General features: G+C 37.9%; 3 protein-coding genes across 7 annotated transcripts; 2 read left to right on the forward strand and 1 right to left on the reverse strand.

The window, feature by feature from the left end:
• The first annotated feature begins 851 nt into the window (after positions 1 to 851).
• LOC110451996 (cholecystokinin receptor-like) lies at positions 852 to 2,375 on the forward strand. The gene has a single exon (XM_021500236.1). The coding sequence runs from the start codon at positions 1,033 to 1,035 to the stop codon at positions 2,296 to 2,298; it is 1,266 nt and encodes a 421-aa protein (XP_021355911.1). The 5' UTR covers positions 852 to 1,032; the 3' UTR covers positions 2,299 to 2,375.
• Positions 2,376 to 28,286: 25,911 nt separating this feature from the next.
• On the reverse strand, positions 28,287 to 52,791 carry LOC110452007. Of its 3 annotated transcripts, none has more exons than XM_021500258.1 (5): positions 52,710 to 52,791; positions 44,508 to 44,730; positions 37,897 to 38,113; positions 34,622 to 34,768; positions 28,287 to 28,653 (listed from the first exon to the last, which is right to left on the reverse strand). In XM_021500258.1, the coding sequence occupies exons 2-5, from the start codon at positions 44,626 to 44,628 to the stop codon at positions 28,404 to 28,406; spliced, it is 735 nt and encodes a 244-aa protein (XP_021355933.1). In that variant the 5' UTR covers positions 44,629 to 44,730; positions 52,710 to 52,791; the 3' UTR covers positions 28,287 to 28,403. The 3 variants fall into 3 exon arrangements, with proteins under 3 accessions (XP_021355933.1, XP_021355932.1, XP_021355934.1); XM_021500257.1 differs by lacking the exon at positions 52,710 to 52,791 and adding an exon at positions 48,278 to 48,404; XM_021500259.1 differs by lacking the exons at positions 34,622 to 34,768; positions 52,710 to 52,791 and adding an exon at positions 48,278 to 48,404 and having other exon boundaries at positions 28,350 to 28,653.
• LOC110452008 (meiotic recombination protein REC114-like) lies at positions 49,269 to 58,081 on the forward strand. 3 transcript variants are annotated; one of them, XM_021500260.1, is made up of 6 exons: positions 49,269 to 49,432; positions 52,102 to 52,182; positions 53,246 to 53,329; positions 56,647 to 56,784; positions 57,160 to 57,225; positions 57,861 to 58,081. In XM_021500260.1, the coding sequence occupies exons 1-6, from the start codon at positions 49,295 to 49,297 to the stop codon at positions 58,026 to 58,028; spliced, it is 675 nt and encodes a 224-aa protein (XP_021355935.1). In that variant the 5' UTR covers positions 49,269 to 49,294; the 3' UTR covers positions 58,029 to 58,081. The 3 variants fall into 3 exon arrangements, with proteins under 3 accessions (XP_021355935.1, XP_021355936.1, XP_021355937.1); XM_021500261.1 differs by having other exon boundaries at positions 49,269 to 49,402; XM_021500262.1 differs by lacking the exon at positions 52,102 to 52,182 and having other exon boundaries at positions 49,269 to 49,402.
• Positions 58,082 to 72,089: the final 14,008 nt, after the last annotated feature.

Consider the following 72,089-nt stretch of genomic DNA (forward strand, 5'->3'; position numbering starts at 1 on the left):
ATTAACTAGGCAAGCTTTTAGGAACGATAGCATCGCACAATACTTAATTACCTATGATACGGAAGTAACACAGATCTGTAACTCATAATAATTTGCAATGAAACATGTGTGATAAAACAACAGCGTATCGGATTAACAAATATTGTAAATGATTTATACATGTACTGTAAATATATTTGATGATTTGTGTTAATTTATGGATACTAATAAAAAAATGACTCAATGCATTGAAATATTAGAATAAGAAAAAACTCTCAAATGTGTTATTTCGTTTGCTGTAACTGATGTTTCAGCATAACAACCACAACGCTTTGTATATTTCCAATAATAAAACATTTCAGAATGTTACCCGGAACGAATGTTAACTTTAAAAAATAGCATTCATGTTTAACGCCACAAGTTGAATTCTGAACGAAACAAAATCAGGAAGACATTGCAATTTATCTCCTATACAATGTGTGTTCCAGTCACACACGTGTCGAGTCTAGTGGGCCTCCTTTCTCATGAGGTACTTATAATTATAAGGGGGTTCTAGACCGACAGTCAAAGGTCATGTATTGAAAATCATAGACGCCTCATTTTCGGCCTGTGTTCCGGAAGAGAGTGCTTATTTGAAAGTGTTGGGGTCCGGGAAAGGTTTACTGTTTGAAATAAGACAATCTAAATCTCAATCTAAATCTACTCATTGGACCCCTCGACGTTTGTTGATTAAGTTATGGATTGTTTAATAATATTTCGTGGGATAATACTCGGATGCTTTATATGTAAATGGCTTCTCATAAAAATAAAGTTTACATTTATTTCTTTTTTGTTGTTGTAAAATTCCCTTTGTGGACCTCTAAGTTGACCGAGTCATGGCGTATGTGAGATCATCCTTGGTGATGTATAGGTGATATCTGTGTCAGTGAATATTATTCATGACAGAAAAACTGCTCGAACTGTCAACAAAATAATTAACACGTCGAGTTGTCAGTGAATTAATTCCGTTTAAGGGATGTGAAAGACAGGTTGGAACATAAGCATTGACTTACAATGGCGGCCGCCAGAGGACTGCTTTCCGCTTTAGTAAGGAACGAAACCGATATGTGGGGACCTACAACCATGGTAACGTCAGCTCTCCTCGGCAAGTCTTCAAATGTGTCCAGCTCGGGCAATTTGTCAAACGTGGAGTTTGCCTTGTTCGTTGATAACGATATACCTGTTGTAGTATATCTGGCCGTTCTCAGCGTTATAGGGACGATCGGTAACTCCCATGCAGTAGCTGTGTATTCGTTGCGGTATAAACCGTCGAATCATCGAACGTTCGTTCTATGGCTAGCGTCAGTGGATCTCACAGCATCACTGCTCAGTATGCCGTTTGAAAGTTTTGACATACGTTACAACTTGACATTTTCAGTTATTTCTGTGTGTAAGTCATTCAAGGCTCTGAATTACTTCGTTAGCACGTGTTCCGGGTTCCTACTTGGGATTATCGCCGTGGAACGTTACCGGAAGGTATGTGTTCCGCTTGGAATGCAACTGACGCCAATAGCTGCGAAATGCGTGTGCATGATTGCCGCCGTAGTTGCTATTGGGCTTTCATCAATTTCTGGTGTTGTGTACGGCATTGTACCAAGGACAATTCCGTCATATGAAAACCTTACTGGCACCGAGTGTACCGTGATGGATGACTACAGAGAAACGTCTTTGTTCAAAGGATATTCCGTCTTCTTGCTGTTCATTAGTACTGTTGTTTTCGTTCTATGTATTTTCACCTATTCATTTGTAGGGAGAATATTATATAAACAAATATTGTTCAGAAGTAAATCACATTCAACCCAATCCGGTTCGTCTTCAAACCGGAAGTCGAGTACCGGAAATGAAAAGAGTGTTCATCAGGACCTCGGGAGTAGTGGACATCAGGAAGAAGAATCAAGTTTTGCGCATGTCAACACTAAAGAAATGATTGCGGTGACGTCCCCTACAGAAAACAGTAAACATAGGAACAAACGAAAGAGAGGCTTGGACAGGAGCAAACAAATTGCTTTCATGTTTCTCATCGCTACAGCAGCCTCGTACGTTGGATATTTGCCTAATATGGTATTGTTGATAATCAAAGGAATACAAAGTGAAACGTACGACGCTATTGATGAAAGTCTGGGTGCTTTCAATGCAATTCTCGTGAGATCTTATTTTCTGAGTAGTGTCGTTAACCCTATAGTATATTGTTTTGTAGACGAACGTTTTCGACGAGAATGCAAACTGTTGTATCTGAAACTGTATTATTACATTTGTAAAAATGTCAGATGTGTGCGGTAGGTTGATAACTGGTGCCATTACCTACCCACTTAGCTACTGTTTATAAAATAAAGTAAGATAATAAACGTATTAGTGTCATATTGAAAAGTACATTGACATTATTTTTTACATTAGCAGTAAATGAATACGAACATGACACATTACTGATGTACGTGCCTTTGGCCACCAAATAGTGATGTGTTTGCAGGGGCGTGTGTAAATCGTCTCTAAAGAGAAAGTGCGGTGGGATGCTAAAGGCCTCTATTGTAGATTCACAGTTGGTACGGAGTAAAACGGGTGGTGCGGAGTAATACGGGTGGTGCGGAGGAAGCGATCGCATGAACATTATTGTTTGAAAATGTCAGTATTTACAAATTTCAAGCCTGAATTTTTACCGATAAGAAATGAGGCGATTAAACAAAAAATCAAATATCACTATACAAAAATGCTGGAAATTATACAAAAACGCTACGTCGGTACTGAGTGAATGGTATGTCTGTACGGGGAACATTATCCGTCTGTAACGGGGTACATGATCCGTATGTACGGAGTAAATGATCAGGTCTGTACGGAGTACATAATCAGATCTATACGGAGTACATAATCAGGTTTGTACGGGTAACATTATCCGTTTGTACGGAGTGCTTGATCAGGTCTGTACAGAGTACATACTCAGGTTTGTACGGGGAACATGATCCGTCTGTACGGAGTACATGATCCGTCTGTACGGAGTACATAATCAGGTTTGTACAGGGTACGTGATCCGTTTGTACGGAGTACATGATACGTTTGTACGGAGTACATGATCCGTCTGTACGGAGTACATGATCAAGACTGTACGGAGTACATGATAGGTTTGTACGGAGTACATGATAGGTTTGTACGGAGTACATTATAGGTCTGTACGGGGAACATTATCCGTCTGTAACGGGGTACATGATCCGTCTGTACAGAGTAAATGATCAGGTCGGTACGGGTTACATGATCCGTTTGTACGGAGTACATAATCAAGTCTGTACGGAGTACATGATCAGGTCTGTACGGAGTACATAATCAGATCTGTACGGAGTACATAATCAGGTTTGTACGGGTAACATGATCCGTCTGTACGGAGTGCATAATCAGGTCTGTACAGAAAAAAACATACTCAGGTTTGTACGGGGTACATGATCCGTCTGTACGGGTTACATTATCCGTCTGTACGGAGTACATGATCCGTCTGTACGGGGTACATGATCCGTCTGTACTGAGTACATGATCAGGTCTGTACGGAGGACATAATCAGGTCTGTACATGGTACATATTCCGTCTGTCCGGGGTACATGTTCCGTGTGTACGGAGTACATGGTACGTTTGTACGGAGTAGATGATCCGTCTGTACGAAGTACATGATCAAGACTCTACGGAGTACATGATACGTTTGTAAAGAGTACATTATCAGGTCTGTACGGGGTACATGATCCGTCTGTACGGAGTACATGATCAAGTCTGTACCGAGTACATGATCCGTCTGTACGGGTTACATGATCCGTCTGTACGGAGTACATTATCAGGTCTGTACGGAGTACATGATCAGGTATGTACGGAGTACATAGTCAGGTTTGTACAGGGTACATGATCCGTCTGTACGGAGTACATGATCAAGTATGTACGGGGTACATGATACGTTTGTACGGAGTACATTATCAGGTCTGTACGGGGTACATGATCCGTCTGTACGGAGTTCATGATCAAGTCTGTACCGAGTACATGATCCGTCTGTACGGAGTTCATTATCAGGTTTGTACGGGGTACATGATCCGTCTGTACGGAGTACATGATCAAGTATGTACGGAGTACATGATACGTTTGTACGGAGTATTTGATCCGTTTGTACGGAGTACATAATCAGTTTGTACGGAGTACATGATCAGGTCGCTACGGAGTGCATGATCAAGTCTGTACGGGGTACATGATACGTTTTTACAGAGTACATGATCTGTCCGTATAGAGTACATGATCAGGTCGGTACGGAGTACATGACCGTGTGTACGAAGTGCATTATGAGTATGTACGGGTACATGATCAGTTCATACAGACTACATGAAACGTTTGTACATAGAACATGATCCGTCTGTTAGAAGAACATGATCTGGTATGTACGGATTACATGATCAGTCCGTACAGAGTACATGATGTGGTCGGTACGGAGTACATGACCGTCTGTACGGGGTACATGATCCATCAGGAACGGAGTATATGATCCGTCTGTACGTAGTACATTAACAGTCTGTACGGAATACATTATCAGTCCGTACAGAGTACATGATCAGGTCGGTACGGTGAACATTATAGGCCTGTACGGAGTACATGATCCGTCTGTACGGACTACATTATAAGTCTGTACGGGATACATGATCCGTCTGTACGTAGTACGTTAAAAGTCTGTACGGGATACATGGTCCGATCTGTACGGAGTACAAGATCAGTCTGAACGGATTACATGATCAGGTCTGTACGGGGTACATGTTCCGTCTGTACGGAGTACATTATCAGTTTGTACGGAGTTCATGATCAGGTCGGAACGGAGTACATGATTAAGTCTGTACCGGGTACATGATCCGTCTGTACGGAGTACATGATCCGTGTGTACGGAGTACATGATCAATTAGGTACGGTGTACATGATACGTTTGTATGGAGTGCATCATCCGTCTGTACGGAGTACATGATCAGTCCGTACAGAGTACAGGATCAGTCCGTACAGAGTACATGATCAGTTCGTACAGAGTACATTATCAGGTCGGTACGGGGTACATGATCGTCTGTACGGAGTACATTATGAGTCTGTACGGGGTACATGATCAGTTCATACAGAGTACATGATACGTTTGTATGGAGTACATGATCCGTCTGTACGGAGTACATGATCAGTCTGTACCGAGTTCATTATCAGGTCTGTACGGAGTACATGATCAGTCCGTACGAAGTACATGATCCGTCTGTACGGAGTACATGATCCGTCTGTACGGAGTACATGATCAAGTATGTACGGGGTACATGATCAAGTATGTACGGAGTACATGATCCGTCTGTACGTAATACAAAATCTTATCTGTACGGAGTCCATGATCCGTCTGTACGGATTCCATGATCAGATCTGTACGGAGTACATGATCCGTCTGTACGGAATACATGATCAGGTCGGTACGTAGTACTTCATCCGTCTGTACGGAGTACATTATGAGTCTGTACGGGGTAAATGATCAGTCTGTACGGAATACATGATATGTCCGTACGGGGTACATGATATATCGGTACGGAGTACATGGTATGTCGGTACAGAGTACATGATATGTCGGTACAGAGTACATGATGTTTGTACGGAGTACATTATCAGGTCTGTACGGAGTACATGATCAAGTATGTACGGGGTACATGATCCGTCTGTGCGGAGTTCATTATCAGGTTTGTACGGGGTACATGAACTCTCTGTACGGGGTACATATGTCCGTACAGAGTACATTATACGGCCGTACAGAGTACATGATACTACATTATCCGTCTGTACGGAGTACATGATATATCGGTACGGAGTACATGATAAGGTCTGTACGGAGTACATGATAAGGTCTGTACGGAGTACATCCTCCGTCTCTACGGAATACATGATCAGGTCGGTACGTAGTACTTCATCCGCCTGTACGGAGCACATTATCAGGTCTGTACGGAGTACATGATATGTCGTTACAGAGTACATGATATGTTGGTACAGAGTACATGATACATGATACGTTTGTATGGAGTACATGATATGTCGTTACAGAGTACATGATATGTCGGTACAGAGTACATGATACGTCCGTACAGAGTACATGACACGTCCGTACGGGGTACATGATATGTCGGTACAGAGTACATGATATGTCGGTACAGAGTACATGATATGTCGGTATGGGGTACATGATATGTCGGTACAGAGTACATGATACGTCCGTACAGAGTACATGATACGTCCGTACAGAGTACATGATATGTCCGTACGGGGTACATGATACGACCGTACAGAGTACATGATATGTCGGTACGGAGTACATGATATGTCGGTACAGAGTACATGATATGTCGGTATGGAGTACATGATATGTCGGTACAGAGGACAAGATATGTCCGTACGGGGTACATGATACGACCGTACAGAATACATGATATGTCGGTACGGAGTACATGATATGTCAGTACAGAGTACATGATATGTCGGTACAGAGTACATGATATGTCGGTACAGAGTACATGATATGTCAGTACAGAGTACATGATACGTCCGTACAGAGTACATGATCCGTCGGTATGGAGTACATGATCAGGTTTATACGGGGTACATGATCTGTCTGTACGGGGTACATATGTCCGTACAGAGTACATTATCCGCCAGCATGGGATACATGATATGTCTGTCGGTAACGAGTGCAAGTAAAAACTGTTGAAAAACCTTTGATCTTGTTGAATCATTTGCAGTAATTTATTACATTTACATTACACAAGATTACAGATACAAATGACGGCCACACAGCTCCGTCTTTCCGGACACACAGTCCAGACCCAGACACACAGTCTGGCGATTGACACACAGTTTTACAGGCAAATCCTGGAGCGCTGTCTCATCAGGCGTGCTGTCTCGTAGATGTCCGAAGTCTCATCTCCCTTCACAATTAGGAGAGTTCCAAGACAAGGGAAACAACTCCCGTGGTCATTTACCACATTCCTCCCCGTTATATAAAAGACGTTTACACTCAAATTATGAAAGTCACTGATTCTGAACAAGATAAAAAGCAAACAAGTTACTAATTCTCAAACAAAAGAACCTGGTCCATTTATACAAAGCATAATCCTTCAAATGGGAAGGCAAATGAATATTGAGGCCACTACGCGTAGTTGGCTTTTGGCTATCCTCCTTAATGTTCATATCCGGGACCCTGTCCTTGGAAAGACTCACATCGTCCTCTTCTTCTTCCCTCCCAATTCATGGTTATCGTCAGCATCCGTTTCCATCTCGTCATCTGAGGCGTTAACACAGACATCCTCTTCACTGCTTTCCACGAATGTATCCAAAAAAGCAGATTTTACAGTGCGAAAAAGAGCGCAATCTGCTCACCCACCACGACAAGTCCCTGTCAGTGCACCTCTTCAACTTGTCGTGGTGAATTGTAAGCCTTTCACATCGTAGAGTGGTGGGTTACTTTCAGTAACAACGTATGGACCTTTCCATGGGGATAAGAGCTTTTTGCTGACTCCAGTCTTCGTCGACTGATCCAGTCGATAGACAACATCTCCAACGTTGTACTGCTGCTCAAAAAGTTTTACATCATAAAGCCTCTTTTGTACTAGCCAAGTTTGACCGTGCACAGTGATGAGCATCTGTCAGTACCAGTTCCAGCTTCCGAACCCATTCGGCTGGCTCAAAGCAAGACACATTAGCATGGGCGACCACTTTAAGTTTGTCCACTGGCATAACTACTTCTCTGCCGAGCATGAGCTTATTTGGTGTGTAGCCTGTGGAGCGGTTTTCAGTTGCGTGAAGAGCCAAGACCAAGGCTGGAAGATCACGATCCCAGTGCTGGACTTTTCCTTCAATATAGCACCTGATCATCTGTAATATGCTCCTATTGCACCTCTTGCCCGTTTGAAGAGGGATGGTAGGGCGTGGTTCGAGTCTTGGTTATCTGAAGTATACTACAAAATGAGATTCCCATCGAAGTCGTTTCCCTGGCCCGTATGCACAGTCAATGGGCACCCAAATGTAACTATGAAATGTTCAAAGAGCTCCTTTATTACGAGTTCCGCTCTTTGGTTGGGTAAGGCAAAACATTCTATCCACTTGGAAAACTGGTCAATCATAACCAGAACATACACGTTTCCTTGTTCACTTGAGGTGAACGGCCCAAGGATATCAATATGCACACGCTCCATTGGATAGCCGGAGTGACAGCGTTATAAGGCTGCCTTGGGTTTTACACAACACTTCTTGTTCTTGTTACAAGATGAGCACGAATTATCATGCTCTTTGCAGTCTTTTGCCATCTGGTACCATATGAAGGAACGTTTTGCCCTCTGGATAGTCTTGAAATTTAACACTTCATTCCTCAGAGCCTTGATGACCACTAGGCACATGTGCCGATCTGGTTTATTTTTCCACAGGTACATAAAAATGCCGTTCTTCAAGGCGAGTTGATTACGACACGTCCACATTGACTTAGTAGCAAGACTGGCAAGGTATAACTCGTGATCAGAAGGCGGGGAGCTTTCAAGCCATTTTACGATACATTCTAGATCCTTGTCAGCAAGTTGCATTTGCCGGATGTCGGTATCAGAGCGACAATCAGTCCAGTTTGGAAAATCGCATTTCTCTTTATCATCCTGTGATTTGACTAGAGGCTCATCTGCATCCTTGATTGACTGAACACAAGGAACTGATGACGATTCCGTTTTCCTTGCCAGGAGAACCATATCGTCTACATCCTCAGCAAACAGTTGCCATTGATTATGGGCCCGTTCGCAGTATTTGCAACCTTTACATGGTAAACTGTCCAGGGTAGATCCTGCAGTATAACAATCACACTGAACAAGAGTATCTGGAACTCTCGAAAGTCAATCAGCATTTGAATGCAAATTACCACGTCTATGACTTATTTCCATGTTATATTGGGCAAGCTCTTCTAGCCACCTTGCTAACTGGCCCTCTAGATGACGGAAGCGAGTGCGCCAAGTCAGCGAGTTATGATCTGCCCGTACCTAAAACTTCGTTCAAATGAGGAAATGTCGGAAATATCGAGGAAATGTCACAACTGGTAGGAGCTATTTCTTGATATGCAATACTTCCGTTGCTCTGGAGTGAGAACCTTTCCACTATTAGGGACGTCACCCTGCCTCTCAGACAACTGAGCTCCAACTGCTGTGTCTGAGGCATCAGTGTCCAAGATAAATTTGCCTGTAGCCGTAGGATATGCCAGACATAACGCTGTTGTCAGTGCATCCCTCAGACGTTCAAAGGCCTGTTGGTGTTGGTCGTTCCATTCGAATCTTCGCACCTTTTGAACCAGTCAGTGCATACAGACACCGCTAGATACCGGCATACCCCTGCGCATGCTCTCGGTGATAAGTTGCATAACCCAAGAAGGTCTCGACATCTTTCTTACTGGTAGGTGTTGGCCATTCCTTAATAAGGTCAACTTAGCAACATTAACCCCCTCATGGCTTATAAGCTTTCCTAGGAACACGCAATCAGTCCTGGAAAGGGTACATTTCTTGGATTTTAACTTCAGGTTATAGTTCTGGAAGAGAGTGAATGATTCGCGAAGATTCTCCAAATGCTCTTCGAATGTTTTTCCTAGAACGTTGATGTCGTCTGGGTACGCCAGCAATTGCTTCCAAAGCAGACCTCTCAGCACTAGCTGAATAGCTCTTTGAAACGTTTCCGATGCATTGCAAAGACCAAATGCCATCTTCTTGTGCTCAAAGAGACCATACTTTGTTATACCGCACTAGTTTGACATATCCGAAACGGTCTTTTTTGGACAGTTGCGCTGAAGATGCCCATACTGTTCGCATTGGTAGCATTTACGCTTAGACAGTCGATTTGGACTATTCGAAGGCGAGCGTTGAGAACCCGTAGGAGAGGCTGATCGATCGCGTGGCCTATTGGTCTCGGCTTTATCAAATTTGCTCACCAGATCTTTTACCAGTGTAACAAGCTCGCTCATTTCTGTACCTCTAGGCGACGTCTCTGCTCTCCGCACATCGTACTTGTACTCATCACCACTGCCACAAGCTTCACCATCCGCAAATGTTACCTGGCGTGCCACATACGCAGGCTTAGATCCATATAAGACCTTTTTGTTGATGAATGCCTCCTTGACATACTGAAGTGCCCTATAAATGGATTTAGTATTTTTGCCCATTGCAACACTGGCTGCTTCTTTGTCCCTGCATGCTCACAAGAAAGCTTCAACAGCTATCTGGTCCACTGTCTCCTCTAATGCGCCAGGTAGACCATCCATAGTCAGAAAGTGAACACTCTGAGAAATTCAGCAAGGCTCTCATCCCCTTTTTGTTTTATGAACTGTAGTCGTCTTCGTGCTTACACTGGTGCCTCTTTCTTGCTGAAGCGTTTTGCCAGCTTCTTGCACAGCTTATCGTAACTTTCGTGCCGAAGTTCCCTGGCAAAGTCTAGAGCTTTACTCCGTAATGAGTCCAGTAGTCTGTCTTTCTGTTTCCAACGACTCCATTCCGGGCCCGGACACACAGTCCTGCGATTAACACACAGTTTTACAGGCAAATCCTGGAGCGCTGTCTCGTAGATGTCCGAAGTCTGATCTCCCCTCACAATTAGGAGAGTTCCAAGACAAGGAGAACAACTCTTTTTGGCCATCGTTCTTCTTCAAATATTCAAATTTCATGCCTTTCGATTTTTCAGAAGAAGTCGCTCGATGTTTTTGACATATTTGACACCTGTGACCTTGAGGAAGGTCAAAGTCATTTTCATTCTCAAACTTTGTCAGGGTCTATCTCACGAAGCCACAAGGCAAATATGAAGGTTCTACACCTTTTAGTTCTTCAGAGGTCGTTTAAAGATTTTGGCATATTTGACCACTGTGACCTTGACAGTAGGTCAAGGTTATTTTCATTCTCAAACTTTGTCAGGCTCTATCCCAGGAAACCACCAGCCAAATACAAAGATTCTATACCATTTGGTTCTTCAGAAGAAGGCGTTTAAAGAGTTTGACATATTTGATCCCTGTGACCTTGAAAGTAGGTCAAGGTCATTTTCATTCTCAAACTTTGCCGGGCTCTTTTCCAGGAAGCCACCGGCCAAATATGAAGGTTATATACCTTTTAGTTCTTCAAAAAAAGTCGTTTGAAGCGTTTGACATATTTGACCACTGTGACCTTGAAAGTAAGTCAATGTCATTTTCATTTTTCATTCGCAAACTTTGTCTGGCTCTATCCGAAAAATCCACCAGGCAAATATAAAGATTCTGTACCTGTTGGTTCTTTAGAAGAAGTCGTTTAAAGAGTTTGACATATTTGACCTTTTAGTTCTTCATGAGACGTCGTTTGAAGCGTTTGGCATATTTGACCCCTGTGACTTTGAAAGCAGGTCAAGGTCATTTTCATTCGCAAACTTTGTTAGGCTCCTACCAAGGAAGCTTTTAGCCAAATATCATGACTCTAGGCCTGTCCATTCTTCAGAAGAAGTTGTTTAAAAGAAAAGTTGAGGGACGACACAGGACGACGGACGGACGACGGACGCCGCACCATGACAATTGACTGGCTTTCAAGTCGGGTGTCGCTCCTCTGTAATCTTCAAAGGACAAGTATAAGCCCAGTTACTGGTCAGGTTTTTTTTTATCTGACACCAATCAAATAGCTACCTGGGTGTCTTCAATTTTGCTACGACACATTCCAGGGGTGTATAGTGCGTAACCCATGGATATCGGGGATGTATCTACCAACGATCAGGACAAAAAGCAGCTGATTCAAATGTGCCATTTACTGTAGGATGTCAGAACTTCTCTCTGAATGACCTTGAAAAGTGTGGCAGATGGGAAGTTTTCATTTGCAAAATGTAAAATCAATAACGCACTGCTATAACCTGTGTAACCTTGAATATACATGTAAAAACTGAAAGTTCTGTAAAACAAGCCCCAGACAGTTCAAAGGTAAATATTGTTAACTTCCAATGATGACACACAACACTTGTAATTACTGACGGATTTATTTGGAATAAAAAATATCAAGCACTATATAGATTTCTTTATTGTTGTGTTTTTACGGCTCGCCCATCAGCAAATGGCATTACAAATTTTCAACATCATATATACTTACTTGTTGGATCTAAATTGAAGTGTACCGTTAATATTTTCTGTTGTACCCGCGTTTTTAAGGGGAACAGACATCTCAGAACTCATTCGATTCAGCATTTGTTTAAGACATTTAACAAAGTTTATCATACTTTATCTGATTTTCGTTACTTTGACTAACTTTTCAACTTCATGTTTTGTTTGTTCGTGTGAGTGTTGCTTTATTTATATTTCAAGACTCTTCAGTTCAGCATTTTTTGTCTTAAAAAAAGTACAAAATTCTCACTCTTAACTCATTCACCCCTGAAGACACATTTAAACTCTTCCAATTCAATGGTTGGAATAGTTCATTATGAAATTTCAGGGGTGAATGAGCTGAAATACTGACAAAATTCAGGTTCTGATATGACTAGAATTTTGCGGGTTACGGAGGCACTACATCCCTGTATTAATGATGAGGACTACAATTTAAGATTCAGACAAGGGTGGAGGGTACTGATAAAGGATGAAGAACATTTCAGTTACAATGTGGTCATCTAGCTTAAGATCAAACATGTTACGTACGATGTTACCAAGTTATCAATGATAATGAACACAAACATTTTTCTTGGGTTTGGTTTGTGATTTTATTTTACGTTCTATTAACAGCTATGGTCATTTAATTAAGAACATGCAAAGATTTTAGTGGTGAAGGAAACTAAAGCTGTAGTGCCCGGAGAAAAACCACTGACATGCGGCAAGTTCCTGGCGAATGCCCCACTAAGGTCTTGAACCTGTGACCCAGTGGTGAAAGGCTAGTGATCGTAGACGGTCAGACGCCTTGACCACTCGGCCACCGCGACCCAGTGGTGAAGGGCTAGTGATCGTAGACGGTCAGAGGCCTTGACCACTCGGTCACCACGGCCCCTATTTATTTCGGTAGAAGAAAATGTAGCGATCCCACAGTGAGTTGTAACTCATCACAATGACAAGCTTGTGACTGAATCAGATGAACGGCTTTATCTATTGTATTAACCTCCCCACTGTTTCACTGTCGGCACAGCCACTGGCTCGATACCATATGCGGAACACATTTAATTACCCCTGCTGTGTATCCCAATATATCATACTCACTCGTCAGAGGAATAAAATGGTGACACAAAATAAACTTCATTGTCCAAATCTTCAATATTTCATAATCATAGGTTCAATTTAGTGAGTATTCCGCCATCTCCTTTTGTTAATTAACTAAGATGATAAAACTCCTATCCAACAGATAAATGAAATGGTATTGTCATTACCACTTAGCAGCAGATCAGCCTGATTATTAATATCTACCATACGTGTTCCAGATGAAGTTTCTGTATGTCGAGTGTCTATATTTTGTTGTTGAGAACTAACTATATATGGATCGTATATGCATGATATTGACATTTATCCAATTTAAATCCAAGACCAAGAGCTGATGTCCACAACGCTATATGTAGTTGTTAACAGTATACCATTTAACTCATTCACCCCTGAAGACACATTTGAACTTTTCCAATTCAATTCCCTTCAGTACCCAGCCGATTACGATGATAGACTTGTCCACTTTTCAGAAGCTGGAATTAGGAAGTACTTTTTTGTGGTTAGGAGAGGGATTTTTCAGAGTTAATCCAGACATTTGACGATTTACTTTTGTATGTTAATTGTGAACTGTATTCCACAGGGAAACAAACTTATACACAATTAATCATGTATATGTGTGTCATTGTATCTAACTTTATTAATTAATTATATTGTATATTTCTGTATTATTGATTGTTAATGTAGTTTACTGTGTAAATTTATATAAATCAACGAATGTAGGTGATACCGGTATTCATGTATGCAATACTATACTCTTTAAAATTAATGTACTTTTTACATGTTATTGTATCTATCTTTATTAATTGATTATATTGTAGATTTCTGTATTAATGATTGTTCATGTAGTTCACGGTGTACATTTATATATCAAAGAATGTAAGTGATACCGGTATAATGTTATTTGGTATACATATTCAAAAATTGTTACATGCGCCAAACTTTTCTGAAACGTTTGTCGACCTTTAAAAATGGTGAAGTGTTGAAACACCTAAACATGACACTCGGTATAATAAAATAAATATCACATTCATGAGAGGGCGATATTGCATATGTTCACCCCTCGGAAAGCATTGTTGGCCTCGGCTTCGCCTCGGTTAACAATGCTTACTTGGGGTGAAAATATGCAATATCGCCCTCTCATGAATGTGATATTTATATAGTATATATATAGACAAAATATGTGATACTAAGACATGTATATTTACATTTGCATGGCATTGTCACTATATAGCCTCTTTGAAAGCTGTGTCGTTGATGGGACTTTAAAGGGGCATCACGCTGAAGTAACTTTTTTGTGTCTTTTTTTCAAATACTACATAAACATATAGATTCCTTATGGAAAATAACGATCGGATTTGGCTGAAATAGATTCATAAAAATGATTAAATCTAAGATAATCATCGGTATTTCTACCTGTCTGACCAACGTTTTGTTTCGGGATTTCCCTCTACTGGCGCATGCGCATAACACACCATTTCTTTGTAAACAAAATGACTGTCCGTGTGAAGTAATAAGCGAAAGAAAAGTGTTGTACCGTGTCAGCCACAGGTAATGGACACAACATATCCTATGCCTATATTCTAATATGTAATTAGTAATTACATATTAGAATATAGGCATAGGATATGTTGTGTCTATTACCTGTGGTGTCAGCTACGAAGCGAAAAGTTGCCAAATGGTCAAAAGATAGCGCAAGGGGTACGTTACGGAATCATTATTACCAGTGGGAAGTATTCAGAGCAGAAAATAACTGCCCTAGCAGTTAGTTCGGTGCATGTATTCTTCCGGATAGCCGGTTAAGCTGAAATAAAATCGACAGAAATGCTAGCGCTGTTTATGTTATGAATAAATATCTAAAACTATTAACCTCGCTAGTATCATTGTGTGAGTTTGAACACAGATGAACTTAGTTTAATATGTTAATGAGCATGTATCGGAGAGAGCTTACTTTGTGTTTTCATAATTATACAGTGATTTATGCGAAAGGAAGGGATAAGTGACTGGTCAGTTTGATTTTGCCATGAGGCCCTCCAAGGGATAACTGTTGTGATGGCCACGGCGTATTCTGTTCTCTGATCCTCTGACGGTACTCGGGGTCAAATGAGATACGTGCGCTATAAGATTTACATAACTTATAATATTACCGGGGTCAGTAAAATGGTATGATTTAATTATATTGCTGAATTAAACGATTTTTGTTTTGTTTTGACATGCAAGATTTAAATTAGTACTAATATGAATACCCGGCCTCCTCTGGCGCGACAACGCAATATATATAAAAAAAAATCGCTCTTCGTCAGAAAGCTACGCTATCGCAGCTAGATTAAAAATGTCAAAATGACGGACCAGGATGAATAACTGAGGAAGGAGAATCAACCTACATTTTTTTTTTTAAATCGTAATTTTTCAACAGTTCATGTTTTCATATGATGTTGACTTAGAATGTATGATCATGTAACAACCTTTTCTCTATAAAGAATTAATCTTCGACTTCAGATAGAATCGGAATACTTATTGAAAACAGGGGGAACAAATATTTGATTACGTTGTAAAAATAGCGCGTGCTGCCGATAACAAGGGCCGTTTCTAGGATATTTGAAAGAGGGGGCGTAGAATCAAATCTTTCGCCGAGCGGAGCGAGTCAAAAAAAAATTGGACCTTTTTTTGCTAAAAAACATAAAATAAATGTGCAATGCACTAATGTAACGGTTCCTGATTTGGAGAATGTATATTTCATAGTTAAAGTGTCAGGGTGTTTATGTGTTTCATTAATGAATATGATGAATTGCCATATTCAAGACAATATTAGCAGANGTTTCGGACACAGGAACTGATTAAAGAAAAGTTGTCTCAACATAAAAAGTTCCATTTACAAGTATGCTTTAATCTCTGTAAAGTATTGAAAAAAATATAATTATCGAGTATCTCAACACGTTCCTTATTGACACATATTCTACATGTACACTTAGTGGATTTGCAAGTGTTAGCGTATGGAGACAGTGAAAGTGGGAAAGAGAGTATACAAACATTTATATGCATGGTCTAAAAAAATGAATTGGCCAAAGACATTGAGTTGTATAATGTTATAAATATATTCACAAACGTTTCCTTTTTTTTATTCGCGTGTAGTTTGTCATTGCATATATGCACTTTATGTTAACATTTGAAAAGGGATATTCGTCTCGTGAATATTCCTTTTTACAGAAAGGTTTGTCCCATTGTTGAGGGAAGGTGTTTAGCCCCGTACCACCTGTACCGGTCACATCCCGGTACTAAATTCAATATATATTTATATATATATCTAATTTATGTTTATGCCTATCATCATTGTTGACATTTAATTGTAAATGTATGAGGGGAGAAGGCTGTGATAAATTGTAAAAACTTGTGCCCAATCCCATGTTTAATTTTATTGGCAACAAATTTGTGTTTAAAGCTAAATAAATTTAAATTCTGAATATTGGCAAGTGTGCAATTAACTTCTGATGATGAATAATTACTGTTCAATAAGTTTGAATACGGACTTAGAAATCATGTTACTTGGTTTCATAGTGCGGTAAGAAGTTGCAGTTGCCTGACGGCCCCTCTCTGGGGGCCCCTTTTGAAACCGTTTCATCTCGCTCACACCACTTGTGTTTACTGCCTAGTCAGGTGACGCTATCGGCGCTATTTTCAGCAGGGCTTTCCCGAACAATTCAAGTGGTCAAACCGGACATTTGGAACGGATTATGAATATGGGGATAGCGAGGTAACATAATAGAAAGTGCATACAATACATACATTCATTAAAAAAAATATGGCTCTTCACGTGATGTCCCTTTAATTACCATGCCGCACGAGACATAATTACCATGCCGCACGAGACACAATTCTTTGCGTATTAATTACAACACTGACTGGAACTACAATATCCAATGTAAATAAACATGACGGCTGCTGAAATATCGCTGGACATTGTGAGATTTGATAATGTCATTGTAAATTTATGTGCAAAATAAAAAATAAAATAAAAAACACTTTAATTACAACAAAAACAAGACCAAGGTTTGCAATATCGTACAAAATGCACATCGGTTGAAATCACCAATGCCGGCAATGGAAACAATTTTAACGCTAATGCAATTTATCAAAAATATCGTCTGTTACACTGCACTAATCAACAGGGGTTCGTTATAAATGTCTGAAATACACATATTCTATACACCTACTGACCCATATCTTACAGACCTACTGATATGAGTCACAGCACACATAAACATTCGTTATTTCAGACATTTGTAACGAACCTGTGCTCCGTCGCAAGATCATTCACTTCAAACGCTATCAGTTTCACGCGTCTCGGATCCACGGTTCCTCAGTTTCAGACGACATGTCAAATAACGATGCTGTTATAGAATCTACCGACTGTTGTCGGGTTCCCATACAATCAACAAATAGATTCACGCATAAATTCTTCCAAAGAGAAAAGTTCGAATTAACTTCCAAAAATAACTCCCTCGTGGAGGTCAAGGTCCCATTCACGGTGTTCACTGTATTTATCCATGCGCGAAATTTGTTCCGGGGGAAAATCGAAACAATTTCAAATCTAACTTTCAGCTCAGATTTCTATTGAAAAACTGGAATCACCCTATAGACATATGATACGCAATTGTATGATACTAAATTGTGGAATAAATTTGAAGTGTTTGTTAAAATGTCAATGTACTACTTCGTTTGCCAATCAGCACGCCACAATACGCTGTTCAAACTATTGAACGAAATTGTGTGGACTGTCGATAAGGCGGGCATTTTTAGTTTTAATTATAAATTATAAGTTAAAAAAGAACATAAGAGGCAGAGAAAACGTAAATATAACTATTGAACTGTTTTTGTATTGTATTTATGATCTATTTGAATGACACAGCTTTGCAAGCAAACAAATCATAATGCGCTAGCGCGCATTATGTTGTTTGCTTGCAAAGCTTCAATGCTTAAATATTTGCCAAAAATGAATTATTGTTTATCAAATCTTATTATATGACTGGTGCTAATTCCCAGCCCTGCTTGGAGGAGCGACGTCATGTGACGAGTCTGTATATATGTTACAGACCTCGTTCTATCATAATAGAAAAGTGTTACAGACCTCGACCTATAACTAGAAAAGTGTTACAGACCGCTACTAAAAATCGGTCTAGTTAATTTCCAAGCCAGTCTGTAATTCTGTTAACAATAACACTACTGAATTCTATCTCATCAAATTCTGAACTACGTGAATATTAATTATGTCAATTGTGCAAATGATATTTACTTGAACTTAAATATCACATGAATTGAATCTGAAATTGAATTTGTGTGTATGCTGTTTTGTATTAGAAGTCTCCTTCACTCAGGGATTCCAAAAAGGTTCATGCCAACCATGTGTTTAAGACATGCAAAATGATTAATCTCATTATAAAATGTCATATGATAAAACAATTTTGGACTTCAGTTTCGGTCTATCCCTGATTTACGAACCTGGTTTGAAAATCAGGGATAGACCTCACCCGAAGTCCATAATTGTATATTAGTGTAAGTGTTTAAGGTTAAATATTTTTTTCCAGCTCCTCAATTAGGCTATCAACTTTTTCGCAATCCCATAGCATATGAACTACTTATTCAGGGTGAATTTTACCGCAAGTACAACGGTTATTGTGTGTTTTGCCAATTTTGAATCATAACGTGTTTGTAGTGAGTATTCTGTGGTTTATTCTGTACTGTAGCAACGGTAGTTTAGAGATAGTGGTGGTTTCAAAAAGACATTCATATATTTAACTGACGTTGAATGCTTTATGACGTCATAATTAAGCTGATTCCAACGTTGGCCGAACTTGCCCGAATACCTGTCCGAACTTACCCCATGTTGGGGCTTTTCCCGATCTTTCAACAGGAAAAGTTAAATAAATAGTGCGTGTTTTCTATTTATGATGAACATATAACGTGTTAAGATATTACAAAAACCCGCTACACGATATCAAAACGAGTCGTAAACGTGTATCTTTAATTAAGTACACAATATCTGACAAGAAATGAGGTCTATCGTTTTCCTGTTACCCCTGTTTTCCTACATAGCAAAACAAAACGAAACAGTATCATATACGTGTTTATTATCACTAGATGACTGTTGTATTAAGGCAACACGAGTTATGTCCCTTGACTAATAATTCTAATGGAAGGATACCAAAAATAACATAATGCTTCTACTGACTCCGTACAGTGCCGGATCTGGCTCCGTACTGGCCAGATCTGACTCCGTACTGGTCGGATCTGGCTCCGTACTGGCCGGATCTTGCTCCGTACTGGCCGGATCTGGCTCCGTAATGGCCGAATCTGACTCCGTACTGGCCGGATCTGGCTCCGTACTGGCCGGATCTGACTTCGTACTGTCCGGATCTGGCTTCGTACTGTCCGGATCTGACTCCGTACTGGCCGGATCTGTCTCCGTACCGGATCTGGCTTCGTACTGGCCGGATCTGGCTCCGTACCGGATCTGACTCCGTACTGGCCGGATATGTCTCCGTACCGGATCTGACTCCGTACTGGCCGGATCTGGCTTCGTACTGGCCGGATCTGTCTCCGTACCGGATCTGGCTTCGTACTGGCCGGATCTGACTCTGTACTGGCCGGAGCTGTCTCCGTACCGGATCTGGCTTCGTACTGGCCGAATCTTGCTCCTTACTTGCCGGATCTGGCTCCGTACTGGCCGGACCTGGCTCCGTACTGGCCGGATCCTTCGGTGAGAACATACCGCAGTTAAAAGTGACATGTTATGTTTTTTTTTGCTTTAAGCTGGCAAATAAGCGAATTGTTTCATCTCATTGACAAAAAGATGTACCTGATTATAGTACCCTGTACCCTGGGTATGGGGTACAGGGTACATGGTACGGGGTACAGGGTACAGGGTATGGGGTACAGGGTACATGACAAAAGTTATATCTAAGCTGTTTTTATTTAAAAGATTATCAGCATTTTTTTCTAATATATATTTTTTGCAAATGTCACGACTTACATTGTAACAAGACTCTTCTACTACATACTGTACGTCAGGTGCGGTGCTGCATATACGCTGGTACGCACGTGAATCCACCTTATTTCCAAACAGAAATATAAAACAAAGCAAAAACACTGCTTGTTGATTCTCTTGTTCCCCTATCAAAACCCTGCCCTGGACCCACTCCGAAATGAATCCACTCCGAACAAGGACTATAGCTACGTAGACCACTACCCTGTGATAGATTTATTCTGTAGGGGAGGCAAAGGTCATACTACTGTCCCCTTTGCTATTGTACAATATATGTGAAACCATCTTCATCAATAAAAAAATAATTCGTTTTGGGAGATAGTCGATAAACTGAGCACTAATAAGTACTGGTACAGATGGTTACAGAGATTAAGTAGCGGTACTCGGGGTTAGATTCAGATCCAGATATTCAGATTCTTTATTAGCTGAGAGCCATAGGACGCATAGGCGCAACACTAATACCCGTACATATAGTATACTAGTATACCAGTCTAAAACACACACCGTTCGTTGATTTTTAAATTTCCACCATTTCTAAATACTACATTGTTGTTTTTTCTCTCTATATTTACCTCCAGATTCCATTTTTTATTGTAAACACTCAGACTATCCAACATTTATTGCAGTCCTTCTGGAGTTTCAGCAAGTAACACCATATCGTCCGCATACATTATAAGAAACAAATATCACTACCCTGGACTCGTTGTTTATTGTGGTGAGCTCAAGGAAAGGATTAAACACAATTGACCATATGCGATCTTGAAAATAGATCAAGGTCATTCACATGAATAAAATGATAAATCTTCATCTGAGCATGATACTGGAAACAAGAGGCCCAATGGGTCCGAATCGCTCACCTGGTTTTAATCTCACACTTGTAATCTTAAAAGTGGACTAAAATACGACTACAGGCAGAATATCAGTGTTTGATTCATAAGAACCTATTAAAAGATTTAAACATGTGACAACTGTGACCTTGAATAACGAACAAGGACATTAGGTTGAACAGAGTTTATAGTCTTCCAACCCAGCATGCTTCTAGCAAAAGATCAGTACCATGGAAATTTTGGTTATACAGAACTCATTTAAAGATTAAAACATGTATTGACCACTGTGACCTTGAATATGGACGATGGTCATCCATTAGAAAAAAACTTGGTAGCCTTTCATCCCAGCATGTTATTGGCAAAATATCATCACCCTTGGCCTTTGATTATTAAGAAGACATTCAAAGGTTTTAAACATATTTGACCCCTGTGACCTTGAATATAAGTCAAGGTCATTTATTTAAACAAACTTGGTAGCCCTTCATCCCAGCATGTTAATGGTCAAATTAAAGCACTCTAGGCCGCTTGATCATTCATAAGAAGTTGTTTAAATGTTTTAAACATATTTGACCCCTGTGACCTCGAATATAAGTCAAGGTCATTTATTTGAACAAACTTGGTAGCCCCCCATTTCAGGATGTTACTGGCCAACTATCATCACCCTATGCCTCTTGGTTATTCAGAAGAAGTTGATTAAAGGTTTTAAACATATTTGACCCCTGTGACCTCGAATATAAGTCAAGTTCATTTATTTGAACAAACTTGGCAGCCCTTCATCCCAGCATATGACTGGCTAAATATCATCACCCTAGGCCTCTTGGTTATTCAGAAGAATTTGATTAAAGGTTTTAAACATATTTGACCCCTGTGACCTCGAATATAAGTCAAGTTCATTTATTTGAACAAACTTGGCAGCCCTTCATCCCAGCATATGACTGGCTAAATATCATCACCCTAGGCCTCTTGGTTATTCAGAAGTTTAAAGATTTTAACATATTTGACCCCTGTGACCTTGAAAATGGATGTTGGTCATTTATTTGAACAAACTTGTTAGCCCTTCATCCCAGCATGCTTCTGGCCAAATATCATCACCCTAGGCCTTTTGGTTACTAAGAAGAAGTTGTTTACTCCGTTGTTTACCATGTTTACCATGCCATTGAGCTAAAAAAATCACTACCCTATGCATTTTTTTATTTAGAAGAAGTTGTATTTTAAAGTTTTCAACACATTTTACCCCTGTGACCTTAAATATAGGTATTATAAAGGTCATTCATTTGGACAAATTTGTAGTTTTTATCTGTGCATGTATCATCATCTTAGCCATTTTGGTTGTTCAGAAAAAAAAGTTTAACGTTTTAAACATATTAAACACCTGCAACCTTGCATACAATCAAGTTCATTCATTTGAAAAATTCAGGTAGCTCTTCAATAAATAATGTCACCGGCCAAATATCATCACCTTGCAATTTGGTCCTTCTGGTAATTCAGTAAAGATTCTTTAAAGTTTTTAAAACAATTGACCCTTGTGACCTCGAATATGGGTGAAGGTAATTCATATGAACAAACAAAACCTTTGGGCCAGGTGAGCAGAAGCCCAATGGTCAGGGAGGAACTATTTGTAACTGCATGTTCATATTGATGATTGAAAACTTGCACACTGTGAACTTGTATGTTTTGTAAAATACTATTTGGAGGGTTGGAGGTTGTATTCGACACAATCCAACATCATACCAGTAGTAGGTACAATAAGGTACACTTTTCCAAAGTTCAGGGCAATGCATTGCATCAACAGAATCAGTTGGTATTGTAAATGATTTTAACATACCAAAAATAATGAAAAACTGATATACAAAAAAAAAATAGTTTAATTGCAAGATTTGTTTATTAATTATACATGTATTATTCATAAAACTGAAAAAGAACAATTTTGCAATGAGAACCAAAATACAGTTATGGGATGACACAATGTGACACAATGTACGGTTGGCGATGAATAGCTGTGCAATAACAGCTTGTGCAAAACTGTATGATATAGCCTCAATGTATTTCAAAGTTGTTCCAAAGGTGTGAAGGTATCAATCATGGTTGAAAGATATTTATAACAATGGCCTTTGATTAAATATCATTTTGTATTTAAACTTATATCTTTCCTAATTTCAAGTATGTTGCCATATTTCAGATAGATTTAAAAGCTTATATATGCAACAGTCGTTGACATTTCAGGTTACAAAACTTGTTTTGAATCGACCTTAATCAACACTTGAGTTCATAACACTCATCTGCCATATACATACTCACTTACAGATGATTTTATCATAAAGAGGAAAAAAAGCAGCCTCACCTGTTTCCAGTCACCGGTTACCAGGCAACCAGTTACCGGTTACCAGGCAACCAGTTACCGGTTACCAGGCAACCAGTTACCGGTTACCAGGCAACAAGTTACCTGTTACCAGGCAACAAGTACATTTCTTGTATCTATTGGATGTTGAAGAAGGTACACAATTTGTATCCAAGGCGTAATGGGTACATACACACAGGTTACAGGTCGTAAATAGGGCAATTATACCTGTCAGTTAAATTGTTAAAACGTGTTATTTGTTTTACAGAATTGGATTAAGTGCAAAATATAATGATCAGCTATTAAATGAATATAATATATCTTTCTTATCATGAGTCATCCTTTCATCATTCAGTAATATTGATTAACCAATATTACCAAATGGCACATGTGATCAACAGTGCACATGGTGTGAGAACAATGTGCATATAGTAATTTTTGGTGTGTTGTGCGATCACTGTGTAGGACTGACACCAGATATAGATAGCTAGTACCAGTACTTTGTAGTCATTTTTTTACCAATATCTTAAGATCGCATGAAATAGTTTGCAAAGCATCTGCATCACATACATGTATATCATTGTTCATTGTTTAACTGTTCATTGTCTGACTGCACCCAGCGTCCATGCCCGCTTCGGTACTAGCTATATCCGGTGTCAGTCCTACACAGTGACGACTGTACAAAAACACAACAATAATCTCACAACAAGTTCATTTAATGGATTATCTTTAATTAATTAATCCTGAAATGGCCTTTACCCATGAACTCTTCTTCAGTCTCCATTGTCCATACAATCATGTTTTGAAGAAAAACAACAACAAACTTATATATTTAGGGGGATATGAAAATTCTACCTTATAGGTTTAAATTATGGGTTGAAGCCTCAGCTGATGCTGTAGCTCTGTCCCAAATTCTACAGCCTGGCAGTTGGGTAGACTTTTCATATCCTTCATACTAAACTACAAAAGATAGACTTAATTACTTATCATAAATTGCCAAACAAGTGTTTCTCTATTATGATAATTGACTTTATAAACACTATTCGTAACGGCAGGCTTAATATTCCTGTAACGTGTCAGATTCACCTATTTGTTTTCTTATCTGAACTATAGACAAAAACTTGAAATGTTTCCACTTAATTAAAATCAGGCCCCCGAATCATGAAACGATCTTAAGTCTAAAATTAGAAACGAAAACGATAATATCCGCTGTCTTCGTGTCGAAGAGAGCTGGATACAAATTTTATGCTCACAACAACCAGAAGGTCCAAACATCATTATCTAATACTAAGAAGACACCGCGCAACACACCAGAGTCATCAAAAACTACAGTACCGAACAGTCAAAACTAGCTTTCCCCATGCATTACATGCAGGGGTCGACACTAACACTAGTCCGCTAGTCCTGGACTAGTAGATGTTAGCAAGGACTAGTTAAACACCTAGCCTAACAGGTCCTTTGGACTTGTGAAAAATATGATTACCCTCGACTAATATCAGCCCTCAGGCCTTCGGCCCTAATGGGCTGATATTGCAGTCTTGGGTTGATACTGGGTGTGATATGGAAAAGGGCATGTATTATTTTCTATCTATAATTATAGGGAATGGTGTATCAGAGTCAACCTCTACTGTATGACTAGATGAGAGACTGTATTGAACTATTGGATATGAACTGTTTACTATGACTATATGTCTTAATCAGGAATGTTTATCAATTTAATAACCGTGACGGATCTAGTTAGTTATGTACATAATTGAACTTGTACGTTATAGAGTTATACCGAACATTGTCTATATAGAGTAATTATCTGGTATGTTAACAATAGTCCATTGTAGGACGTCACAATATAAACTCATCCAAAATTTTAGTATTTTAGAGGAAGATTTTGTAGTCAAACTGACCTGATGAAGCCCAATGTTCGGGAGAAAGCGGTAGACCACACTAATAAACACAAGAAAACCAGTCTTTTTTAGATTTGCTCTTACTCTCCAATCGCCCTGATCATGCATACCTTCTGGTATCCAAGCACAGGACACCGGGACTTACCTATCCACCAATACTCACCTCGGCATTGGCTCTACCCTAAGACTTCATTAGTCTAAAACAAAAATTGTTTTAAAGTTTTGACTTAATAGCATAAAAGTGACGTCACGTCATACGTGATTGGCCAAGCAAAAACTTGAGTCTAAAATCATTTCATGATTGTTAATAAAAATGTCTCTGCCAATCTCAGGATGAGGCAGCCATTTTGAAATAACTAATTATCGGTTGCACAAAGAAGACTCGATCATAAAGGTAAATTTGTGTTCACTTTTCTTTGTGCATTTTATTTATACTACAATACATGTCAATATATATTATCATGTAGGATTTCCTTTCCCCTAGTAAATTAATGCTATAAATAACCATGCTCAATGTATGCTTAAATGAAAACAAGAGGCCCAAGGGCCTTAGCGGTCACCTGAGTAATATCATAGGTACTTTCAGGTAGCTTTATTTTATTGTTTAGATTTGATGTGGAAATCAGCATGTATACTAGTTAAGTGAATACAATACTTGTCATGTCATCAAAGGATAAGAATTTTAAAATATTGGTAAATGTTCCCTTTGGGGCCCTGCCCTAACCCCTTGGGATGGGGCAGGAATTCCAATTTTACAAAGTAATACCCTCATCCACCAAAGATGATTCTGACCAAGTTTGAATAATTTTCTGCTGAAAATGGATAAAATATACCCAAAAGTGTTATTTCCCTATATAAACTATATAGTAAAAACTTTACCCCCTCCCCAATGGGGAACGGATGGTTCAGGGGTCCTGAAATTGACTGTAGTACCTCCGAGTCTGGAGAAGAAGAATTTTAAAATATTGTTGAATTTCCCCTTTGGGGCCCGCCCTGGACCCTAGGGTTGGGGTAGGAATCCCAATTTTACATTTTAAAACTATCTTCCTCCAAGGATAATTCTCACCAAGTAAGAATATTTTCCTACAGAAAATTGTAAAAATATACACAAAAGTGTTTTTTCCCTATATAAAAACTAGTAAACTTAACCCCCTCCCACAGGGAAAAGGGATGGCCTGGGGGTCCTGATATTTCCAATTTAAATAAAGCCCCTGATGATCTTTCGATCCATGCAGAGAAAATTGCTGTAGTACCTCTGAGTCTGGAGAGGAAGATTTTTGAAATATTGGATAACTTGCCCTTTGGGGCACCACCCTGACCCCAGGGGTTTGGGAAGGAATCCCAATTTTACAATTTTGCAGCCTCATCTACCAAGGATGATTCTGACCAAGTTTGAGAAAATTCCATCACTGCCAATGGTTCTTGAGAAGAAATTGAAAATGTAAAAAGTTTACGCAAAACGGACGACGATGGACGGAAAGTGATCGAAATAGGTCACTTGAGCAAAGCTCAGGTGACCTAATTACATGCAAAATCAAACAATACAGTATCACAGTATAGATCCAAATCACTGCCATACAAAATGTATGATAATTTTGTTTAATATAGAATAGTAATATTATTCAAATTTTAGATTTTTTTGTTTTTTTTTACAAGCTCCACATATCGAGAAATGATGCCAGTATGGCCGTCACACAGGGAAGTCAATGATTATATATATATAGTGAAATATAAATTATACCTGGTCGATAGGACATCAATCCAGAAACATTTTTTAGTGAAGACAGAGATATCATAACCAGTGCCAGACTTTTGTTTTAAAGATTAACAATTGCAGCAGAACTTCGGAATTGAAATGACAAATAACAATCCCAATATAGTAATGTTAGTCTTCTGTGTGCTATAGCTAATACAATAGTCATAGGATCAGCCCTAGATTACAGTCTGATCTACTGTGGTAGTAATGTTGGACAAAAAGTAGTAAAAGTTGGAGTATTTCTGATATCTCTGATCTAAACTTTACATCATTCCTTTAAGAGTTCACAATATAACGAAATATATGATTCTTGAAATAGGATTTGGTAACAGTATTACAGCTTCATTCTTGTTTTTCTGGTCCCATATTATCTTGTTCGCTGTTCTTAATTTAAATCTCCCAGTCGCCTCGCATACGAATGATAAGTACAAAAGAGTTATTCTGTTTATCTGATCACCAGAAACTGCTTGTAAAACCTTAAAAGCATCGGCAAGATCACATTTATTTTTGTTAACTCATTCACCCCTGAAGTTTCATAATTTCATATTCCAACCTTTGAATTGGAAGAGTTCAAATGTGTCTTCAGGGGTGAATGAGTTAATTAGCAAACAGAATGAATAAATTCATTCCAATAGATTTGTTATTCTTTCTTAACGCCACAGTCACACAGACAATGCGACCCCTAAGCGACTTGTTTCACTTGTGATCGACTGGCAATCGCTGAGACTGGTGCAACAACATCTTCCCATATTTTACTTGAAAGTATTTAGTAAAGGTCTTGATCATTTTCATTGCAAACTTTGTCAGGCTCAATCCCCGCAGGAAGCTACAAGCCAAATATTAAGATTTTATACCTCTTTAGTTCTTCAGGAGAAGTTGATTGGAGTTTTTGACATATTTGACCCCTGTGACCTTGAAAGTAGGTCAAGGTCAATTTCACTCTCAAACTTTGACGAGATTTCAAAGGAAACGTACACTATAAACATCATGACTCTAGGTCTGTATATTCTTCAGAAGAAGTTGTTTAAAGGAAAAGTTGATAGATGATGAGGGATCGACGGACGACAGACGTTGCGCAATGACATATTGGGCAGGAGAGCTAAAATCAAATTCCTTTACTTATTTTGATCAAGTCAAAGGTACTTTATATCACAGTTTCAATAAAGTAGATTCGCTTCAGTAGATTTTAAGACACGCTTGACACAATATTCCAGACTATGTATTATTGCTCACACTATCTCAAACATACTCAAGTTGTAAATCAATGTCTATATATGTTTCTGATGTCTTTTGAAGTCACTTGTAACGAATGTTCACGTCTCAGTAATGCCGAGGTCGCATTAGTGACCAGAACACGGACACAACTTTCCATATAGACCAGCCAAAGACAAAAGGAAACAAAACTTTTTCATAATTGGACCTTCGGATGTTGTCTTCTTCCAGGAGGGTGACCTTGCGCGTGAGTTTTGCCACATGTGTCTTCAGTAGCGTAGTTTCGTCCTCTTCGTTCAGCAGCAATGACTCGTTCATGGAGATACCAGGTGTGTAAGGTTCCAGCTGAACTGCTGACCTGGTTCACGAAATATAAACATAAAATTTGTATTAGAATTGCTGAAACAAGTTTAACAAACAAGTTAAAATTGATAAGAACTGACAATTCCTGACAAACGTACCTCTCCATAACTGCAGTGAAACCAAAGTATTGATATATATACAGTCCAATTGATTGGCTAGCAATATTTGCTTTATTATACATTTTATCAAACACACAATGGGTAGGAATGGATTCCAAAATATCCTGAAGTTTCTTCACATCAATGATTGCAGATGTGTGGCGGAGAGAAAAGAGATTTTCTGTTAATACTACACGCTCTTGAATAAAAGTATTGATAAAATCATAGATGTATTATGTACATGTATATTTCGTGCCAGGTTCCTGTGATAAAAATGGTTATTTTTTGTGGGTTTTGAATGGCAGACTCCTGGATTAAAATCCTGTACTGATATACAAGTTTGGGTAAAAACCAAACCCTGTCCCAATTAAACACGAATTTTCCTAAACTGGAATTTGATGTGAAGGTCGCTTATCTAGTATTATGCTGTACATGATGTTTCTGTTAAAATTTGAATATGATTTAACAAGGTAAATTGTCAAATGTTTTATTCAATAGGGCAAAGGCGATTTTGAAGTGTGCAATTACTGTATACCGCAACTCTGTAACATGCCATTCTATACATGATTTTATATATATACAAATAAAAGTAAAATGCACTTAAAACATCCCGTGTACATCATCATAAATGTTGCTTGCAGCATCCTGGGTATGATCCATCGGTCAGATTTTGACCTTTATTGAGCTTTATCAATTGACAGTGTTCCAAGTAGAGAGTTATGCGTGGATGAGTCTCTAGCTATACATGTATATAGTACCAACATAAGGGCACAGCGTCCTTCGACAGTACATCTCATCAAAGGTGGAAAAGTATGGGGTAAAGTTTTGGGTACTTTGTGAGTCATCAGTACGGGTTATATTGTACTCCAGATAGAAGTCTACAGAGGACGCGAGTTTGACCCTACCCCCATTGGAGAACTACAAGGAACAAATGTAATTATGGAGCTCCTAAAAGAGCTTCTCTTCTCTATAAAGGGTATAACGTCTTTTGTGATAGCTTTTTCACCTCTATGAACCTTAATAGCTCGGACACATACTTCTGCAACATAACACATACTTGACAGGGTATATATATAGCCTCTTATCAATAGCACGGACAATATAACTTAATGACAATTTTGTATTACCCCATCCGATCCTCTGTCGAAATCAACCGGAATTATGAAGAAAAAATCCTTCAAAATGATTAAACTTGAACATGTGAGTCGCCGAACGTATCAAATCATAGAGGACGGTGTTAGAATTATTTTGTATCACACCTAGCTACTGGCTATGGGATTCTGGGAAGGGACAAATTGGGAGAATATGTATATTTTGTATAGTTTCAATAGTTTTTCACAATGACACATCTACTTATCATTTTTACGAATAATACCTTTGCACTCAAAATTAATACATTAGCTTGTATCTTTTCATAAATCAAACTGTATTTCAAAGGGACTTTACGGAAGAATCGGCCTACGCCTAACTTCATCAAACATGCGACGCGGGGACTACTTGAGCATGTCTCACTTCGGTGTGGAAGACAAGCCAGTGCGGGTCTTGTCGACAATTCTACCTGTACAAGATCTTGCATCAGGAAAACCCCGTGCCATTGCCTCATATAATAAGAATATGGGAGCAGTGGGTTCGAATGATGGTCTACTTCATTCCTACGGAAAGCAATTTAGGAAGTGTTGAAAAGTGTGGAAGAAAATGCTGCTGCATTTATTCCTCATAATTCTTATGAATTCCTATATGCTGTATAAGGAAAATACGATGCAGAAAGTTAGAAGTTGTCTGCAGTTTATTCAAATTGTAATAGAAGCACTCGCTGTAACGAAGAAATTTGAAACCGACAATCCACGCCGTCGAGTTGTTGCAAAAAAGGCTTCACTCATTGTTTTACCGCAAAAGGAGGAGAAAGACTGTTGTGTCTGTTCCTCGCGTATGCGCCATGGCCGTGGAATCCGTCGTCGGAGCATGCGCAGAACAATATATGGCATGGACTCCATAGTCAGTGCCTTAATGGAAGACATCTCAATTGCTTTGAACAATAGAAAGATTTAATCAACCGGAAATATCTCCTTTCCAAACATTTGTAAATCTCCTCGAACTCTTTCTCTTTTTTATATTTCCGTCTGTAGATTCTAGAAGACTAAATAGGATATTTAAAACTATTTCCTGTAAAATTATATATATTTGTGTTAATACTGGGAAAGATATACTGCTGACGTTTAATTGATCAAAATCGCTAACTAAACGCCTAGTAAAAATGTTTAATATTAACGAGACTATTTTTCAGCCACATATCAAGGTGTGGCATTGAATATTTGAATATTTCCATGTCTTTTAGATATTGTGTTAAAATATACTGATAATAATAATTGTCTGTGAAATTTGGTATTGATATTTAATTTACAGGAAAGCACTACGGTTACGTATGCGTAGCTTGAAATCGCTTTCAAAAGTACTGGCAGTTATAAACTCACCAAAACACTGCAAGCATATTTAACCGATCAAATTTTAGTCTAGATACGTACAGAGCTCCCGTAAAAATACATTTATGATCGATTTCTAATAACATTGAAAATACTACAAAGTACATGCATTAAAATGTATACATAATAGAGCCTTTTTTCTCAACTCAAAGTGTTGTCTTTATTAAAGTTGTTGATTTTAGCTGTACGTACCAGTCAGTACAGACTTGATTCGTATGGCTAGTTAAATCATCAGCAGTCATCAGATTAACCACCAACGAATTGACGATAACGAGTGTAATAATGATAATAATAATATACAGCATTTATATAGCGCCCTACATAATTTGTAAAATTACTCTAAAGCGCTTTACAACATATGGATAATAGTAATGGTTATTATAAATTGTGAAAACAAAAAAAAACAAAGGCTTATAATTCACTTTTATACATTTAAGCAAGCAATGTGCACATAATTGAACAAATAAAAGGGTGGTATTTACATAACATCTTTGCAAAGATTCTAAAATGCAGATGTGAAGAGATGAGTTTTGATGTTCCTTTTGAACTTGGCCAGGGTATTTGACTTTCTTATTGCAGATGGTAAGCTATTCCACAACATAGCCGAAACCCTCCCAAAGCATCTGTTTCCGTAGGTCACAGTACGAGATTTTGGGACACACAACAAAGATTCTGACTCCGACCGCAGTGATTGTGACGGCTGATACAGGGTAACAAGCTCCTGTAGGTACTTAGGAGCTGTTCCATTCAGTGCCTTGTACATGTATGTGTACACCAGAATTTTGTACTGCGACCTGTATCGTACAGGTAACCAGTGCAACGAATAAAGCACAGGTGTGATGTGCTCTCTCTTTCGAGTACGAGTAACTAGCCGTGCTGCAGTGTTCGTGAAAAAAAAAAATGTCAAAAACAGAATATTTAGTACTTAGTGGTATAGTGTCTTCTGTAATACCAAATAAATTTCACTCGTGTGCACGTGGCTAATATTTGATATCTTTCACTTGTGCTGTGCACTCGTGAAATGTATTTGGTATTTACTTAAGACACTGTTAAGATATCCTCTATTTATTATACACAACCTTTTATGAAACATTTATGTACACATTAAGAGGCCAAGTAGTTCTCTGGGCATGTTTAACTGGATCGAGTGTTGAACCTGAACTTACATGCAGTCACTGGGGAATATCTCAAAATCGAAAAAAAAAAGTTGTTTAAAATCTCAATTGAAAACTTTAACTTGCACTGTCAGCTTTACTATAATTTACAGTTGTGGGATTGTACAATGTTACACGATGTTTGGAGTGCGAATGGCACGTGTGCACGGGGTGTGCATCTATGTGTGCTCATATGACATTACACACGCTTACTGAATCATCAGGTGAAGTATTTTGAAGTTATATGGTCATCGAGCTATATAGGAGGTTTTTATTAACAGTCAACAGTAATGCAATACAAACCCACAGAAGCTGGGAATACCACAGAAATATAAAAGTTGTAAAACAGATTTTAAATAGTTTAGAACAGGAAAAGATAAAGGTCTCAACTGTACTGTAACTGATTAAGATAAAGATCTCAACTGTACTGTGACCAATTAAGATAAAGATCTCAACTGTACTGTGACCGATTAAGATAAAGATCTCAACTGTACTGTCACCGATTAAGATACATATCTCAACTGTACTGTAACCGATTTAGATAAAGATCTTAACTGTACTGTAACCTATTAAGATAAAGATCTCAACTGTACTGTAACTGATTAAGATAAAGATCTCAACAAGATAAAGATCTCAACTGTACTGTAACTGATGAATTACGATAAAGATCTCCACTGTACGGTGACTGATTAAGATAAAGATCTCAACTGTACTGTAACTGATTAAGATAAAGATCTAAACTGTACTGTAACCGATTAAGATAAAGATCTCAACTGTACTGTGACCGATTAAGGTACATATCTCATCTGTACTGTAACCGATTACGATAAAGATCTCAACTGTACTGTAACCGATTAAGATACAGATCTCAACTGTACTGTAACCGATTTAGATAAAGATCTCAACTGTACTGTAACCGATTAAGATAAAGATCTCAACTGTACCTTAACTGATAAAGATAAAGATCTCAACTGTACTGTAACCGATTAAGATAAAGATCTCAACTGTACTGTAACCGATTAAAATAAAGATCTCAACTGTACTGTAACCGATTAAGATAAAGATCTCAACTGTACTGTAACCGATTAAGATAAAGATCTCAACTGTACTGTAACCGATTAAGATAAAGATCTCAACTGTACTGTAACCGATTAAGATAAAGATCTCAACTGTACTGTAACCGATTAAGATAAAGATCTCAACTGTACTGTAACCGATTAAGATAAAGATCTCAACTGTACTGTAACCGATTAAGATAAAGATCTCAACTGTACTGTAACCGATTAAGATAAAGATCTCAACTGTACTGTAACCGATTAAGATAAAGATCTCAACTGTACTGTAACCGATTAAGATAAAGATCTCAACTGTACTGTAACCGATTAAGATAAAGATCTCAACTGTACTGTAACCGATTAAGATAAAGATCTCAACTGTACTGTAACCGATTAAGATAAAGATCTCAACTGTACTGTAACCGATTAAAATAAAGATCTCAACTGTACTGTAACCGATTAAGATAAAGATCTCAACTGTACTGTAACCGATTAAAATAAAGATCTCAACTGTACTGTAACCGATTAAGATAAAGATCTCAACTGTACTGTAACCGATTAAAATAAAGATCTCAACTGTACTGTAACCGATTAAGATAAAGATCTCAACTGTACTGTAACCGATTAAAATAAAGATCTCAACTGTACTGTAACCGATTAAGATAAAGATCTCAACTGTACTGTAACTGATTAAGATAAAGATCTCAACTGTACTGTAACCGATTAAGATAAAGATCTCAACTGTACTGTAACTGATTAAGATAAAGATCTCAACTGTACTGTAACCGATTAAGGAAATAATGGTCTATTTTGGTTTCTTCATTATCCCTTCCACAGCTAGCAGACACTAAAGGAAACGTCTGATTCTGCAAAAGGTCCCATGAACATATGACCATATTCACCTTGCAATAAGCCCCTGCCTGATAATAAACCCTCCTTTTCAGGAGTACTAGTATCATATTCATTTTGTGATATAATCTACCTGATGTCCTGTATCAGCTCATCCCCAATTTTTGACCCAAAACCTCATGGTGGCCCCCTGGACTTATTGCAGGATTAACTATAGTAATCGCCTCTTATTACCATGCAGTGGGATGCAGCAACTCAAATATACTGTTAACTGAGGAAATATAGCAATATATGTATTTAAATAGGCCTTGCCAGGCCGAATGTTACCTAAACAATTGCCAGCTAGCCATGGAGGATGTAATGAACTTTCCCCAAATTCCTAACTTGTGACACTCTGTTTCCAACTCAGGCATGGTGTTATCACTAAGGTTTGTATGCTGTGTCTCTCTGACAGGGAAAACAAAATTGGAAGCACTGCAAACAAAATCACATCAGCAAATACAGTTGTATATATGGTAAATACAGTTTCCTTTTTTTCTGTTCAACTATCAATTTGATGCAATTACAGAGTGTATTACTATACATATATGTATACATTTTCCATTCAATTTTTTTCTAACACAATTTCATAAACTTTCAAAAGCCCTTTTTTCACCCTTTTCAAGACTATTATTTTTTTACTTTCTTTTCATTTACAGCGGTTTGCTGCTTTAAAAAAAAAAACTACGGTGGTTTTCAAGGTAGTTGGGAAAATATCAAACAGATTTAATTGAGTTATGAATTAAATGATGCTTTATTTATGGGAAATATTATACATTTGAGGAATATTCATCAACAAATCAGTCCCTACCCCTAGTATATATATATATCCCCCCTGTTCACAAATGTTAGCCATCTTAATTGGGTGAACCACTGTTTTGATCTATGACCACACTACATGTCATATACATGTAACAACCTAAAGACAGAAGATTAAATAAGAGGCCCAATGGGCCTGCAACGCTCAAATGGTATTAATCTCACACTTGTTATCTTAAAAGTGGACTAAAATACAGCTACAGGCAGAATATCAGTGTTTGATTCATAAGAACCTATTAAAAGATTTAAACATATGACGCCTGCGACCTTGAATGTCGAGCAAGGACATTAGGTTGAAAGTGGGTCAAGGTCATTCAATTTAACAAACAAACTAACTTCATCCCAGCATACTACAGGCCCAATATCGGTACCCTGGGCTTTTAGGTTATTGAGAAGAAAATAGGCCTAAAAATGAAATTCTGATCTCTTTAGCCCTTTTCAGAACGAGTGCTTTCAAGAATAGTTTAAGGACGGACAGATGGACCACGGACTACAGGCCATATACGGACGAAAGGTTATTATATCCCCGCAATGAAGTTAGGGGGTGTATACTGGAATCAACATGTCTGTCTGTCTGTCCTTAGAAAAGGTTTGTCTGGACAACTCCTTTTAAAGTAATGGACCAATTTCAACGGAACTTTCTGACACTTTTTTACAAAGTTATGGCCCGTTGTTGAAAAATCCTTGTCCGGACAACTCCTCCAAAACTACTGGTCCAATTTCAACGAAAGTTTTCAGATATGATAACTACACTTGCTATTGTGCATCCAGGTATTATTTTTTCATTCTCACCCTTTTTTTACAGAGTTATTGCCCTTTGTTGAAAAATACTTGCCAAGACAACTTCTCCAAAACTACTGGATCAATTTCAACGAAAAATTTCAGATATGATATCTACCACCTGTTGCTGCGCATCAAGGTATTATTTTTTTGTGGAGTTATGGCCCTTTGTTGAAAAAAAACCTTTGTCTGTCTCCTAGACTACTGGTCTGACGATTTCAATGAAAGTTAACAGATATGGTAATAACCCCTGATGTTGTGCATCCGGGTAGTCTTTTTTTCCCATTTCAACCCTCCTGAAGGAGTAATGGTCCTTTGTCTCTTCCTTAACTACTAGGACGATTTCAGCAAAACTGGTTCACCTTGGTTGACAAAATTTGGTTTGCAAGTATGTTTTGCGATTGGGAGGGAGTACAGAAAGTAATATGTCAGTTTACTATATACTTAATAAGTGTACAGAGTACAGAAAGTAATATGTCAGTTAACTATATACTTAATAAGTGTACAGAGTACAGAAAGTAATATGTCAGTTTACTATATACTTAATAAGTGTACAGAGTACAGAAAGTAATATGTCAGTTTACTATATACTTAATAAGTGTACAGAGTACAGAAAGTAATATGTCAGTTTACTATATACTTAATAAGTGTACAGAGTACAGAAAGTAATATGTCAGTTTACTATATACTTAATAAGTGTACAGAGTACAGAAAGTAATATGTCAGTTTACTATATACTTAATAAGTGTACAGAGTACAGAAAGTAATATGTCAGTTTACTATATACTTAATAAGTGTACAGAGTACAGAAAGTAATATGTCAGTTTACTATATACTTAATAAGTGTACAGAGTACAGAAAGTAATATGTCAGTTTACTATATACTTAATAAGTGTACAGAGTACAGAAAGTAATATGTCAGTTTACTATATACTTAATAAGTGTACAGAGTACAGAAAGTAATATGTCAGTTTACTATATACTTAATAAGTGTACAGAGTACAGAAAGTAATATGTCAGTTTACTATATACTTAATAAGTGTACAGAGTACAGAAAGTAATATGTCAGTTTACTATATACTTAATAAGTGTACAGAGTACAGAAAGTAATATGTCAGTTTACTATATACTTAATAAGTGTACAGAGTACAGAAAGTAATATGTCAGTTTACTATATACTTAATAAGTGTACAGAGTACAGAAAGTAATATGTCAGTTTACTATATACTTAATAAGTGTACAGAGTACAGAAAGTAATATGTCAGTTTACTATATACTTAATAAGTGTACAGAGTACAGAAAGTAATATGTCAGTTTACTATATACTTAATAAGTGTACAGAGTACAGAAAGTAATATGTCAGTTTACTATATACTTAATAAGTGTACAGAGTACAGAAAGTAATATGTCAGTTTACTATATACTTAATAAGTGTACAGAGTACAGAAAGTAATATGTCAGTTTACTATATACTTAATAAGTGTACAGAGTACAGAAAGTAATATGTCAGTTTACTATATACTTAATAAGTGTACAGAGTACAGAAAGTAATATGTCAGTTTACTATATACTTAATAAGTGTACAGAGTACAGAAAGTAATATGTCAGTTTACTATATACTTAATAAGTGTACAGAGTACAGAAAGTAATATGTCAGTTTACTATATACTTAATAAGTGTACAGAGTACAGAAAGTAATATGTCAGTTTACTATATACTTAATAAGTGTGCAGAGTACAGAAAGTAATATGTCAGTTTACTATATACTTAATAAGTGTACAGAGTACAGAAAGTAATATGTCAGTTTACTATATACTTAATAAGTGTACAGCTCATTGAGTAAAAAAATCATTACTGATGGGGACTACTGGATTGCTTTGATGATGATAATAAAGTAGTACAGGTCTCTTGGAAACAATTGCTTTTGCTGGTCCACCGTGTCATTTCCCATCAATAAAACTTACCCATTGTAATTATGCGACTGTTGTGCTTTATCCCTTGAGCTCGACTCTTGTTTTGGTGCCTCATCCTTGATGTCCATACCAGGAAATCCCTGTTCCTCAAGGGTCAAAGTTCGGGGTGGTGTCATCATCCCAACATACGGCACAGTCTGAGGAGGAGGGAGTTCAGAAGGGTCAAATAGGCGCAGATTCTCCTTGGCACCAATGTGTTGTCCTTCCCCTGTACACAGACATCAACTTGAATGTTTAAAAAAACTGCTGGTTTCTAGTCATAATAAATTTAAGACATTGGTTTGATTTAAATCAGCTTTTCGTCCATATGCTGCTATGCTACCTGGTAAGTTTTTGGAGTAATAATCAGTCACCCTGTGGGACACATTAACTCATTCACCCCTGAACTTTCATAATGAACTATTCCAACCTTTGAATTGGAAGAGTTCAAATGTGTCTTCAGGGGTGAATGAGTTAACATAGGTCAGATTACATAATTAGCAGATCGGACACACAACATATTAGGTAGACCAGGGATCTCCCATGAACATTTTGCTGATAAAAGGCTGAATGACCACCCATACCGAAAAAAGTTACAGGTAGAAATCCACCCTGGCTCATTAGCTTAATTGACCCATATCACCTTGTTATTTGTACTTATTGGGGTCTTTTACACAAGAATTTGGCACCGATTAAATCTTAACCTGCCCCAAGTTCAGCATTGACCCCACTATAGTTCATGGAGGCGCGTGCCCCGTGGACCCGCCACTTATCAATGGGGGAGGGGGATATATATTGATCCCTGTGTAACATTGAAAGGTCAGGCCTGCAAGGCCATTTATTTGAAGACACTTTATAGCACTTTGTGCCAGGAACATACTGGCCAAGTATCATTGCTCTATAGGCCTCTTGGTTTTTAACACATTTGACCCCTGTGACCTTCAAAGTAGTTAATTTATTTGAGGAATGTTTGTAGCATCATTGTTCTATAGGGCTCTAGGTTATTCAGCAGAAGTTGTTATAAGGTTTTTAACACATCTGACCCTTGCGATTTTGAAAGTAGGTCAAGCTCATTTATTCCTGTTAAAAACTGATATAAGCCAGTTGATGATAAAAAATACTCCCCACAACAATAAGTACTGTTTTATTAGACAAATACAGGTCAGGTATCAGTTGAACTTAACGGACAAACCACAAATATCGAGTTTCATGGGGGATATTTGATAAATGCCCATAGAATTAATGTTGATTGCTTTATGTGTGATATAAGATACCACCATACATGTGGCATTTGGCCAGGAATGTGTAGCTTCTAACGAAAACTAATGGCCAGTACATATTTTTCTGGAAAATTTAACATCCATTAAGCCCAGCTTTTTCATGCCTTTTTCTTGGAATATTCAAGTCAAATATTTGAAATTATTGGATATTCAGTATTAATATTATGGCTTCTCTTAAGGTTTTTTGTTTTGTTTTAATGTGTTTTTTATGGAAATTTAATTACCGGGTATCTGACAGTTTAGTAATGATATACCATAATATGTCATGTGAACAAATTGGTAGGCATATACAAAGATATTCCCAGAAGAGCACATTGCAAATGAATCCTTACTTTGCCAATTTATACCAATCTCTCAAATGCTTCATGTTTCAGTTGTGGTAGCCCTACAAAAGCACACCCCCTTCCCTACATAAACAAACACACGTCCTATACCAACACCCACAAAACTTGGTAGTACTGTATAGTTTACAGGGAGAGAAAAAGATGGTTACACATAATCATGATATAAACCAAAATGCAACAAGAAATAAAGTTCAATCCATTGTATAATACATTTATTTCTGAATACAATGATGAACATATGGATACAATGAAAATGTTTAAGAGTGGCGGTTCATGCCTTCTGAGAAAGACAATAAACATATATATGGCAGACTAAATGTTCATGTGAAGTAGGTTTTATAAGTGTAGATTTTTTCAGAGACCAGCTAGGGGCCTTATTAATAGCTCACCTGGAATTTTATTTTCATTTGAAAACCAGCTGAGTACTATACCAGTTTATCAAAGGAGTACAAGGAATACATTTAGTTGCAAAAAGGACTATAACTCTGTTTGGGTGGGTAATAAACAAACAACCTGAGAGTATATAATACTCTTCATGTCCAGCAATTTTGTATATGGTTATGGCATTGGGATCTTAATAACTGTTTCCATGTTGTAACCCAGGCAGGTTTAATGTCTCCTGGCCAGAGATGGCACCAATACTGTTTATAACAAGAGGCCCATGGGCCTTAACGGTCACCTGAGTCTATAGTATTTATTTTTGTTGTTGAAATATGTACCAATTTGAGTAAAAAATAGTATAATGTTAACTTAACTTTGTCAGGACCATGAGCTGATCATTCCTAGACCAATTTTAAGTGAGATCGGCCTATTAGAACTTAGTAGCAAAATAGCGGCCATGGCAGCCAAATTGTATTTCTGATTGACCCGAAAAATAACAACACTTTGTCAGGACCATGATTCGATCATTCCTACAAAGTTTCAGTTCAATCGGCCAAGTAGATCTTTACTTTAAGTTTGAAATAGTTTACCAAAATGGCAGCTGTGGTGGCCATATTGGATTTCTGATCGACCTGAAAAATAACAACACTTTGTCAGGACCATGAGTCAATCATTCCTACAAAGTTTCAGTTCAATCGGCCTAGCAGAACTTGACTTTAAGTTTGAAATATGTTTTCAAAATGGTGGCCGTGGCGGCCATATTGGATTTATGATTGACCTGAAAAATAACAACACTTTGTCAGGACCATGAGTCGATCATTCCTACAAACTTTAAGTTCAATCGGTCCAGCAGAACTTGACTTTAAGTTTGAAATAGGTTTTCAAAATGGCGGCCGTGGCGGCCATATTGGATTTCTGATCGACCCGAAAAATAACAACACTTTGTCAGGACCATGAGGCGATCATTCCTATCAACTTTCAGTTCAATCGGCCCAGCAGAACTTGACTTTAAGTTTGAAATGTAAAATGTTAACGGACGACGGACGACGGACGACGGACGACGTACGACGGACGACGGACGACGGACGACGACGGACGAAAACGGATAGCAATAGGTCACTTGAGCTAAAGCTCAGGTGACCTAAAAACTGGAGTCTCACCATTTATACAATTAAAATTTAGTTGTCTTTGCCTGAAGGTTCTTTCTATTGACCGAAATTGGTCAAAATCCCTCGATTTGTATGGAAGGAGACATTTTTTAAACTAAATTTCCTTTATTTCCCCTATTGGTCCCCACCCCACTGCCCCCAACGGGGGCCACATACTTGTTTTCTACAAAATTGAATCCCCTTTGCCCAAAGTTGCTCAAGAACATGTTCAGTTCATGTGATCAAGTCATTTCATTAGTATAAAAGGAGGATTTTTAATATTTTCCTTTATTTCCCCTATTGGGTCCAACCCCTCTGCCACAAAGTGGAGGCCACAGCCTAAAGTGTATACAAAACTGAGTCCTCTTTCCTTGACAACATTTGGTTAATAATTATAACCCCTTCATTTATACCGAAGGAGAAAGACTTCCCTCTTACTTCCCTTGTTGGACCCCACCCCTCTGCCACCAGTGGGCCACATACTCTGTTCATAGAAAATTGAATCTCCTTTGCCCAAAGATGCTCTAGAAGAAATTACCCCGGTATGTAAAATCCTTTCATTGGTACAAAAGAAAAAGAATTTTTAATATTTTCTTCTATTTCCCCTATTGGCACCGCCCTTAAGTTCAAGTTAGGGGGCCTTTGCCAAAAAGATGCTCTAGAACAAATATTTGGTCAATATATTCCTTCATTGGTTAGTTTTCGAAGATTTAACTTTTCCCCTTAATTGGCCAAGAAGATGGGGGACCATAGTCAAGACAAAATTTGGTCAAAAACCACCGAGCTATTAAGGAATAGTAGTGTTTTAAAGGAAAAAGTTGAAGGAGAACGGACGCTTCGCAACGTTCGGCATACTTAACCAAAGGGCCAAGTAAGCAATAAGTATAGTATCTAACAGTGGACTACAAAACTTAAATAAGCAGCTTTCACCTTTAATTCATAGAGTTCAAACTTCTTAAGGTTTATTTCAAAAGGGCAACACCATGACTTCACAATTATATGTCATCACGTACACTACAATAGTAACATGAATTGATGTTACAATATACACAAGATGGTGGACAAACTAGCACAACATTTTACTGTGTACCTGTTGAGACTGAAGGTTTAAATATGTTGATGAAATGGTTTTCTTTCGTTTTTCTTAGAATAGCATAGGACAAAAAGAATTGATACATAGGAAATTAGTTTATTTATCATCTCAAACACATTCATGAAAGTGTTTATCTAACCCTTTCACCCCTAGGTAACTTTAGTAGACTCTACCATACATTGATCTGGATGAGTCTATCATGGTCTACAGTGGTGAAAGGGTTAACATGTAAATTTCGTGAAGATTTGGTTTCAGTGTGTTGTCTTTATACAGTCATGTGACTGTTAATCTGAAAGTTCATTACAATAAGTCAACAAGGTGGACCAATTTAAAAGTCACCACATTTAGAACAATTTACTATTATATAATATACATTTTTTGATTTACAGTTCATATATATATATATTAGCCTTCACAACAAATTTCAAACCATTATTAGAGATAACAGTATTACATTCAATAATCATTGGACATGTACCATTCCTTGGTGTCTGTATAACACTTGGATACTTCTGGGCCCGTATTCATGCCGCCATTCTCATGCTCAAGCATGGATTCTGTACTCAAACTTATTTCTTGTTCTGGTTATAACTCAATAAATAAATCTTATTTTGTCAATGATAAATTTGGAAACATTTTGAAGTGACTTATATAGCCAAATACTGTTTTCAATGTTTACATTTGACTTTTTGATCGTTTCACAGATCTAAGCGAGTCACCAGAAAGTTGGTTTGAGCACAGTGAGATTCCATGCTTGAGCATGAGAACGGTTAATGAATACGGGCCGAGGTGTTACACAATAATTATCAAACTTATCGCACTATACGTAGTGCGATGGCATGGCTTTTTGAAGTCACAATGTTTACTTTTGAAAAAACTGAAGAACACTATGAAGGGTGAAAGCTGTTTTAAGTCTTGTAGTCAGTCGTTAGATTATATTTTCTCTATATCATCTATATGTATAATAATTATATATCAAAATATATCAAAAAACCAAAACCTTGCTTGGCATCAGGGCTTGTAACAGTATCTGCAAAAGGAATGGAACTAATTTTCAAAACTCTCTAAAATATTAAAGATCTACTGAGAACACCATCAAAGAAGATAATACGAATCAAATACGGGAAAATGAAGAGATCGCAATAGCATAGACCAAAGGCAGAAAATCGACATCTTCCACATGGTGTTTTAAAATTGATAATTTCTTTTGATAACATACCCGATGTACTTCTGCTTACTTCTGTACTAAAAAAGATTAACGAAGACCACGTACATGTACACATGATTTGAGTTGGATGCAGTGTTTTAACAAGTGATCCGACAGTCTTACTGGGCAAACGTTTAGACTGTAACGCGTGTAACCCCACGTGGAGCTTGCATGCTTATCAGGATGTGTTTTCTCAACTACAGTGGGCCTTCCGATATCATTTTGACCCCACAGTCCATTGCCATGACAACTTAGACAAAAGTAATTGATTTCAGTTGTACAGGCACGTGTTGGCCTGTGCCCTGATCATGTATACACAATTGGTATCAGCCACAATACACAAGTGGCGCGCAAATTTGTTTTTCTGGGATTTAATTGCAAATTGTCTTAGTTTTTTCAAGCTTTTCATTTTTCAATAAAATTTGCTACGGACAGTGGGAGCCCTAGCTTGACCTAAAACGAGCACATAGTTCCGGCTAAAACAAAAACACTGTATTCATCCGCAGTCAGAGCAGTCAAGCTTGGAAAATAGAGGCCTTTATTTTGAACTCCAGGAGTTACACCGATTATAAACATGAAAAAGTTCTTCATGAATTGTCAAAAACCCTCTTTGAACATTTTGTTGAAATTTTGGCAGATGAATAACTCAACAACAAGAAAATAAAGATGTTTTGCTTTTCATGCAAGCACGACAACTTTCTATGATTAGCTGCCTGAAGGGCCGCCAACCCAATAATGATAGTTGGTAACAGTGTGAAACACAGGTGTTACTTAAGCTGTTTGATAAAATGATAGAATAAACACTAAGGACTTGAGCGGTAAGGCCGGGATAAATCGTAGTTTAAGGAACATGGGGGTATTCAAGGATGGGCTATTCAAGTAATTCAAGGTCAATTTGAACATGGTCCCGACCAAGCAAACTATTCCACTAATAGGGCCCCCCCCCCCGGGTATTCCAGTTATGTGATTTCGAGGAAGTGAGGTAATTTCACTGTACTAGATACATAAGAATCCTTGCCATTGTATTTCTGAGGGCGTTAACAATCATTTCTTTCTTCAGTTTGGGTCCATATAAAATATAGTGATCTGCCATATTTTGGGTAATTGCCACTAGTTACCAAAAACGCAAGTTATTTTAGTGTCATAGAAACAAAGAGGTTTCATCATCACCTGCTAGGAAGATGCGGTCTGGAACTATCATGTGGTGGGCACCAACATCATTGGCAGGGGGCTGGTATCCAAATGGATCACACACTTCATCATTAGGGCCAAGATTATGAGGGACCTGCATCTTGTTGCTTATCTCTGATATGAACTCAGCATCATAGTTAGAAGGTTGGACGTCACTGTAGTCCGAAGGAAAGCTCTGTATATGGGTTTTACTGGAATTGTCCTGAAATAAACACACATTTCTCATGACAGGAACATTTTACAGTAAGCAGTTTCTAGCAGTTTTTTGCAAATGTCAGGACCCAAATCGGATCAAGGCTTGAATTTTGCAGTATCTTACGCTTCAAATAATTATTTTTTTGTCAGCATTAATTATAACATTTTATGATGACCTTTTGAAATTTTCTAGTTTGTATCTTTTTTTCTGTTCAGCTGTCGACTTCTTTTTATTTGGCTGAGTATCGCTCGTGTCCTTCAGGTAGCGAAACATGGCCTCAAACCACAATTAATTCTACTATATATGTTACTACCAAAGGAAAAACAAATTAAATTATTTTAAAACTTTGCGCAGGGTCTGGTTCCTAGGTATTTCATATTGTAGGTCTATTCAAACTGAACATAAGTGAGCTAGAAAGTACCTCATGACCGGCATTTAAGAAAGATCATTTCATTTGAATGTCACTACCCTGCAAGTATAGGGAAAAATACCAAAAATCATAAAATACCACTACTCAAGCCTCATCACTCATTGTGTCCTGCTGCCAATACAAACTTGGAAACTGTTTCAAATAAAATGCAATCACTACAATAGATATTGTTGATCTATAGATGTAAAAAAAATGTACATATCTGTCATAGATCAGACAGGATAAAATATTTAGTAACCCACCTGAAATGTCATTATGCACTACCTTCGTGTACAACGACCCGGAAGTGTAACAAATATTAAAGATGAAGTTGAAACCCAAATTTTATATTGTTTTTTCAAAACCTGAACAAAATAGAGCCATTTGCATACCCCTCAGGAGCCAGTTTTCAACATATGTATTGGGTCACCATATAAACATTGTTGTTTATACCACAATGATGACAGAATACTTCCAATGACTTTATCATGATAAAAAGTAATCAACAGGCTTTTATTTTCCAAAATTTTATTATGATCACTTTTAATTTGTAGGTCTTGGGGCATTATTATTAATTATAAATTAAATTTTCAAATGTTGAGAAAAATTTCTACTTAAAACAACTGTATAACTTTTTAAAATGAAATCTCAGCCTGTCTCACTTTGAGCAGTCTGAAAGACTACTTTTTAAAGATCACATTGATATAGACACAAAGGGGGGTCATTAGGTACTTAGCAGGTAATTAGTGGTCAAGTGGTCAGGTGTGTCCAAGCGGTAACATTTGTACAATTTTGAATCCAAAGGGGGGTCATTAGGTACTTAGCAGGTAATTAGTGGTCAAGTGGTCAGGGGTGTCCAAGCGGTAACATTTGTACAATTTTGAATCCCCGCGGCCTCCCACGAATATTTCTGACCAAATATAATTGATATCCAGTGCATAGTTCTACAGAATAAGTCGTTTATAGCAATATAATCGAATTGCCCACTTTTGGCCCTGCCCCTCAGCTCTCTGGGGGGTCAGCCCAACCATTTGTGTAATTTTGAATCCCAACCACTTAGGGATGCTTCCAGTCAAATATGGTTGATATCCATCTCTTAGTTCCAGAGAAGAAGTCATTTATTGCAATATAGCCAATTGCCCCATCTCCTCAGACCCATAGGGGGTCAGCCCCACCATTTGTACAATTTTGAATCCTTGCCTCCCATGTATGCTTCATGATAAAACATAATTGATATCCAGTGCATAGTTCTACAGAAGAAGTTGTTTATAGCAATATAACCAAATTGCCCACTTTCAGCCCTGCCCCTCAGCCCCCTGGGGGTTCAGCCCCACCATTTGTATAATTTTGAATCCCCACCACTTAGGGATGCTTCCAGTCAAATATGGTTTACATCCATCTCTTAGTTCCAGAGAAGAAGTCGTTTATAGCAATATAGCTAAATTGCCCCCTTTTGGCCACGCCCCTCAGACCCCTGGGGGGTCAGCCCCACCTTTTGTACAATTTTGAATCCCCATCACCTAGGGATGCTTCCAGTCAAATTTAGTTCAATTCAAATCAGTGGTTAAGAAGAAGTTGTTTGAAGAAATTGTTGACGTACGGACGACGCGGACGCCACAGTATGGCATAAACTCACCTTGGTCTTTCGGACACTGAGAAACTAGCTTTTGATGAAATTTCAACTGCTTTAACACTCAGTGCAAATTAAAGTTGTTAAAGACAAGGTTTAATTTGGTCCTCTTGGCAGCAATCCTAGATTGAACACTGCCTATTTCATGATCATCAGACAAAGATTGATGTGGAAACATGGGAAGATATTAATATAAATTGATATTGGTATAATTGAAATGAATTGTTAATTGTTATTTATATCAGTGTGTTGGAAATAATTAAATAGAGAAGAATTAATTTTGCCGTTGTTATGATCAGTATGTGAATTCTACTTTCACTTTCAAATACCTTCGGGCATATTCCTTTGATACATCATTATACTACACCCTAGCAAACGATACTGTAATTATGTAACAGTCAAAAGGGTAAAAGAAGTGATATATATAGTCATGATTTACCTATTTTGCGATTAAAAGTTAATACATTACATTTTGTCCCAGAAGCGTAATAATATTTACCCGCAATATATGTCATTTACAATCACGTGACAATCATATGCCTTGCAAGTCGTGCGGTGAACACAACTTTCATAGAAACAATAACAATCAAAACACAAAATATTCCCTTTTTAAACAATAATCAACTATTCTTGTCAACGAAAATGGTGTATATATTGTAAATAAAGCAGTCGTCAGTTTTTATATTAATAATGTTAACCTTGAATAGATTTCCGGCACCATGCTGTCAGGATGGTTAATATTATATATATATATGCTCTGATTTTGACACATTTTCAACAGAGACAGGGAAATCAAATTGTAATGCAAAATACAGAGAAACTATTGTTTAAATGATTAAAAACACACTTTATTGTACAATAAAGTGTTAAATAAAGTGTTACATATAGTATACATGCAACCAGATCATGGCAGATGTATAATAGTCATATGAATAACATATCTTCTTCTGGTCTCAATTCCTTAAAGACTTTGTCGGGTAACAATACCGTTCCATCTGTGTATGGAAAGTGTTTAATTGGAAAAGCTTCAAAATACAAGAAAACATGAGGTGCGAGCACAGCAGCCCGATTTAGTAGACTGGTCAACAGATACATGTATGCACTAGACCTCATTTGTTTAAGTACAAAATTATTAACATACTTACATGTATGGTGTACTAGGACATGATAATTAAACCGGATTCATAGTTTTAACAGTGGACGTTCTAGTGATACGAAGTACTTGTGTACAGCAAAGGTTACAGAAATTTATTGTCATTTTTGCCAGGGAGAGAGTCATTCAGCACTAGTCCGCTAAAACTGACCATAATCGCAGGCTCAAAAATTCTGACCGGTCGCCTGTTTATGACAATAAACAGGCGACCGGTCAGAATTTTTGAGCCTGCGATTATGGTCAGTTTTAGCGGACTAATTCAGCACCACCTTCAGCGATGGAGATGGGGGTCAATCAGGCGGTGATAACTTCTGGTTTCAATAATTAAATTGACATTAAATGAGTATTTATAGAAGCATACCTCCTTGCTATCTGGGTGTCCGTTCATGTTATTGGTGCCTGTATAAAAAAGAACTTATTCAATATTCATCAGGAAATATTGGACATCTTCGAACTACCTTTGAGCACATATAATGGTGACGTCACGAAAAGTGTGTAGAAAACAAAGGCGGATGCCATATATTTCCGGATAATTTACCGGACGTTATATTGATACATTACACATGACAAAGGCTGCGACACCGGGGAATTTATGTTACAAAAAATCGATTAGGTGTGATAGCAAACTGTATTTACTGTTGACTTAAGCTCTGAAAGTCATGGGACATAAGAATATAAACAAATTTCTCTGTATTTTCTTTAGAGAGATCAGAGGTCTACTGTACAGTACGTTATACCACGGAATCTAAGTCCGTGGTTATACACTGTTTACAAGTTACTTTCGCTTTTGTCATTAAAAAATGCTAGATTTATTTTGTCAATTTACAACGTTACAGCGTTAATTTAAATATTCTTAATATTTTTTATTTGGGACTTGTGTTTGTTACAATTTTTAATGTAAATCACAGTCTTATAGGAAATAATATTTATATATATAATACGATTATATATGATCTAGTGCGACCACACCAGGCAGCCACTAGCATATTTAAAAAACTGAAGGCAATCCTTACACATTGTTTGTGGACTTGACTTACAAACAATATCACCGAATGAAAACATGCAACTAATTTTCCGTGTATTTTTATTCAATATCTGACAAAGTTCAATTTAGTGCCTAACTATAGACGGATCACGTACTAGCGACACAGTAAACAAGATACCCCTATTTTTTTTAACTATCCGTGTTAGGCATCATGTTATGCGCTTAATGTTTCTTATTGTATTTTATGCTTGTGTAGTTGTAATTGAAATGGAATACAACGATGTGATTTATGTTTTTAATGTTTATGTACATATTCCGACTCGATCACAATGATTCGTTTTTTCATTTACTTTTATTTGTTGAACACGAAAAGGCGGGGAATTTTGAAAAAAAATGGCTGCGATCTCTACTGTGTGGTCATTAAAGCGCTACGCAAGACTCCGACAAATATCTCAACAGAAGGAAGATTCTGGATCATCGCTTGAAGGAAGCTGGCAGGAGGTTACTGATAGAATAGGCGTCAATATAATTGTACCTGTCAATTGGCCATATATTATCATTGATGATACTATTAAGCATAGGTAAAGGTTATGGCAAGCCGTTTCGGTTTTTACCCACTCAATACAGATTCAAGCAGATTTTAATTGTACATAGGATTACTGCCGCCTTCTACCTTCGAGCTAGAGGGAATTTCCCTTTAGCTCAGTGGTAGACTAGAGCGTCCGACTAGGAACCTTGAGATCGAGGTTTCGATCCCCGGTGGAAGCACATTCCCTGATACACAGATATATGCATTCTTAATGTAGTTATGTATTTAGATACAGACAACTGTATTCTGTCAGTACATACAGATATCTGTATTCTGTCAGTAAATACACTATACAGATATCTGTATTAATAGACTATATATATGAGTACCCAAACGGCTTGCCATATAAGGTGCCGAAAATAGATTCCAAAACCATCGTTTTATCAATTCATTAAAATTCAGAGTATCATTTATATTCATATGGTTGAACCACGCTGGAACTTAATTTTGATGTCAAAAACGTTAGATTTTGAAATTTCAATAAGTTAGAAGTCTATCTTCATGTATATATTACAGTCATTGTTAGGCTTGTAGTATGTATAGCATCATGTGTAGCTGTCAGTATGATACATATCTATAGTCAGTAATACGGTTTACAGAAAGTTGGAGGTATGACATGACCCACCACCCACCCCACCTACCCCCACCCCAACCCGCCCAACACACAGTAATTTTCAACCGCAAGTAATTTAATAACTGAATTCTCTACACCATTTTTTTCAAGCATAGATGTCCAGTCCAGTAAAGAGAACTGTTCAATTCCCCAAATATGTCAATATTTGCAATGTAATAATTCCAAGATTTCCTTCAGGTAAAATCCAACACGAAACTTAAAAACGTGATTGTAAAGATGACATAAAATAATTACTGCCATAAAGATGAACCAAAACTAAATAAATGTCTGTTTCAGGTAAAATGACAGAAGAAAATATTGAAGGTCGGTCGGGATTTATTTGTGTATTCTTATTTTTAGGAATATCCTTAAAATTATCATGCTATATATCTGTAATGGTAGCAGTTCTCTAAAAGGAGAGCGTCAGTGTTAGGGTAGTCAAGAGATTCAGAACCTGAGTTTGGACTAGGATGTGCGATCACCTAACCTAAACACAGGTTTTCTTGGCCAGTGAATCCCTCCACTAAAACACGGTTTATTTAGACTAGTAGATCCCCGTCCAAAACACATGTCTCCTGACTAGCAGATCCTCCACTAAAACAGATTCTCTTGTGATCCCAAAGCCTAGTTGAAAACCAGGTCTTCTTGACTAGGTGATACCCCAGCCTAGTTCAAACTCAGGTTCTCTTGACCTAGTGATCCCCCATCCGAGCCCAAACTCTGGTTCCCTGGACTAAGCGATCCCCACGCATAACCCAAACACGTTTTCTCTTGTCTAGGTGAACGTGATCCCCCAGTCTAGCCAAAACACATTATCTCTTGACTAGGTGATCCCCCAGCCTAGCCTTAACTGAGGTTCTCATGACTAGGTGATCCCCCAGCCTAGCCTTAACTGAGGTTCTCATGACTAGGTGATCCCCCAGCCTATCCCAAACTCAGGTTCTCATGACTAGGTGATCCCCCAGCCTAGCCTTAACTCAGGTTCTCATGACTAGGTAATCCCCCAGCCTAGCCTTAACTGAGGTTCTCATGACTAGGTGATCCCCCAGCCTAGCCTTAACTGAGGTTCTCATGACTAGGTGATCCCCCGGCCTAGCCCAAACACATATTCTCTTGACTAGGTGATACCCCAGCCTAGCCTTAACTCATGTTTTCTTGACTAGGTGATCCCTAGCCTAACCCAATCGCAGGTTCTCTTGACTAGGTGATCCCCAGTCTAGCCAAAACTCATGTTCTCTTGACTAGGTGATCCCCAGCCTAGCCCAAGCTCATGTTCTCTTGACTAGGTGATACCCAAGCATAGTCGAAACTCAGGTCTTCTTGACTAGGTGATCCCCGAGCCTACCCCAACCTCTCGTTCTCTGGACTAAGTGATCCCCAGCCTAGCCGAAACTCAGGTTCTCTTGACTAGGTGATCCCCAGCCTAGCCCAATCTCAGGTTCTCTTGACTAGGTGATCCCCAGCCTAGCCGAAACTCATGTTCTCTTGACTAGGTGATCCCCAGCCTAGCCCAATCTCATGTTCTCTTGACTAGGTGATCCCCAGCCGAGCCCAAACTCCTGTTCTCTTGACTAGGTGATACCCAGCCTAGCCCAAACTCAGGTTCTCTTGACTAGGTGATCCCCAGCCTAGCCCAAACTCATGTTCTCTTGACTAGTTGATACTTTAGCCAAGCCGAAACTCATGTTTTCTTGACTAGGGATAAGGCTAACTTGGTTTGTGTTTTACGTCTCTTAACGGCCTAAGCACGTGCCATGTTTTGGTGATGGAGGAAAAGCGGAGTGCCCGCAGAAAAACCCCACCGATCTGCGGCAAGTACCTTGCGACTGCCCTATATAGGCATCGAACCCACGACCGATGGCTAGTGGCCGTAGACGGTCAGATGCCTTATAGCCACTTGGTCACCGCGGAATCTACTAGTCGAGAGAACCTGTTGCCAGTTTCATTGATCTATAAAGTTATATGGAGTTAACGACGTACATATTATATTTACCACAGTATCACGGGGACGAAACGCCACTGAAGGCTATGCTACACCTTAATGGTCAATTTGTTTTGACCAGTGGAACGACGATAATGGTATGTTTTTTATCTTGACTAAAACAAAATATCGATGTTCTATATTTTGACCAGTAAAATATATAGTGCGATGATTAGAAAAGATGCAATATGTTTATAGTGTAATACACAACACGGGGTTTTCTCACCGTAAACTTACCAATAATTATAAGCGAACGGCAAAAATATATTCATAAAAATCATATGATTCTTTAATTAGAAGTCAGCATCAATTGGAATTTAAATATTTTTTTATTGTGTATGCTATTTTTTAATAAATAAAAGAAGCATTTTTAAGACAGAATCAGTGTTATCGAGTTTTATCATTATGATGTTATATACTTATATAACGTCAATGATCGGTTCCTGGTATATAACAAACAGCTGAACGGAAAGCTGTTTAAAATTCTGATGTGTATATCGCTGTAGAATGCCAAATAATGGAATATACAAATTCTATCAATACATAGGGATTTCCGTATCTCATTATTACGCAAGTGTAATCCGAATGTAAATGCACACAGCGGCTGTATAGAATGGATACTTACTTTCTCTCGTGTGACCCCAACATGTACATAAAGATGTCCGCAGGTGCTACGCAAACACTACGCTCACAATGTACCGGTAAACGTATACGGCTGGATGAATGTGTTACACGTCGCACAGTATGCTTAGTCACATGATCGTTTTATTTACTGTGAACTTTTTATTCGTGATATCAACATTATGGTTCATATTCATGGAATCAGTAATCATGTAAACTTCGAATTTATGAATCTCTCGAGACCAAAAGGGCACATAGAAGTTGGAATATTGCGTCTTTCGTATATTTGATATAAAAAATAATCATATGCAAGGAATGTCGGATACCTGTATTACATGTAGCTATTCATGTCTAAAACATTTTAATATATATATATAGCTTTGTTTTTATTTTGCATCAATACTATTCAATGATGCCTAGAGTTAAGTTTCTAATTTTTTTTCTTTATTAACAGGCTGATACAAGTAATTCAATATTAAGTGTACTATTCTTTTGAATGTGTGACCGAAATAAATATAATAATATTTCGTCATTTTTTAGGAATCAATTTATTTGAGATCAGCTGGATCATGGATAAGAGGAACCAGTAAGGGTGACAGTGTCCTGATAGTGTGTAAACTGAAGGTACGTTCTGTGTGATAGAGTGTAAAATGAAGGTACGTCCTGTGTTATAGAGTGTAAAATGTAGGTTCGTCCTGTGTTATAGAGTGTAAAATGAAGGTACGTCCTGTGTGATAGAGTGTAAAATGAAGGTACGTCCTGTGTTATAGAATGTAAAATGAAGGTACGTCCTGTGTTATAGAGTGTAAAATGAAGGTACGTCCTGTGTTATAGAGTGTAAAATGAAGGTACGTCCTGTGTTATAGAGTGTAAAATGAAGGTACGTCCTGTGTTATAGAGTGTAAAATGAAGGTACGTCCTGTGTTATAGAGTGTAAAATGAAGGTACGTCCTGTGTTATAGAGTGTAAAATGAAGGTACGTCCTGTGTTATAGAGTGTAAAATGAAGGTACGTCCTGTGTTATAGAGTGTAAAATGAAGGTACGTCCTGTGTTATAGAGTGTAAAATGAAGGTACGTCCTGTGTTATAGAGTGTAAAATGAAGGTACGTCCTGTGTTATAGAGTGTAAAATGAAGGTACGTCCTGTGTTATAGAGTGTAAAATGAAGGTACGTCCTGTGTTATAGAGTGTAAAATGAAGGTACGTCCTGTGTTATAGAGTGTAAAATGAAGGTACGTCCTGTGTTATAGAGTGTAAAATGAAGGTACGTCCTGTGTTATAGAGTGTAAAATGAAGGTACGTCCTGTGTTATAGAGTGTAAAATGAAGGTACGTCCTGTGTTATAGAGTGTAAAATGAAGGTACGTCCTGTGTTATAGAGTGTAAAATGAAGGTACGTCCTGTGTTATAGAGTGTAAAATGAAGGTACGTCCTGTGTTATAGAGTGTAAAATGAAGGTACGTCCTGTGTTATAGAGTGTAAAATGAAGGTACGTCCTGTGTTATAGAGTGTAAAATGAAGGTACGTCCTGTGTTATAGAGTGTAAAATGAAGGTACGTCCTGTGTTATAGAGTGTAAAATGAAGGTACGTCCTGTGTTATAGAGTGTAAAATGAAGGTACGTCCTGTGTTATAGAGTGTAAAATGAAGGTACGTCCTGTGTTATAGAGTGTAAAATGAAGGTACGTCCTGTGTTATAGAGTGTAAAATGAAGGTACGTCCTGTGTTATAGAGTGTAAAATGAAGGTACGTCCTGTGTTATAGAGTGTAAAATGAAGGTACGTCCTGTGTTATAGAGTGTAAAATGAAGGTACGTCCTGTGTTATAGAGTGTAAAATGAAGGTACGTCCTGTGTTATAGAGTGTAAAATGAAGGTACGTCCTGTGTTATAGAGTGTAAAATGAAGGTACGTCCTGTGTTATAGAGTGTAAAATGAAGGTACGTCCTGTGTTATAGAGTGTAAAATGAAGGTACGTCCTGTGTTATAGAGTGTAAAATGAAGGTACGTCCTGTGTTATAGAGTGTAAAATGAAGGTACGTCCTGTGTTATAGAGTGTAAAATGAAGGTACGTCCTGTGTTATAGAGTGTAAAATGAAGGTACGTCCTGTGTTATAGAGTGTAAAATGAAGGTACGTCCTGTGTTATAGAGTGTAAAATGAAGGTACGTCCTGTGTTATAGAGTGTAAAATGAAGGTACGTCCTGTGTTATAGAGTGTAAAATGAAGGTACGTCCTGTGTTATAGAGTGTAAAATGAAGGTACGTCCTGTGTTATAGAGTGTAAAATGAAGGTACGTCCTGTGTTATAGAGTGTAAAATGAAGGTACGTCCTGTGTTATAGAGTGTAAAATGAAGGTACGTCCTGTGTTATAGAGTGTAAAATGAAGGTACGTCCTGTGTTATAGAGTGTAAAATGAAGGTACGTCCTGTGTTATAGAGTGTAAAATGAAGGTACGTCCTGTGTTATAGAGTGTAAAATGAAGGTACGTCCTGTGTTATAGAGTGTAAAATGAAGGTACGTCCTGTGTTATAGAGTGTAAAATGAAGGTACGTCCTGTGTTATAGAGTGTAAAATGAAGGTACGTCCTGTGTTATAGAGTGTAAAATGAAGGTACGTCCTGTGTTATAGAGTGTAAAATGAAGGTACGTCCTGTGTTATAGAGTGTAAAATGAAGGTACGTCCTGTGTTATAGAGTGTAAAATGAAGGTACGTCCTGTGTTATAGAGTGTAAAATGAAGGTACGTCCTGTGTTATAGAGTGTAAAATGAAGGTACGTCCTGTGTTATAGAGTGTAAAATGAAGGTACGTCCTGTGTTATAGAGTGTAAAATGAAGGTACGTCCTGTGTTATAGAGTGTAAAATGAAGGTACGTCCTGTGTTATAGAGTGTAAAATGAAGGTACGTCCTGTGTTATAGAGTGTAAAATGAAGGTACGTCCTGTGTTATAGAGTGTAAAATGAAGGTACGTCCTGTGTTATAGAGTGTAAAATGAAGGTACGTCCTGTGTTATAGAGTGTAAAATGAAGGTACGTCCTGTGTTATAGAGTGTAAAATGAAGGTACGTCCTGTGTTATAGAATGTAAAATGAAGGTACGTCCTGTGTTATAGAATGTAAGTTGAAGGTACGTCCGGTGTTATAGAGTGTAAAAATGAAGGTTCATTGTGTCATGAAGTGTAAAATGAATGTTCATTGTGTTATGAAGTGTAAAATGAAGGAACGTCCTGTGTTATAGAGAGTAAAATGAAGGTACGTCCTGTGTTATAGCGTGTAAAATGAAGGTACGTCCTGTTTTATAGAATGTAAAATGAAGGTAGGTCCTGTGTTATAGAGTGTAAAAATGAACGTTCATTGTGTCATGAAGTGTAAAATGAAGGTTCATTGTGTTATGAAGTGTAAAATGAAGGAACGTCCTGTGTTATAGAATGTAATATGAAGGTACGTCCTGTGTAATAGAGTGTAAAATGAAGGTACGTTCTGTGAGATAGAGTGTAAAATGAAGGTACGTCCTGTGTTATAGAGTGTAAAAATGAAGGTTCATTGTGTTATGAAGTGTAAAATGAAGGTACGTTTTGTATATACGTAGTCAAACAAATTCATCTGAAGAACTGAAACGCCTAGAGTCACGGTATTTGATTGCTAACTTGTTTTGATATAGCCTTGAGCTATTTTTGATGTCACAGGAGTCACATTGGCGTACACTTGATAAACGTGTATGATATTTGACAGGTTGTAAAATCAAAATAACAAATACCTGGTTTGATATTATAGCCCCCTTTGCTACTTGTATAAGACATGTATACGTTTTATGTTAAGTTATATAAGACATATATGCGTCTTACGTCTAATACTGTTTTACACAAGACATGCATGTGTCTAATTATGTGTTCTATAAGACTGGTATACGTCTTATTCAGGTTATTACTTCACTCTTGGTTATTTTAGGAAGAAGCTCGCCGATTCCGACTGCAGTTCTTAGAGTGTAATGAACAGTCAGACGTGGCGATATGTCGTGAATTCGCTGAAAGGATGTCTGAATATTTCCCAATTAAAGTATTGCCAAATGAAAAGAACATCACACAGGTATGCAGTTTACATGCTATTAAATCGTCCCCATCTCCTTCAACTCGAACAGCTCAGATGATATTGAAAATGATTCAGTATAAATACCTTTGCACTTAGACAACAAAAACTGCGCCGCGATCACATGCTCTTTTCGTGTCGTCAATTATTTATTTTTTTTGACTCAAATATGGGACGTTTTCGTTTGTTTGTAAAGAAAATATATTGCCAGTATTGTAGGGTTATATGTAAAAATGCACACTTCGTGAATGATATTATTCATAGATTACCTAACTGGAACATTCATACTCTTTTTACAGACAATACTGTAAATAATCAGACTTTCCTTTTATCAAGATAATGCGTAGCATTACTTACTTTTTTCATGACACAAAGAGTGATCCAGAGGAGACATCCAAGAAACGTGTTGAAAGGGAGGTAACTCTTTCTAAAATCGCCAAGGTTTGTGACTATTTATTAATTATGAGTAAATGAACTGAGAATCAGGGGTATTCCAAACGCAATATGTTTTAATGACATGATGTACATTACTGTGTCTGGTGTACGGGTCTTTTCCGTGCAGTGATAACATAAAATAAATTATCGAGATTTATTTGGCAAACGTTCATTGCGTATGGAGTAGCCTTACATCATTTTCATGAAATATTCCGTCTTTGCGTATTGCAGAGTTATCTTCTCTTGTGAGCAGGTAGTGATTGTTATGTCATTGGTTTGTGCGAGAAAGTTACATCGTTTTCTCAAAAATTGATGACGTTACTCTCACAAACCAATGACGTAACTATCAATACCTGCTAACAAGAGAAGATAACTCTGCAATACGCAAAGACGGAATACGGTAATAACAGTGTAATCTACGTCTTCTCGTACAGTGTTTGGTAAAATAAATAGCTCTTTAAGACAACCTGTTGCTGTCCTACCATATACATGCAATATATATATTCGCATAAAGAAATATTAATGTCTTTTTCTCTGACACCATCCTATATGTCAGTAAGATGACGTAGCTGTGTTATTTTGTATTATTTAATGGTGGTGTATTAAAATGAAGATTTTTCGTTTAACCATTTTTTCTGAAGGTTGTGACAAAAGCAGAAGATGCCTTGTTCCCGGCAGCGTATCAGAAGTGTTGTTACATACCGAGCGAACAATTAGAACTCGTCCTACGCCTGTGTTTATCGGATCCTACATTTCCAGCGTTTGTCGAGGAAGTTGAGCATAAGTTAAATAAAATAAAAAATAATTGATCAACATTAAACCCTTTTGTTTAAAACTCGTATCAGTTTTTTGGACAGCTAATAACAGGCTTCATTTAGTTAGAATATCAATTAAAATATACTCAACTTTGACTTTATTTAATTAAATAAATATTCAGCATAATACGCTTATAACAAAATTTGAAAGATCTTACTGATGTAGAAGCATTTGTCGACAAATGTACGTAGACCTGTCAGCACACACATACAATGTCAGCACACACATACAATGTCAGCACACACATACAATGTCAGCACACACATACAATGTCACCACACACATACAATGTCACCACACACATACAATGTCACCACACACATACAATGTCACCACACACATACAATGTCACCACACACATACAATGTCACCACACACATACAATGTCACCACACACATACAATGTCACCACACACATACAATGTCACCACACACATACAATGTCACCACACACATACAATGTCACCACACACATACAATGTCACCACACACATACAATGTCACCACACACATACAATGTCACCACACACATACAATGTCACCACACACATACAATGTCACCACACACATACAATGTCACCACACACATACAATGTCACCACACACATACAATGTCACCACACACATACAATGTCACCACACACATACAATGTCGCCACACACATACAATGTCACCACACACATACAATGTCACCACACACATACAATGTCACCAAACAATGTTTTGATCAACCTCATGCCTATACAGATACATTCTGAAAACATTTTTAAACATTTAATATGAAGTTCGGATGTCGTTTTTTAATGAAGCCAGTAACCTAAATCATCGTACTTTAAAAAAAAATTCAAAGATGTCTTGAGATTTGCGTCGGCAAATCGTGATAAATATTATATGGATATTGCCATGCATTTGATAAGTATGTTGCAATTTTAAACATGACCTGGTGATGGATGTCAATTACATTGTACATTTAAAACAAATGATTTCGGTTGGGAAACGGCAAACACAGCTACTTTATATACTTGTGTGGGATCACACTACGTTACAAATGGGTTACACGATGTGCGACGTGGGAACGATACACAATGTGCAAATGATAGAAAGCTGGGTAGTAAAAGCTGCCGCACACCTGTGCGCACGATGGACGCATGGTCTGCTATGAATCGTGGGACATTTTTGGGACACATGAGACGGATTCTGTCCCGAGCGTAGTGATCGAGGCGGCAGACACAGGGTAACACGCTCCTGTTGATACCGAGGAGCTGGCCCATTCAGTGCCTTGTATGTGACCACCAACATCATGCACTGCGACTTGTATCTAGCACTGGTCTGACGTGTTCTCTCTTTCGAATATGAGTAACCAGACCCGCTTCGGTGTTTTGGACCCTCAGTAGATGGCTAGTTGGTTTGTAAAATATACTACAGATCAGGGCATTACCATAGTCCAACCAAGAAGTAATAAAGTGTTGCAGGCATCTGCTGCAGTTATAAACTGGCGGATACACTCGATGTTCCTGATCTGATAGTAACAGGATTTGGCAATATCGTTCACTTGTTTCTCCGTGTTTAGAGAGCTATCAAAGTATACCTCAAGGTTTTAAACATCTGGGACAATCTCTATCGTTATGGTACCAACTTTGAGCTGGAGAGCCATTGTTTGCTGACACTTCGGGGAAAGACGATCAGTTGTTTACGTTCAGGTATCCCAACTTTCCAAATGTCGTCAGCATGACAATGATAGCGAAGGCTATAGCAAAAACAAATCTCTCCGATCGGTTTGAATATAGATAATATTTTCGTGGTCCTTACACCAATTCTTGAGGAACCCGGACATCTAGTATTTTGTCATGTGAGGTGGTAGATCCTATTGCAACACACTGTCGTCGTTCAATCAAATATAACTGTATCTAGCATATAGCGTCACCAGTCAGTCACTCCATAAGAGGTATCTAGACGTTTGAAAATTGCCAGGTCGATGACGTCAAATGCAGCTGACAAGTCCAGCATGACAAGCACCGTTCTACTCTTGTTGTCCAATACGACAGCTATGTCGGTATGTATATGTATGATGACCGGCTCAGTAGAGTGTCGTCAAATTTGGCAAAGTGTAGGATTTTCTTCAATGACATATATACTGCAAAGACTTACCCTTCATAAAATAATATTATTGTCTGGAAAACATCAATTCGTCCGCAATTATTACAGATAATATCATAGTCGACAGTAGAGTGCACTTCGCCTGATCGTGCTTATCTCTTTCAGAAAGTAATAAGTTAGTTTAGCTTGTTGGACAAGTCTTTTTCAGAAGAGGAGCTTGTTGGATGATTTCACCTTTTTTGGTGAGTCTAGAAAACTGCCTATGGTTCCAACCACATAATGTGGTTTAAACAAAGCGTAACCGAATCAAGTCATTTCGGTACATATATAACAACTAATTGTACATCCGCTTACACCGCAACCGAATCGAAATCGATTTTAGGACAACTCGTACACAAAGTATAAATGCTTCGTACATAGTATATAATTATGTCTCGTTTGTGTTCCACCCAAAAGTGTACCGTCATACAGAAACATAGTATTAATGCTTCGTTTGTGTACCAAACAAAAGTGTGACGTATTGTCAAAGGACAAAGCCACGGTGGAGTACTACTCGCTATCACAATCAAATACATCACACAACAACTTCCAGAATTAGAATCCATTTGGGCCAACATCAAATTATCAAACTCACACAACTTCATAGTAGGTGCATACTACAGACCACCATCAGACAAAGGACGTTCACTCACAGAACTCGAAATATCCCTGAACAGAATAGGAACACAGAACAACACAATAACATTTATTAGCGGAGACTTCAACCTCCCACACATATATTGGTCAAACAACACCAGGCAAACCAGACACAACCCTACATCAACGCCTTCTAGACATCATCGACGACAACTCTCTCACCCAAACCATAGACAAACCCACAAGAGGAGAACACATCCTTGACGTAACACTCACAAATCGTACATCCATCATCAATAAACAAGAAATAGTCCCACCGATAGGCAAGACAGATCACGACATCATATATACAGAAGCAGACATTAGACTACAAAAAACACACAAACCACCTAGAAACATTAACCTATATAACAAAGCAAACTGGGCCAACATCAAAAAAGACCTCACTAATCAAAATAACAACATTCAGGACCTAGATCATCAAAACACAGAAGACCTATGGGTAAGTTTCAAAACAACACTCCATACATCTACAGAAAAAAACATTCCAATAAAATCACTAACATACAAACACAGACTACACTGGATAAACAACTCACTTCGCCGCCTCTCAAACAAGTCTAAACGCATCCACAAACCAAGAACAAATCACAAACTTATCCACACGTACAAAACAGTAAAAGCTGAAGTGCAAAACAAACACGCAATACATACCCACAATACATTGAGAAGATGATCACAGACCTACCAACAGGCGAACCTGAAGACCCCAACACAAGGAACAAATACAACCCGAAAAAACCCTTCTTTTTCATTAATACCACAAAAAAGAAACACAGACATCATAGCACTACGTAAAAACGGCCACCTCACAACAGACCCAGAAACAAAGGCAAACATACTAAATTAACAGTTCCAAGAAGCATTCACACCAGAACAACACACAACAATACCTGACAAAGGAATATCACCTCATCCACCCATGCGAGATATACACATAACATGCCAATGAGTCGACTAACTACTAAATAACATTAAACCACACAAAGCAACAGGCCCAGACCATATACACGGCAGAATACTAAAAGAGCTCAAGGATATCACAGCACCGATGCTAACAAAAATATTCCAAATATTACTCAATACAGGAACATTACTCAATGACTGGAAATACGCCAACGTAAACCCCATATACAAAAAAGAAGACAAATACAACCAAACAAACTACAGACCAATATCACTCACATGCATCGCATGCAAACTCTTAGAACACATCATCACAAGCGCAACCATGAAACACTTAAAAGACAACTAAATACTGCACGACCTACAACATGGCTTCCGCACATCAAGATCTTGCGAAACACAACTCATTACATTCATACAAGTCCTCGTACAGAACCACAACAACAACAAACAAACAGACATTATCATAATGGACTTTGACAAAGTCCCACACAAACACCTACAGTACAACCTCAATTATTACGGCATCACCGAAACCACACTAACATGGATAACAGACTTCCTATCACAACGCACCCAAACAGTAGTACTTGAGGGCAAACACTCCGACAAAATCCTAGTAACATCTGGAGTGTCTCAAGGGACCTGTTTTGGACCAGTCCGCTTCCTCATATACATCAACGAATTCCCCGAATACATATCACACAGTACACTAAGACTTTTTGCAGACGACAGCATACTATACAAAACAATCAACAACAAAGACGACACGACAAAACTACAAGCGGATTTAGATGCAGCTAGTAAATGGGAAGAGGACTGGCTCATGAAATTCCACCCAGACAACTGCACCATACTCACTATATCACCAATACACACTCCATTTAACACCAATACACACTCCATGACCACAGACTAGAAGATGTAACTTCAAACAAATATCTAGGCATCACACTTCAAAACAACTTAAAATGGGACAAACACATTAACAACATTACATCAAATGCAAATATATCACTAGGCTTTCTGAAACGCAACCTAAAATTAAATTCACCACACATAAAAGAACATGCATTCAAGGCCATTGCTAGACCAAACCTTGAATACTGCTCTTCAGTTTGGGACCCACATTATACAAATAAGATAAACCAATTAGAAAAAGTACAACGAAGAGCAGCACGATATGTCCTTAACAAATACCATAACACAAGCTCAGTCACATATATGATACACAACTTGCAATGGCCAACACTACACACACGCAGAACAAGAACACGTATTATTCTTCTCTACAAAATAATACACCAACAAGTAACAATACACACTAACAATCTCATCCCGGCAGACACCAGAACACGTCAAGGACACGACCGTAGTTACAGACATATCTACACATCCAAAGACAAATACAGACACTCATTCTTTCTATACACCATAACACAGTGTAACCTCCTACCCAAAACAATAACCCAATCAGAAACACTAGCAGAATTCAGGATATGCACCACATATAACATAATCTAACATATACAAAACCTACAACATAACTAACACTCACTCACTGCTTTTAACCTGTTTTTATCCTATAGCAAATAACAAAAATATAATTTAAAAATATCTCTGTACATAATAAATAACGCACTACAGCACAAGACTGACTTCCGTAATCGTCGGTGTCGACGGAGGAAGCTTAACAGATGAAGAAGATGAAGATGAAGAAACAATGTATACATGTTTTGTTTAGTATAAATGCTTCGGTTGTGTTCCACGCATAAGTGTACCGTCTCACAGAAATAGAGTATACATGCTTCGTTTGTGTACCAAACAAAAGTGTACCGTCTTACAGAAACAAAGTATAAATGCTTCGTTCGTTTACCAAACAAAAGTATACCGTCTTACAGAAACATAGTATAAATGCTTCGTTTGTGTACCACACAAAAGTAAACCGATTAACAGAAACTAAATATAACTGCTCCGTTTTCGTACCAAACAAATGTTTAACGTTTTACAGAAATATAGTATTAATGCTGCGTTTTCGTACCAAACAAAAGTGTACCGTCTTACAAAAGCAAAGTATAAATGTTTCGTTTGTGTACTGTACAAACGTTAACCGTGTTATAGAAACAAAGTATACACTTTTGTAAGGTTTCATGGAGTTGACGCAGATTGATTGGCTATTGTTATTGATTATTGCATTTTCCAGAACACCTGGTTTTATTCTTCTTGTACCTCTCCAAAAGTTTTCCAGGACATTTTCCTTGGATCATATTTTCCCTTGTTCATCGAATTAAAGTTCGAATCACGATTTAGTTCGTTTTACTTACTTTCGTATTTTGTTGTTTAAGTACCCATGCTATGTCTAGCAACGCCAGAATGGCTGGTCGAATTAAATAGTGAAATGTAATTTTAGCGTAACATTTATTTGGTTATTTTTTTTCAGTTTATAAGAGGACATACTCTTGTATCAATATCAGATGTGAAAGAAACTTTCAAAAGTAATGTTGCAAGAATATAAAATAAAATCAAAGTTTATATTTGGTCTGGTCCCCATGATATCTGTGTTTAGTCGAATAACGATGATTTATAAACTATTTACGTGGATAATCTAATCAACAGAAGACGTAGCGGTTACGGTTGATAATCTTTATTTTCCTGTATATCGGCTTTTGTTGTATTAATTTTAAGAACAAATGTTTAGAAATAATTCTTAAAAATATGTAATTTAGGCGGGATATATACTTTTTAAATCAACACACAAACCAGCATTTCAACAAATATCTTGAAAAATGGCATAGACAGACATGTAAGTACGATTTATTTACTACATTTATATCAATAATAAATGTAAATAAACCAGACAAAACAACGCTTCTCACAATATCGTTTGAAAATGGTTCCGAGGCCCCGATGATTGGTTGTGGTATTGTGTGACGTCACGAGATGTCACATGGACGACTTATGACCTCCTTGATCTTTTGCGGAAAAAAAATATAAGATAACAAAAAGAATAAGTATTAATATTAAGTCTCCCTTGCCAGAACTAAACACATATTAGTAATATACTTCTTTTACCTATATTGAGTAATTTGGTCACGTAACTTCAGGTATTAACACTTGTCATAAAGACTGTATTTTCGTTCCGTCACACCTTATAATAAGCTTGCAAGGTTAAGCTGAGAACTTAACTGGTGGAGCAAATTTCTTGAAGACATTTTTTCTCAGTAATTACTTTACGAGGAGCGTATCCAAAGTGATAATATGACACACCCAGATGAGGAGATCGGAATATCATATCTCATCAACATCTGTTCAAATCAAGAAGTAAAACTATTATTGATCACGGATACCCAAGGTGGGAGTTAATTTCATTTTAACAAATGGTCTATCTTATGAGTGGGGTGATATAACACCCAGTTTCTGTATTTAAATGCATGCCGATGTTTCACCTATAAAACTTAATGCTGATAATTTATGATTTAACGATCCGATAAAATCATGTATAATATTGTTGTTATATTGATTCATATTTCATTTGTCGTCATTGTATATTGCACGGCTACCGGATGTCTAGCCTTATTTGTTTACATCCGGGTTTGCACTAGGTATTCTCCTAACGCCTTCTTTAAATTGCCTTTCTATTGGCTGTCATTGGAACCGTTTTTCTATTCTATGTTATGAAAGGCAGACATCCTCGATTGGTTTACGATGTAAACAAAACATGTATACGCACGTTTATTCTTCTTACTCTTTCCTATCCCATTCCGACTGGTCTGTGTAGAAGTTGGGTATGTTGCTATTTGAGTATCCGGGCGAAGCCTACATCGGCTGAACCATCATCTTGTTCACGACTCTGGTTTATGTCCTGACGGTCGCCTGATAGTGGCTGATTATTATATTATCTTGCAGTTATTTTATTTTTCTCGTTCATATTTCTAACTCCTAACTTTAATAAAACATCTTTAAATGTTACACATGAGTTGTTTATATTGACCTCAAGAAACCCCAGACAAACACCCAGGTTGAACAATAAGTGTCAGTCCTACCACATATGTTGGTGCACACGTTGTCCAGGTCATGGCTATTCAATTTAAGTCGCACTAAATAACTGAGTTACCTGATAAACGACAAGTGTGCTACATGTACCGTTATATCGACACACTCAATTCCTACACGAAAAAAAGGTCATGTCAATTTAATACCACACTCGAAAACACTGTAAATATGCCGTTAGTTTTATAATGTAAATAACGTATGTTGTAACTATTTATTGTTTGTAAATATGTTTTATGCATAAGATTATCAAGGAAAAAGAAAATATATGATTAACAAGAGTTCCGCGAGACGGTACATGATACGCCCGTCAGATGTAGAATGAGCAGTTTGCCACAAAGGGCCATAAGTGCATAAATGGAAAGATAAGCGTCAAATCTTATTAAGCTCGTCCGAGCTTTCATGGTAATGAACCCTCCTACCAAGTTTGCTAAAGCGCCATCCTGGATCCAAGATGGCGGAGTTCCTTAGCAACCCCACCCCACATCCACCCCTATTCATCACATCTATTCCATGTTCTCTCATCTATTCCTGTTGCCATAAGATCTGGTACTGTCAGACATTTTATGTTATGTAATCTGATAATATTCTCTGCTCTTGCAGGGCCGACACCATGAATTGTCTGTAATTCAGCAAAGGGGGCAAGTGTGTACGCTCAACAGTATAATTACATGCAAATAAATTGCAACTTTATGTCATAAATCAGGACTTTTCTCAACAAAATATTTTAATGATCAAAAAAGCAGTTTGTCCATGTCTATGTATAACAGAAGCAGTTCTGAGCGTTTGGGACCAAAAATAAAATGAAAATATTTATGTTCTAAAAGGCGGCTTGAGCAGCCTTAATAAACTTGATCAGTACACATGTGTTCGCAATACAGGTGACTGGTGAAATTTAACTCAAAATCAACCCCAAATTAAATAAAAAAAACCAGCTACATTGTACTTCAGCCAATATCAAAATACCTGGAGTAATTGGCAATGTTACACTAAAATCTATTTTTAATGAGGCGTTGTTGACAACCGCGATTACGGATCCCAGTGCCTCATTACATTTTTAGGCGGAGGGACGAGGATCCTTAAATCAATGCCGGGAGAGATTCTCACGTCTGTGAAGAAAATCGTCGAAAACATAGATTTCGACGAAATATTGGATAAGTGGTTGCAAATTGTAAGCCTCGTCGCCAACTATTACACTTTCGTTTTGGCCCGTGGTTGACATGTCGTCAACCGTTTGAAATGAAGAGTATATGGTTGCATACATCCTACCCGGACAATTAGCGTATGCATTGTAACATATACCATAACTCTACGGCTTTTGGTATTTTGGACCCCCCTCCCCCCTGTGAAACAAGTACCCACCTTACGCGCCAACCTCCTTTGGTGAAGCTCAATGTATGAATATACAAATAAAGAAAGTTAACATTCCAATTCAACTAAACGAGTTTGTACTTTTCATTGAAACTTGTTACATCATACTTTTTATAACTGTTTGCATCGAAACCCCCTACTTACATTGGAAACAGACAGCAATGATACCCATTTACAGCAGAGTGACTATCATTATCTACAGAATGTCGGCTTTATAAGGGATTAAATGATTAACATTAGATGGCGGTAAGTAAACGTTTAAATATCTTGACACTGTGGTCTCGGTGGTTTTCACGTTATAAAACCGCTCACACATTATCACATTCCATACGTATTCAACAGCAGCAAATAATAACTCGATACAATTAATGCTAATATGTTATGCCAATCAACTAAAGAGAAAGAGGGAAATGCTTTAGTTCAGTGGACCCTTCTCTATTAGGGTTCTTTATGTAGAAAAGTGGAAAGTTTTCTTCATAATCACTGTGTCTGAGGAGGATAAGGAGGAGACCTACCGAAGACATGACTAAGAGCATTACTTTGATGGTATTATGTAAAAGATTTGAAGCAGCTAGATTGCCATCCGCTTATTGGAAAACCGTCGCAATTAATTAATTATAGAATGTTATTTGAACAAAGTGATACCAGGAGACTGATCGAGTAGTGACGTGTATCCGTTTCTGTACTTTATATTTCGCGTGTGTTACAGATGTGAGCTTAGTGTTGCTGTGTTAAAAGACTACGCCCTTCTCGTTAGACAGTTTATTCTGCAGATTTAGCACCACTGAAATATATCAAAATGAATAACATGTTAGTGTTTTTTTTACATATTTGAGGCTAGACTGTCGATTTTTACTCCAACTCGTAGGGCGCTTTCTATTAAGCCAGCGTCACGGACATTGCTGACGTTGCCGCTAAATTGATTGTAACGTCAGTACACCTGCATTTACTATGTTGTGTCCCAATGTGTTATATATAGTCGATGTCGTTCCCGAAAATTATGTTTCTTTTGAATCGAATTTTCATCTACAGAAAGGCATCTTCTGTATTTGAATATAAAACGATATTTTCATACGTTTACTGAACAAATACATGCGTGTTACTGATGTCCTTAAACGTTACAGAGGCGGTAAAAATGACTTTCTATTTTTTTGAGTTAATTGACAAGCGATAGCCGCCGCGTCAAGGAAAGTTGTCAATTGGTCCGAGGAATTCACCGAGTGTAACAGACAACTCCTCTAATGATAAATGATTCTCGATCATCTTGCAACAACAACACCATCTTCCTATTCGATAATCGCATGGTTAATTTAAACAGGTAGTATGGAAATAAACAACGAGAAATATGGAATATGTTGTGACTAAGTAAAACAGTATCGGGTCCTGAAATAGATATATTAATAACAACATACGGTCAGGAAAGTCAAATTCTCATGTTACACTGGATCCTTACAAACGTATGTTTGTAGGATACGTATTACTTAAAGTTGGTATAGGGGGCAAGGAAGTCATTCCAACAGCGTAGACAATATGTTGGTTTAAACTTTGTTTTATTCAAATTTTGTTTGACAATACATCGAAATACATGTTTTATAAAACAGAAAAGGAAACAAAAACAAGTGTCGTGACACTTATGACAATATGTTGTAGTCAAATTGTCGAAGCAATTCGTTACTTTTTCTAGACACGAAAAACAGAGAACACTTAAACTACATAAAAACAAATAGAAACATGATATGATATAGGTGATGTTTAACAAATGACATAATTCCCTGTCACATGGGCTTCGATCTAAACCTCAAGTGTAACATATAATAATACAGAAAATGATGTCGACAGTGTTGAATAAATGAAGTCGAATTTTCGGAGCAGCGCGGACGTCTCCCACGACATCTAACAGACAGACATGGTCTAACTTATATTACATAATGTCAAAACAGCGGATTCGTTATTCGGGATTCTGACTTACTGCTTCAGTATTAAAAGTCTCCTTAACAGTTATATCTAACCATCAACAGTTAAATTATTTCGAGTTACTCATTTCAATAAATTAACTTGACATATTTGTATTCTTTGTTTGCCGTGTCAAGGATCCTGCGCATGCGTGACCACGTAACATCCTTTCTTCGAGCACGGTATTTCCCCCTAATTTTCGTCCATTTCTACCACACATAACCATTCACACTTTCCCCCCTATACCTACTACATACCATCTTTCCATTTTCCGTTAAGATTCGCTTTCCTTATTATCTTGATACCCAATCTTTTCTCTAGGCCATAAACCCAAATTGAATTCCCGCCATCTCTCACACCCGTTCTTATCAACTTCCGGTTTTTCTATCAACAAACCCGAAGCTTCCGTTCCATCTCCTCCTGCCTATAAGATGTCTAGTACAGGTAAGACACATACACTGTGATACACAATACACAATGAAGTTCACATCACTTATTTTAGCCATAGCCCTCCTAGCCTTCTGGACAACAAACAAAATAGACATCGACCATTCATTAGGCCTATCCACACTCGCCGTCACACCGACACACACACAGCCACACTACCTGGCACTATACCCATCCCTTCTGACAAGATTAAAACATAAGACAATCAAACCCAGCTGCACATACCTCCTACTTTCCATATCGTCAGATACAGAATTAAACCCCGGTACGAGAGCCCCTAGCTATATAGATACCCCTGCGGTACCTGTTGCAAGGCAGTCACATGGGAATCCAGTGCCATATGCTGTGATGCGTGTGACACCTGGTTCCATGTCGACTGTCAGGGAATGAATAAATCATCCCTCAAATACTACGACCATAGCGGGATATCTTGGGACTGTCTAAACTGCGGGCTTCCAAACATCTCCACAACACTATTAGACAACACAAGCATTGACACATCGAACAGATTTTCACGACTTCACAACTCTAGCATACAACCAAGCCTACACGAGGACCCCCACCAGCCCAGGCCCACCCACAGCATCCTCCTCACCAATAAAACAAAACAACAAGACTGCCACTAGCTACAACAAATTTACTAAACCAATACGCATAGCCACCATTAACTTCCAATCCATTTCCAACAAGCCAAAAATGACCTCGACCAAATAATACACTCGCTCAAACCAGACATCAAATTGGGACAGAAACATGGCTCAACAACACAATCTCCTCATATGAATACTTCCCAGGCACCGAACACACTGTCTACCGAAAAGACCGCAACCCAAATAAACATGGACAAAGCCACGGAGGTGTACTACTTGCAATCACAAACAAATACCACACAGAACAGATTAAAGAATTAGAAACAGACAATGAATCAATTTGGATAAACATCTCCATGACAAATTCACACAACCTCCCCATAGGAGCATATTATATACCACCATCAGACAAAGGACACCCACTAGAACAACTAGAAATCTCTATGAACAGACTAGGTCAAAACAACAACACAATAACATACGTAAGTGGAGATTTCAACTTTACCACACACAGACTGGCAAAACAACACAGCCATACCATGCAAACAAGAACAAAAACTTCACCAGCACTTTTTGGACATCATAGACAACAATTCCCTCACACAAATAACGACAAAGCCCACCAGAGGAAACCACCTTCTCGACCTGACACTTACAAACAGACCATCAATCATTAACAAGACTGAAACCACACCACCTATAGGTAAATCCGACCACGACATAATCTACACTGAAATTGACGTTTGACTGAAAAGAATAAGAAGAGAACCTAGAAACATATACCTCTACGAAGCTGACTGGAACAACATAAGAAACGACCTCACACTTCTAAACACATAACTTAACGAACAACCTAACCGAACCGCAGACAATCTTTTGAACATGTTCAAAACAACACTTGCTAATTCAGTCACCAAAAATATCCCTCAAAAAGACATCACATACAAATCCAAACTCCCTTGGATAACACATTCTCTCCTTCGACTCATAAGAACATGTAAACAATTACACACGAAAAGCAAAACAAAACATGAACTTATACAGAAATCCAAATCAGCAAAATCAGAACTGCAAAAACAAACACGCAACACATATCTTAACTACATAGAAAAAATGATAAAAGACCTACCAATAGACGAACCCAGCACACCCTCGCCTAGCAAAAAATTCATTTGCAAAAAACTATTCTCCTACATAAAAACCACAAGAAAAGAAGAAAACACTGACATAACCGCATTACGTAAAGACGGACAACTGAAAACTGACACTACATTCAAGGCAAACATACTAAACGAACAATTTGAATCTGCCTTCACCACATAACAGGACTGCCCCATACCAGACAAAGGACCTTTCCCACATCCTCTCATGCTAAAAATACACATTACAGTACGAACTACTCAACAACATCAACCCACATAAAGCAACAGAACCTGACAATATACACGGCAGAATACTTAAATAATTGAACGACATCACAGCACCCATTCTCACAAAAAATCTTCACCCGCTCACTCACTACAGGAACACTACCATTAGATTGGAAACACGCAAACGTAAACCCAATATACAAAAAAGGAGACGAGTACAACCCAGCAAATTACAGACCAATTTCACTAACCTGCATCACATGTAAACTTGTGGAACACATCATAACAAGCGCAACAATGACACAACTGGAGAACATCAACATATTATATGACCTACAACATGGGTTTAGGTCCTCCAGATCCTGTGAAACACAGCTCACCACATTCATACATGATCTCGCATCAAACAACAACATCAACAAACAGACAGACATCATCATTATGGACTTTGCCAAAGCTTTCGACAAAGTCCCACACAAACGACTATAATACAAACTCAAATATTACGGGATAACAGGGAACACACACGCATAGATTACAGACTTTCTCTCATTCCGCACCCAAACAGTAGTA

The sequence above is a fragment of the Mizuhopecten yessoensis genome, unplaced genomic scaffold (assembly GCF_002113885.1).
Source record: "Mizuhopecten yessoensis strain PY_sf001 unplaced genomic scaffold, ASM211388v2 scaffold6361, whole genome shotgun sequence".
Taxonomy (NCBI): Eukaryota; Metazoa; Mollusca; class Bivalvia; order Pectinida; family Pectinidae; genus Mizuhopecten; species Mizuhopecten yessoensis.

Coding starts and splice junctions, on each gene's coding strand:
- LOC110451996 (XM_021500236.1), top strand. CDS start 1,033: ATGGCGGCCGCCAGAGGACTGCTTTCCGCTTTAGTAAGGAACGAAACC.
- LOC110452007 (XM_021500257.1), bottom strand. CDS start 48,304: ATGAACGGACACCCAGATAGCAAGGAG. Junction 34,769..37,896: donor CAGTCGCATAATTACAATGG/GTAAGTTTTATT, acceptor TTTTGTTTGCAG/TGCTTCCAATTTTGTTTTCC. Junction 28,654..34,621: donor GCTAGCTGGCAATTGTTTAG/GTAACATTCGGC, acceptor TTCGTGAACCAG/GTCAGCAGTTCAGCTGGAAC.
- LOC110452008 (XM_021500260.1), top strand. CDS start 49,295: ATGGCTGCGATCTCTACTGTGTGGTCATTAAAGCGCTACGCAAGACTC. Junction 49,433..52,101: donor GAATAGGCGTCAATATAATT/GTACCTGTCAAT, acceptor TATTTACCACAG/TATCACGGGGACGAAACGCC. Junction 57,226..57,860: donor CTCTTTCTAAAATCGCCAAG/GTTTGTGACTAT, acceptor TTTTTTCTGAAG/GTTGTGACAAAAGCAGAAGA.